Below are 72,089 nucleotides of genomic sequence, written 5' to 3' on the forward strand. Positions count from 1 at the left end.
TGCTGGATCTAAACTCTTTGGGAAAACTATAAGAAACAAATCCTCTGTGGCACCTATAAATACATACCATTGTGCTGTTAAATATTATTAGATTACAATTGAGAATGAAAATCTCTAAAAATTAGGTTGTGCTCAACTAACTCTCAATTTCTTTTCTTAGAAGTCCCTCCTGATTTCATATTATGCAAAAAGCACAAAGATAATTCAATAAATCAGTCTTTCTTACTTTAAAAGAAACGTTGAATTGCTTTCAGAATCATCCTGAGCTATTGTTGCTTTTTCTTCCAAGGTTCCTGTAAGTGGAACTCCAAGCAATCCAAGTCAGGAACCTGGATGATTTTCTCGTCACTCTTTTCCTGACTGCCTGCAAGTCATGAACGTTGGAGCCACTAGTAAATATCAGCTGAAATAATAAATGGGATTTGCTCTAAGCTTATTTATATCATCCCTTAGATCAAGGCTTTTTGATTAATGACTCTGTGTGGTACCTCCAGGGCCTACTGACATAACATAATATCTGCTATTTTGCTGTCACTATTATTCTGCCTCCCCCACACCACTGTACAACCCAGATCATTAGCCCACAAACTTCCTTGCCAGTAATCACTCCAGATTGTTAGCCTGCAAACCTCCTTGCCAGCCATTGGTCCATTGTTATTAGCCTGTGAAATTCCACTACTTAAGAATAGCTCCCCCGCCATTTTTTCTCTCTCTCCTGGCTTTCACTCTCTCTCTTGTGCGCGTGTGCTTTCTCTCTCTCTCTCTCTCTCTCTCTCTCTCTCTCTCTCTCTCTCTCTCTCTTACACCCTGCACGGAGACATTCTACCTGTCCGCTTAATAAAATCTCTTGTGTGAGTCCCCGCGTCCGGAGAGGTTTCTGGGTACTTTCAGGGACAATTGCAACTATACATCCCTGGCCCTGTTGGCTATTACCCTTTGCAACTCTGTGAATTCATTGTCCACCCAGAATGTGGGATAAGCCATTTTTGAAATGTAACATTTTGAATGTTACAAAATGTTACATTTTGAAATGTAAACCGATAGTAGTTTAACAAACACTCTATCTAAACAGTTGTATCAGTTTACTTTTTCAATAATTTTGAATCCTAAGGTCAATATTTAACCTGATAACTTGTTAAGTTTTAGTCAGACATTTTCAAGTATGCTTTGTTTCAAATCATATTATTTTTTGAGAAAGACTATCAAGTAAAGAATCGTACTGTGATGGGTTGACATATTTGACTCCATGGAAATGTTATAAGCCAGGTTATATAGGCAATGACTAAATGTAATATAAAGCCCATACCCTGCCTCCCAACCACCTGTCAATCTGTGCTCTGCCCGCCTCTTACATTTCCAGCTTACTCTGCCGCCATTTTCCTGCTTCCCACATTATGTCCTAACATGCTAGCTAGCTATTGGTTCATCAGTCAGCCTCCAAGTATTCTCCTCCACTACTGGTTCCTTCCAGCCCACAAGATTCCAATATCTGGGAGAAGCTACATGCCATCTTTCTCTTTTTCCTTTCTTTTCACCCTGGAGTGGACATGTTAGTCGTCTGCATAATAAAGTCTCTTGCATGAGGCCTGTGTCCTTGGTGCATTTTTCTGGGAGCTATTGGTGAGCCGCATCTGAGACGGGTGAGTGGGCGGCAGTTTAGCAGGAGTGCACAGTGGTGGCTAGAATCGCTACAGGTCCCACGCTGAGCTGCATTTTTCCCTTACAATAAACAGACTCCATTTTACATTGAGACTCCATGTTATGTAGGAAATGCTTCTCCCATGGGAACGACCCATCTCTGTACCTTTCAACAGTTGCTTAGCATGACTTTTTGGTAATATGAAATGAAGAAATGGCTATTCTTGTATAATGAAAAATTGTTCTTTTTCTGATTCCTAGTTTCCTAAACAATGTACCATGTTAACAGTGATGTCAACAGTGATTGGTTAGATGTTAGTAACCATTCTTTAGTTTGTACCTAAGTAAGGTCATCTTGACCCACATCCCCCTCTGCTAATGATTTCAGATCCTATGATGTTAGTTTGTAATTTTGAATCATAGCAACAGACACTTATGATTGATGTACTGATTTATGGTATAAAAATCCCTACAATCCTATAATGGGGATTGTTCTCCCAATAGCCATTTTTTGGGGCATTGTGTGAGACGGTCAACTGGCCGACTTAATAGAGACTCTCAAATTTGAACTTCAGTGGTGATTGGTCTGTTCTTAAGTTGCGCCCCAAAACAATACTAACAGCAACTTTTAATAGACCAATATTTAATTGAGATGAAGGGAATGAATTCAATATTGAATACCTCAAATGTAGGAATTCAGCTCAAGAGGTCTTCCTCCAGTTTTACGCGTGCATATTTTTTAACATATATTTGTGTTTTGGGGGGAAATAGAACTTCTCTAGACTCTAAGTGATCTTGTAAATAAAAAAACAAAAAACTCTACATATACTGTCAGAATTAAATCTGTAGAAATTTGTCAAACTATTTTCTCTGATTCAAATGGATAATATAAATTGTTTTCTCTCCCTAAGAGGGCTACAAGGCACAGCTTGTACTGTGGCTGAGCCACAGGGGATCCGGGTGCTAAGGATTATGTTCTTACATTCAGAAAGGAAGTCCTAGTACTTGGAGTCATTTCTAGGTTATAAAAGCCAAGACTTAAGGGAATAGCAGACTTCTGGAAAGATTGATTTACATAACCAAAGCTTGAAGTCAGGAGGAAATCTTGTCAGGAAGGAAGAGGGACAGCTGCTGTTTCTCTGTCTTCATTTTGCTTATGTCTTGGTGATGGAGTGCCCCACTACTGGAGGAAAACCTGCTTCCTGCCTCTCAAGCTGGTTTTCGCTGCACAGACCAAAGAGGAAAGACAGGAAAGTTTGTGTGCAACAAGGTTATTATTTGCTCTAAGGTAATTCATAAAATATTCGATCAGAATCTCAACGTATTCAGGTGAAGTTCATGATGAGAAATACTGAAAATCCAACACCTCCCTCCAGAAATATTATATCTTCAAAGAGGAACTGATTGATTCACCCTTTCTAACATTATTACCACTCATATTCACTCATTTTCTCTCCTCCATTTCTCTTTTACTGTTTTAGTCCTTCTTACCCAAAGTTACATAATTTCTTAATTTTCCTTATTTTCTGTCTTTCCACTGAATATACATTCCATGAGATCTTGAACTATGTCTCCAGTTATTACTCTTTTACTAGTGCCCCCAAACTGCCTTGCTTAGAAATCTCAGGTTCAGGAACTCTTCTCAGATCTTCAGTGATAATACAACCAGTTCACTTGACTGCAAATTCATATGGTCGTTTTTGATTACATGAATACATAATTTGTCATCATACCTAACCTACAAGTATATCCATTTCAACAGCTGGTGAAATAATATTAAGGGAAGCTTTTTGAAGGAGCCAAAGTTCAACTATTTCTTTATATGTGCTAAATAAAGTATGTCTGGATATATGGAGAAGAACTCAGATTTTAAGACCAACTAGGGTGGGACTGACAGCAGTATGTATGAAGTAGGGAATAAATAATTGAAGAACTTATACCTTGTTTAACAGGAATAGAAATTGTTCAAACTGCATTTATAGTTGCTGTGCATCATTGTAGACTAACTGTGAATATATCTTCTAAGTTTTTGAGGAAAGCTAGGAATATGAATAGTTATGTGGAATTATGTGAAATACGTATTGGCCAAAAATGTAAGTTGGCAAGTGTACTGAAGCATGAAAGCAGAAAGTCTGCAATCTCTCCATGGATCCAATGAGATAATTATAAAATCCCACTGTCTGAGATGTGTTTAGACTTATTTTAATTCACACACATCTCAGTGTTGTGCCATTGGTCTGAGTGACACAATGATAAAGTTAGCTACAAAACTATTTTATTTACTGTAATGAAACTTATTGCACTTTACTTATTGTGTCTTTTTAAGAAAGTTTCCAATGTACACTGTATTTTAAATTCTGATTAATAAGTGATCACTAGGGATGAGATCATAGAAGATGGTGTTTGTTTGCCTGCTTGCTCATTTATTTGAGAACTGCAAAGAAGTCATATCGATCTATCTCCAACAAACATATGGAATCATTTCTGTAATAACTTAAATTTTCTGTGACAATGAGTTTTTAATTGGCTTTAGGAAACCCTCCCTAAACATCTAACATGATTTCTATTTTACTGTCAAAATTACCTATAGCTTATCAATTCATTCATTTAATGTATAATATCCTTGGTGTTTTAGTCAGCTTTTTCACTGCTGTGACTTAAAGACTCGTCCCAGACAATTTTAGAGGAGGACCAGTTTGAGGGCTCACAGTTTCAGAGGTCTCAATCCATAGTCAGCTGGCTCCATTTGTCAGAGCTCCAGGTGAGACAGGAACAACATGGTGGAACAGTGTAGGACAGGAAAGCAGCTCACATGGTGATTAGGAAGCAGAGAGAGAGGTCTCCACTTGTAGGATACAGATATATACTCCAAAGTCACCCCAGTTTCCACCACCTCCAGCCATACCCTACCTGTTTTCAGTTACCACTCAGTTAATCCCTACCAGAGGATTAATTCACTGATTAGATTAAGACATTCACAACCCAATCATTTGTCCTCTGAACCTTCTTACATTGTCTCACACATGAGCTTTTGCAAAACACCTCATGTCCAAACATAAACCCTGGACATCATCTGTGTTCTTCACTGCTGCATCCCAGGAATCCAAAGAAAGCCTGGCATGTGAGAGGTTCTCAGCAAATATTTGTTGAATGAAAGTGTTTGTTACATATGACTTAAATGCTTAACAAGTGTCCTAATATTGCTGAAGAGTTACTAGTCACGGGATAAACATACTCTCTAAACATATAGCAAATATAACTGCCAAATTGTAGATGAGCAAACTGAGACTCAAAACACCATGTGTCAGAAATCACAAACTTCCTGCAATAATGTGTTTCAAAAACCTGTGCATATTTGTTTTTCCCTTACTTTATGTTGCTGAAAGACCTTGGCTTTATAACTCATACACCATGTGTTCATAAAAATAATGAAAATCACTTCAGATTTTTTTTTCAAAGAATAGCAAAAGTTAGTGAAGGAAGAAAGGAAGGCAGGAAGGGAAAGGAAGAAGGAGGGAGAAAGAAAGAAAGGAAAAAGGGAAGGAAGATAGATGAAAAATCAATAGGAAAATAACAGGATTCAGGGTAATTATTAGAAATTGAGCATTCAAGAAACACAATTAAACTACGATTTTTATTTTTCAATAGTTCTTTTCTTTTTATTAACTTGACAAAACTATCCAATTTATATATTTTTTATAAAGAAAGAATATCCCAATAGATTCTCTAAGTGTTACTTTCATATCCTTGACTATTTCTCTGTTTAGTATGAAACTCCTGTTCAGAAGCACAGAATATTAATATGATCATGTTCTATGTATTTCCAGACTACAAATACTGTGTGATTAATTCTAATTAAAATATACTTTACTCCCATCATAAATGAGACTCTGTATAGGTATATATATATGTTTAACTGTTAGGTATATTTATAGTCAATATAAACTTTTTCCCAGTTATTCAATAAGTAATGATCAAAATATGATTAAACAAAAGAGATTGTGATATATTTTGAGAGAAAAATGTCAGGTTTTTTTCTTCTGTTTTTGTAAAATATTTATAATTGTTAATTAAAAAATAAAGTAAAATATATAGAAGATGAAAGGTAGTCATGATCTAACCAACTAGTAGTCCGTAAGTCTATTTCCTTGTACACCAGTATACATATTCTCGCATACACAGATGATCATATTATATGTTTTTTTTTTTTTTTTTAATCTATGGTTTATCCAGGTCTATAATCTGGTCTTTATCTTAGATTAAAACTCTACCAGTGAAATTCATTATTGAATATCTGGATAGCATTTAATTTATTAAATATAAAAAACTAAACATGTATAAAATATGAATTATTTTTATACTTAATTATTTCATGTTTTGAGACATTTAAATCCAATACTAAAGGTTATCATGTTGTATTAGAACATTGCAGTAAATTCCTGTTTGAAAATCTTTGTGAATATCTATGGTTATTTCATTTCTAATATTAAGATTGTATGGGAAGTACAAACAGTAGAAAAGTTCATGTGTATCTCTAAGCTGTCCTGCAGAAACTTTTCTGGAGTTCCATGTTTACTATGATAACAAATCTGATGTCATTTTTGATAATTGACTGCTGAAATCTCTCAAACCCCACTGCTCCTCTTTTCCCTATGGTGACACTGCAGGACAATCCGATAAGCAAGTTCTTGAGCTTCTTCTCTTTGTGGTTCTGGGAAATCCAAGCCATTGAAAGCCAGGCCCCTGGAAAACTTCACATTGGCCCCAGCAGCTCACTACAATAAAACTCAAGTCACCTCTCTCTGTTTACTATTGTTCCACTTGGGATCTAAGCTGAGCACCTTTCCTTGGAGAGTTGGTTTGTTCTTTGCTCCATATTTAACTCTTACATTTCTTGGTGCCTGTGTGTCATTTTCCCAACATCTAAATATTTTTGTGGAGAGGTTTAAGGTTTGGGGCATGCCAAAAGACAAAAAGAAAAAAAAAAAAAAAAAAGATTTACAGTCTAACAGGGTAACAATGTAACAGTACATACAATAGCTCCCCCTTATCAGTTTTGCTTTCTGCATTTTGAATTATCAACAGTCAATCCCACTCTGAAAATACTAAATGGAAAAGTTCATACAGAGAACACAGTCACATAACTTTTACTAAATTATATTGTTATTATTGTTTTATTTCATTGTCATTGTTATCAATCTTTTGCTTTGCCTAACAGATTAAACTTTATCATAGGCATGAGCAGGAAAACTGGAACATATCCTGGGAGAAGGGGCGATTACTGTACTCATTTTATGATACTTAGGCAAATTTGATGAGTGTAAATGTTTTTTTATTATTTTAAATGGCTAAGGAAATGTAAGTTATAACTATATGCTTCCATTTAACATTTCAAATAAACTCATCTGTTAAAGGAGGTGTAGACTTTTGAAATAAATGTACTGAAAACCAATCTATTTTCATATGTTGTATATGAGGAACACAGCCTTCAAGCTATAATTTCTATCCACACCATCTGCTCTTATTTAATGACTGTCTATTTGATCTGAATGATGTGTATAATTGCCTCAATCTTTCATTTCACTTGTCATTTTGCAAACACAGCTCTAAAAAGACAAAATGAAAATAAATAGGTCTCATTTGGGGAAAAAAATGAAGGCCTTTTTTTTTTTTTCTTCAATAATACTCAATTACAGCATTGTTTGTTTTAGGAAGAAATACATATCCATTTTTGATATTCAAATGCAAAAATGCAATTGTTAACATTTTATTTTTTAATTTGGAATATATTTGAACAATTGTTTTCAAATATTAAAAATTTTGCTTACAGATATTTTAAAGATAAAATGAAAGATTATTATTTTAATTATGAAAATACATGTTATCAGAAGAAAAAGTAAAATTCATCTAGATGAACTGAAACAAAATATAAGTTGACTTTTCTTAAAGCGAGAATAAATTCTCAGGGGGAAAGGAGAGAGATCTGTAATAACAAGGGAGATCTTGGATTCATAAAGTTTCAGAAAAGTTTAGTAATGATTTCAACAGTGCTGGAAACACGTTTAAAGAGAGGCAATCCTCTTAAATTTATGGATCATCCCTAAATCCTTGCCTTGCATATGAATTCAGAAAAAGATTCTGAAGCTTTAATGACTTATTATATATTGAATGGTTGTATTCCACCTAAATTCATGTTAAAGTTCGAACCCCTGATGTGATTTTATTTGGGTATAGGGTCTCTGAGAGGTAATTAGGGTTAGATGAGCTCACAAGGGTGAAACACTTAGAGAGAAATTAGTGCCCTTATTTATAACCAGAAAAATGCCCTCACCAAAACAAACAATGGGCACTTTGTCTTACAGCCCTCATATATATTAGAAAATAAATCTCTGTCTTTTCAGGCACCTATTCTGTGGTATTTTGTTATGGGAACTGGAAGTGACTCAAAAAAGACATAAATGGGCTTAGGCCATTTTTTTAAATAGTGGCAAAGAAACTGAAATATTATAGACTTATTTTCCTTAAGATTAAAAAGTGATAAAAATTAAAATATTTTCAAAATTAATTTTTATAGTTGGAGGTACCAAACTTCCAACATGTGGAAAACAATTTAGAAAATAATTTTGTTGTGATTCCAAAAATTGCAACAAGATGGACTATATTTCACAATATTAAATTACTTTTCAGCATCATAAAGTTTGTTATAAACTGTATTTCATAGGAAATGTTTGAAATATAAATCATAATCTAAACATATTTGTAATATAAATAGATACTATAAGTCCAACTTTAATTTTTTTATTAGTGCATCATAGTCATTCATAATAGTTGAATTCATTTTCACAAAATCATAAATACATGACTTCATGCATTTGATTGATTTCATTTCAGTACCCAATGCACACCCCTGCTATCCTCCTCCTCTACTCCTCCCTCTGCTATTTTCCTTCCTCTACTCTACTGGACTTCCTTTTACCTGTTTGTTTATTTTTGATTGGTGACTTATAGACATAAAGGTGGACTTCACTGCTGTATAACTATACATGCAGATAGCATGATCTTGTTAAACTCATTCTGCATTTCTTCCACTTTCCCAACACTCCTCCCTCTCTCTTAATCTCCTACTTCACGAATTTTCCCTATATCTTTATGATATACAAATCCTCCAATCACAGCTTTTTACCATCATTTTCATCTAGCCTCTTCACAGCAGAGAAAAAGTTCAACCCTTGATTTTCTGATTCTAGCTTATTACAATTAACATGGTGTTTTATAGTTCCGTCCAATTACTGTCAAAAGTCGTAATTTAATTATTTTTTGTAATGGATGAGTAAAACTTCAATACGTATACTATAATGGTTAATTTGAATTGTCAACTTGATTGAATTAAGAGATGTCAAATATTAAGAGGCTTCTAGGTGTGTCAAGGAGGGTGTGTCTAGCAATGATTGACATGTGGGTTAGCAAACTGAAGTGGAGACCCTCCCTAAGCATGGGCAGCACAGTTCAGTAGGATGGTGGCTGGATGGGATAAAGTTGGAAGATCAAGGAAGTAGCAGGAAATGAAAGCTTGATTCTCCTTCAATGAATTCTTGATTGCTGCTGTGATCACCTGAGGATATCAGACTCTCTCAATCCTTCACTCTTCCAAAGCAGACTCTACCAGTGATTCCCCAGGGATTTCAAAGAAGCTTTGGTCTTGGACTGGGTTAGCACCGTTGGTTTCTCTTATTCTTAGGCTTCAGCTTCCTGTACTCTGCAGCCACTGGTTCCTCCAGTTCTCCAGTCTACAGATGGCTGTTGAGGATCATCCAGCTTCTGGTTGTGTAAGCCAGTCTAATACATTCCCTTTTGATAATCATACTTATTATTGATTCTATTCTTCTAGAGAACCCTGACTAATACATATGTACATATCACATTTATTGATTAGTATATGTTGATCCAAACTTGCATTGTTAGGATGAAACCCACATCATCATGGTGCATTACCTGCTAGCTGTTCTTTTGAATGCAGTTTGCTAATGTTAAGAATTTTTGCATACATATTCATCAGGGATGTTTTTCTATAGTTTTTTTCCTTGATGTGTCTGTGTCTGGTTTTGATATCATGGTTATATTGACTTCATAGAACATATTTGAGAATGTTCCCTCCTTTTCAATTTCAAAAAACTAATTTGAGAAAGATTGGAATTCGTTCTTCTTAAAGGTCTGGCAGAACTCTGCTGAGAATACATCTGATCTTGGACTTTTCTTTGTTGAAAGGCTTATAATTGCTGTTTCAATTTCATTACCTGTTATTAGTCTGTTTAGATTTTCTATATCTTCCTGGTTCAATTTTGTTAGGTCATACACATTCATAAATTTGTGAATGTCTCCTAGAATTTCCAGCTAATTGAGCATAAATTTTCAAAATAGTTTCAAATAATCTTTTGAATTTCAGAAGTGTCTGTGGTGATATGTCCTTTTTCAATACTAGTTTTGTTTATTTGGGTCTTCTCTTTCTTTTGATTAGTTGGCTAGGATCTTGTCAATCAATCTTATTTATTTTTTTGAAGAACTAACTTTTTATTGACCCTGGGCATTTTTTAAATTCTCCATTTCATTAATTTTAACTCTAATCTTAATTGTTTGTAGTCTATTACTAATTTTGGAATTAGTTTGTTCTTCCTTTTCTAAGGCTTGAAAGTGAAATATTAGATTATTTATTTGGAATCTTTCTATTTTTACAAATAAACTTTCAATGCTATAATTTTTTCTCTTAGAATAGGCTTTGGACTGTCCTGAAATTTTGGTTTCCTTGCTATATTTAATTCTGTATTGATTTTCATTTAGTTGGTTGCTCTTTTAGTGATCTGCATCTATTTGGGAGTTCTGGGCTCTCTTTTTGGATTCCTCTCCATATAGTATATCTTTGAGTATTCTTGGTGGTGATGGCTTGGTAGACATGAATTCTTTTTGTTTATCTTTGTCATTGAAAGCTTCTGTTTATTAATTTTTTCTTGAAAGATAACTTTGCTGGATATAGTGACCTTAACTGGCAAATGTTTTCTTTTAGAAACTCTAATATTCCATTCCAGGCCCTACTTGATTTGAGGGTGTGAGTTGAGAAGTTAAAAGTGTGCCTTAGATTTTTGCCTCTGAATGTTACTTAATGTTTTTCTCTTGAAGCTTTTATTATTCTTTCCTTATTTTCTCTGTTAAGAATTTTGATTATGATGTGTCTGGACAGTATCTCTTCTGATCTTGTCTATTATGCCCCTTGTATTTAATATCCATGTCATTTCTCAAATGGGGAAAGTTTTTATTACTATTTCATTGAAAATGTTCTCAATGCCTTTAGCCTGTATCTCCATGGTATTTTCTATCCCAGCGACTCTCAGGTTTATTTTCTTGATGCTGTCCCAGAGTTCTTGTATGTTCAAATCATGGTATTTTTTCTTCTTTTTCTTTTATTGTGTATTCAAGCAAGATAATATATACTATCTTCAAGATCTGAAGTTCTATTTTCTATGCAAACTAATCTGTTGGTGATGCTTTGAAGTGAATTTTTAATTTGATTCATGTATCTTTCTTTTCCAGGAGTTCTGATTGGTTTCTTTTCAATACTTCTATTTATTGAAATGGTCTTTCATCTCCTATATTTGCTCTCTTAATTCATTCCTTAGATTTTTTAAAAAAATATTGAACATTATAGTAATCATTGTTTAAAAATAATATTTCTCTGGAATTTCATCCATTTCCAAGTCTATGGGGTCCTTTGTTGGAGAATTGTGAATTTGGGGGTAAATTTCACTGTCTGTTTTTCACATTTTCTGTGGTCTTCAGCTTGTGCATCAATCAAGATGAATTCGTCTTCCTCTTTTATATATGTGTTCTTTCCTGTGTAATTATCTTTTTTGTTCTGGGACTTCTCCCTGTTTTTGATGTATGAGTAGATATCCAGGAGTGGGACTAGAGATCTTCCTCTTAATATTCCTACCTGGAATCTGGTTGTTGGTTTGGGGTTTTTCTATCCACTAGTCTATGTACTGAAATATTGTGAAAGCTGAAGTGGGGCTAGATTTTATGTAGATTGAGGTTCACTGTTACTTTGTTAAATTGTGAGTTGTTTGGAAGCAGGACCTTTACTGTCTGAACTTAAGGTGTCATAGTCACTTACCGGCCATTTTAGAGGAAGGGGAGAGCCAGGAATAGCAATAATGCTCACAACAGATGTACTGCCTTAAGATACATGTCCAATGTCTACATTGATATATGTAACACTAGTTGCCACCTACATAGGAATGTTGGGGCAAACATTTAACATCAGTACTGACAACTAAAAATTGTGCACAAGATTGTGCAATGAACAGCAGGTGTTTCTACTGGATTGATAATCACAATAAGAAAGGTATAGGAATTATGTAAACTATATAATTCTATTTTATAGCGAGACTACAGCTTCTTAAGTGAAGCAAGGAAAGGGTGGGAAGGCAAAGAAAGTTTCAAATAGTTATAAAAGTGAACAGAGGAGAACAGTGGTAGGTAGCAGATGCTGGATGCAAAGTAGATAGAATAAAACATTAACTAAACATGACAAAAAAATGAAAGCAAGGAAGAGGGAAAAGGAAAATGTAGTCATCAATAGTAGAAGAGAGAAAAAAGGGCAATATAAGGGACAGAAACCAAGGTATGAACAGCCAAGCAAATGTCACTCTAAACAACTCAAATCCAAGTATAACTTTTCCCCACCTAAGTCAAACCAAGGCTAACTAATAATCAGGTGAAGAAGAAAAAAATTAAATTGAATGTAAATTTGTGTGAATATGTATGTTATTTTTGGACCTATCCAAGCTGCGAGAATGCACACATGCATACACATAAACATACAAATGCAATTATACAGAATGGGGAAAAGTAAAAGAAAAATAATAAAATAAAATAAAATATAATTTTTTAAAACATTAAAATTAAAAAGTAAAAAAATGAGGATGGAATAGAAAAAAAAGATTGAAATTATTATGATAAATAGAGGACTTGTTTCTGCTGACATGGTCAAAACTGTTGTTAAGGATGGATTTTCATTTCTGGTATTTGTGTTTAGGCTCTGTAGCACTTGGACATTTTTAAATCCAGTCTTTGTGTGTCTTAACTATCTGTCAGCTATTGCAGCCAGTCATCAAAGCTGGCTTCAAGGTGATCTCAGTTTTCCATCTCCCAGTATAGGATAGGATAGACTAGATGTGCTCCTGTTGTGGGGCTGGTACTAAATTGGAAGTATGGTAGTTTGGAGTCTAGTCTTGGCTGAACTTTGGAATTCTGTTGGTGGGTGTTTGAAATTTGATCCATATGCTGGGGAGATAAATCTTTGCTGGATGGCTGGGTGTCAGCAACCTCTCATAAGTTCCAGTTTTAGGATATGGAGTGTAAACCTTCATAGATTTCATGTTCACTATTAATGTAAATTATACAGGATCAGACCTGGAGTACAGATATTATGTCTGGCCAGTTATTAGCTTCTTACCAATAACTCTTATGGGGCACCAACAACAAAGGTACTTCTCTCTTGGTATACCTAGCCTGAAAACCCTAGGAACACTTCTCTTTGCACCTGTTTCAGTCACTCTGGTACAGGCAGGTACAGACAGACTCTATGGCCCACAATAAGTGACTGCTAGGTCAAAACTGGCAACTTCCTTTGCTTGTGGCTGCACAGTGTTTACAAGAGGTCTCATGCCAGGGACATGGGTTTGCACTGAACTATCTTACCATGGGCATGAGTGATTTTTTTTTTTTTTTTTTTTTAATTTTCAGTTGACCACTTTCCCCACCAATTCTGGGTCTATTAGGTCAATTTCCCTCTCTATTTCACATGTTCCCCCAATCCTATTTTTTCTTCTTCTTTTTCTTTATTCTCTCTCTTTGCTTGTGGATATTCTTCCTCCTGTCAGTTGCTGTCATTGTGAAACAAACTGTTGCATCTCTAGTATATTATCTTATATTAAGTTAGAAGTTTTTGATGTTCTGTATCTCTATTGTTTTTTTTACTGAATTTCTTTGATTTCCTTAGTAAGCTATCTTTTAAGAAGCAGTCTTCCTGTTCTTCCTTTTCTTATTTTTATTAATCTTGAATTAAGGAATGGCTGGGAAGTGCACCCTTCCTTTAATTGACCATCTTCTGTCCTCCATGTTTGTATTTCTAAACTAGTAAGCGAATATTGGGATTTTAAACACCTCTCCTGAAGTTCCATATTTCCTGTTTATTTATATAAGCAGAAAGAGAAAGACTAATTTAACAACTGCTTTAAAAATATTTTAGCATCCGTGGTAATGCAAACTGAAGTTATTAAAAAAAGCAGTTCTATGCTTTGTGCTACATTAGCTTATACCGTTTGTGAAAAGAAAATGAACTTACAAAGCAAACTATAGAATATTGAAGCCATTCTTAATTTGTAGATGCAGTTTAGTGTTTTGATTCAGTGTTCAAGTGTAGATTGATATGTCAAAGTTTCAACTCTGGCTCTGTTTCCCCATAGCTTTGAAGACATTAGGTAGTTTAATCTCCAAGTTCTTCATTTCTCATATTTAAAACAATATTCTTTCAAAGGGTTTTTTTGGAGGATAAAATAATGAAACACTTAGAATCGTGATCCATATATAGAAATCACTTTATACTATCTATAATGTCTTAACTCTTTATTCTGTGTGATTGTACTTTAAGCTCAATTTCATCCAATTCTGCAGGAATCTAGAATGAATCCTTGCTATTCTGTTCCTATGTATATTTAATATTTAAGACCAGCCTTAATAAACTAAGTCTAATTGTTTAGATCAGAATGCATTGGGTTTGGGGGGGGGGGTTCTCCTGCCTTCTGGTAAATAACTTCCAAGACTTATCTGTGTTTTGAGTGGAGTGGTAGAAGAAAAGGCTTATCAGGATTTGGCAAATACAGAATTAAGGATTTGAAAAGAGAATTCTAGAGAGTAGAAATGGTAGAAGAAAAAGAATGGGGAGATGGAAGAGGATCTGAAAGTTTCCCTTTGGAAGCTTCATAAAGGGATTTGGCTATGAGGGAGAATTTTGGTATCCAGAAGTGAAAATAATTTAAAAGGCTGAAGAGCGACAGCATGTGCTTGTGGTGGTCAGTAGGGGAATATCTTTTAAAGCCTGGTGTCTCTCTGGGGGTATGGTGAGGGATGTGGGAGGTAATAGGATGCCTAAATATTGTACCTGAGGGGAGCAGAGCTGGGCCTTAGATTGAGAAACTCAGTACCCCCAGGAGGCCAGGAATTTAAGCAGAAGGCTAGTGTGATGTGTGAAATATTTTAGAGAAGGGCTACAGAGCAGGATGTCATCTACATATTGCATAAGGTGGCGAGAGGATAAATTTAGGGTTTCCAGATCACAATGGAGAGCTCAGCCAAAGTAATGGGGACTATCTCGGAAGACTTATGGGAGAACAATCCAGGTGAGCTGCTGAGAGTAGTTAGTGTCTAGGTCTGTCCAGGTAAAGGCAAAAGGTAGGCATAAGGCAGGATGGAGAGAAATAGTAAAAAAGGCATCCTTCAGGTTTAATACTGAGAAATGTGTGGTAGAGACTGGAATATGAGATGAAAAGGTGTAGGGGTTGGGCACTACAGGGTATGTGGGAACAACTGCCTCATTGATTTTTCTGAGGTCCTGTACTAGCTGGAATTGGCCATTGGTTTTCTGTGCTCCAAGAAAGGGGAGTTATGAGGAGAGTTGGTTGGTATGGGAAGTTTGGCCTGTAATAAATGGGAGATGATGGGCTTTAAACCTTTGAGGGTTAAGGAGTTTAAAAAGTTACACAGTGAGTGAGGTCTTTCAGTTGGATGTAGATTGGGAAATGGTGTCTTGCTGTTTGAGGTAGAATGTTTCCCAGACTATGGGGTATAATCTCAGCAAGCAAAAAAAATCAGGAGTCTTAGGGAGTGTAGGTACCAGGTCTGGGCCAGAATGTGTTAAAAAGATGGTAGTGAACATTAATGGGGGGAATGATAATGGAGGCTTTTAAATTGTGAAGGAGATCTTGACCCAATAGGAGGATGGGGCAGCTTGACTCAACTATAAAGGAATGGGATAATGAAAAGGATCCAAATGTGCAAAAAAGGTTGGATATGTAGGGGTCCCCGAGAAGTCCTTAAATGGGGTGTTTTATTTGAAAGTGTGTCCATGCCATTGAGTTAAAAACAAAAGGCTTGCCCCAGTGTTGACCACAAATGGGACTATGTGGCCATTCACCATCCCTGGGGCTTCTTGGATGTGCCACCTGAGATGGCAGGGGCATTGGAGTCCAGGCCCCTTATTTCACCAACTCAATGAAAGGGACCTGGGAATCAGGTGGCTGTACTTGGGGGAGGGATGTTCTTCCCTGGGGAAAATCCACTTTCCAGTGACCCCATTGTCCACAGTTTGAACAGGGCTTGGAGAGGGGCCTTGGGATAGGGCAGGCTTTTGCCCAGTGTCCTTTTTGCCCACTTTGGAAGCAGGGCCTGGGAGGTATATTAGAGGGTTTGGTGGGACTATGAAGCATAGGGATATTAGAGGGTTGGGTGGGGCTAAAAACTATAGGGACTTTCCTTGGGCTCTGGATAGCTGAGGTCAGGAGCTGATATTTAGCTTTAGGATGTTTGTCTCTCTCCTTTTTGGCCTCATCTTCAGTTTTGTTAAAAACTTTGAAAGATGTGTCTAAAAACTGTTTTTGAGGTATCTCAGAGCCCTTTTCTTACTGTTTGTTTTTTATAAATATCAGGGGCAGATGCACTGATAAAATTAAAATGGAAAAATGTTGGAACTAATGACACAATAACTAACTCAGGCTGACTCCTTACTCCCTGGGGGGTGAGCAAGATCAAGGCCTCAAAGGCAGTTTCAAAGGTTAATGACGATAAATCAGACCACCTTCAGGGATTGGTTAACAATAGTTCCTCAAATGTGATCAGCTCGTGCTTGCCATATAGTCCTATGGGACTCTTGCCTGGGTGAACCCCCGTGCCTTGCTGACCTTTAAGCTGATTGGTTCCCGCCTAGCCTCCACCCTACATAAAAGCTGTGTGACTTCCTCAATAAATGAGTTCCTGCTGTGACTGGTCTCCCTGACGTGTCTGATTGTCCTCAGCCCCCGGAGGGCTGGGTGCGGGCGGTCAGTCGGCCCTTCCTATCCCAGTCTGAACTTGTTGGGGAGTGTCCCCTTCCCTTGCCGCTGGTCGAGAAAAGCGAGAGGGCTTAAGACCCCGACAGAAAAAGAGAATACCACCAGGGTTATTACCTTGTCCAAATTAAGCTGGGTATGAGAATTTTTTGCCATGCCTTCAAGGAGACAAGTAATCATGTGTTGGAGTCTGACAATCCTAGGATCTTGAGGCTGATATGTCAAATCAGATTCAGCTGCAAGGATAGCAGCATCTGCTGCTAGACAGAGAACAGGGTTTTGGCCATGTAGGAGGTCTGCATGATCTCTAGCAGCCTGCCAGATGTGGGCATGTTCATTATTGGTCAGGGTGGAAGTTAACATATAATACATGCTTGCCCAAGTGAGGTGATATACCTGAGTTAGGTGGTAAACTTCTTTCTATATTTGGCAGGATTTTCAGAAAATGAGTCTAATCTGTCCTCTATTCAAGACATGTCTGTCATGGAGAAGTGGATATGGACTCAGATGGTCCCTTCAGCCTCCATCACCTCCTGGAGAGGGAACGCATATTTTTACTGGGAGAGTTTTTGACTATGTATGGGGAGGAGATTGTAAAGGGGAGGGAGAATGTTGAATTTGTGGAGGAAGATCTAATTGGGGAGCAGAGGGGCTTTGAGGACAGGAACCTAAGGAGAAGGGTGAGGCCAAAGGGGAGGCCATGGGACCCGGGATCTGTAAGGGGTGGTTCATTGGTTATCTCTGGGGCTGTGAATGAAGAAGAAAGTTGTGAGTTCATAATTAGTAACTGCAAAGCGTAACAAAGTTGGCAGAGGGAGGGGTTTTGTTGTGGGACACAACTTAAGAACAGACCAATCACCACTGATGGGCACTGATAATATAATTTATACTATGGCCAAATTTGAGTGCTGAGCCTAATGAGGTGTTTAATTTTGAGGTTAGTTTGGGGGGAGAGGTTCTTAAAGTTAGTAAAGAGGCAGCCCAAGGGGTTGGAGATATTTAGAAAGACTTGACAGAAGTGATGGTTTGAGAAGAGACTGTCCTCTGAACTCTTATGTCACAGGTGTGCCAGTCACTGGACTGGACTAGGCCCAGAAATCGCTGGTGACATAGCAAAAAAAGGTGAGCAACAGATGTCAGGGAGAGGGCCAAAGTGATTCAGACAGGTAAGGGTCCAGGGGGCATTAATTAGCAGTTCCCTGCCTGAAGTCATTGACAAGAGCAGGTAAATTTGGTAATCAGTGGGCTCCTGAGATCCTTGACATTCCATTCTGCCAGGGGTAGTGTCCAACTTCTAGATACAGATGGCTTTCATGGCCTCCATTTCCTCGATTTGAACTGATTCCCTATTTCTACACTAACTGCCTGTCCCCAATTCAGGCTTCAAAACTTTTTACCCCAATCTCAGTGGTCGGTGATTTCCAGGGTCCTGGCTAGTCAAAAGGTGAGATCTTGAAGCAGTGTACTTATTAGGTTGGAATTTGGGTGACTATATGAGGGACAGCAGAGCAACTGAGGCAAAGGGCAGCATGCCACATGGTGACCAATCAAACAGGGAGGAAAACTCCACTGACCCTTACCTCCACCTGTCACTCAGCAGGACCTCTGCCCATTCCGGCCTATGAAGACCCTAGGCAGCTGGAACCATGTGCAATTTTCTCCAGCTCCCTACCTTGACCTGTACCCCAGGGGGGCTGGGAATTTCACCTGAGGGCCAATTTCCAATAAAGCTTGCTTCGGCTGCTCTCTGTCCGATTTTATTTAGCCACTAGCCATGCCCCTGAGCTTACATTTAGTGTTGAAACCCAGGAGGGTTTTCGGGCTTCCCTCATTGGGGTTGAGGTCCACCTGCTCCTTCAGAAGAACCAGGAGATTCTGTTCTGTTCTGCTCAGCTCTGCTCCATTCGGCTCCATCCTGTTTCCCTTTATCCAGCATCAGACCGGTAAGTTCCCTGGGGTTTTCCCATTTGCCTTTCCAATCTTTACCATCCAATTAGCATGGGGTCTGTCCAGTGCACGTGCCACAGACAGTTCCTTCCCCGCATTCCGTTCAGGCTCTGGTAGCTGTGGAGACATCCCAGCCTCCAGTTAGCCCCCCATTTATTCCATTCTGCACTCCCAAAAGTCAAAAGACGTTTTGGCTTTTGGCCTGTCTGCCGTTTTTCCAGTGTACACAAGTTAAAATCGGGACGCCTTTTTCTGCTTCTGTACATCTATCTGGGTAAAGTTGGATGGCTAATGGGAAATACCAGTAGCTCATTAGACCCCAAAACTCCTTTGGGCTGTCTCTACCATAATTTTACTAAACTGGGACTCCCCCAAGACTTAAGCTGTAAACGGCTAGTTTTTTTATTCGACTGTGGCTTGGCCTCAGTATGTTCTAGATAATGGCTCAAGATGGCCACCAAAGGACACTTAGGACCATTTGCAAGCTTTTCTTTTTGGAATTTGGCACTCGCCCCGCCCTTTCTTCTACCTGTTCCACTACCCAGGTTCTCCTTGCTGGGACCGGTCCCAAACCCCACCCCCTCCATGCTCTGGCCAGAATTCCCCCTCCTCTTCCTGTCCTCCTCCTGCAAACCCACCCCCTCCTCCTGCAGAGGCATCTCCTCTTCCTCTTCCTCCTCAAACCCTCCCACCTAAGGGAGAACATGCCCAGTACTTATCTGGAGAGGTAAGAAGTCTTACCTCTCCAGAGAATGAGAAATACATTGTTGAATGAAAGAACAAAATGGCAAGGAGGTCTCTGAACTGGAGGCCAGCAGGGTGTTGTGGAGGGGAGGGACTGGGGAGAGGATGGCAAGGGTGAGAGAGGAAGGTGGGGGGAACAGTCAATCTGGGGATTCAGCTGTAGCTGTATGAGCAGGGGTGCCCCCAAAGGCACTTGGATCCATTTTTAAAATTTTTTTAAATTTTTAATTTATGAGCTTATTTAATTTTGGTACACACATGTAGACAGGACAATACACTGGTGTACACACACACACACACAAAATAAAGGAATGAAGACTTTATAACTTTTTAAAGCCTATTAGATTGAGGGTTAACCTTTGCAAATTGGCCTTTGAACAAAGCAGAGTGTAAAAAATCTTTATAGTTGGGTAAAATAGGTCTGATCAGAAAAACACATTAACCTAGGTGTGCCCAATCAAAATCATGAGCTCAAAAAATACAGAATAAACAAAACAAAACAAGAGTCCTAGAAAAAAATGGCATGGCCATTAATTATTTCAGTAAAGCAGGGTGAGAGAGTGAAAGCAAGGGAGTGAGAAAGAAAAAGAGAGAGAGAGAGCCCTGAAATCATTTTTCTCCCTGTTCTGCAGCCAGGGAGAAGTTAAATTAACATTTTTTTTTTCCTTCACTCTCAGATTGGTCTCCTGCTGAATCTTCCATTTACATTCCAATGCAAGCCTCAGTGAGTGTGATCCGGCAGGAGCTGAGGGAAAGTGCTCTTTCCCATTTTGAGGAGGAGGCTGTTATGTCAAGCTCCTCATTGAGAAATCCAGCAGGCTGTTGGGCTGGTCTTTTTCTCAGTGACAACAGGTTAACTTTTTTGATTCATAGGTAAGCTAAGGGTAGGGCTTGAAATAAGGCTCCTTTTTCCATGATTTTGGGCTGGGACCTCATTCAGAATGGAGGATACTAATTAACATTTTGATAATTATGTTGAGTTAAGGGAGGACATTTACCAGCCAGTTTTGCCTTTAAAATTTCTTCAGAAGGAAAATATTTGCCTGCTGCTTCAAGCTGGGGTGGGGCTGACATGGGGAAAGCAGTTTGGGTTTCCCTTTTGAGAATGTCTGGGGTCAGTTGAGGGGTCGTGGCAAAAACCTGGTTTGGGGGAAAAAAAAAAAGAAAACAGGATGTAAAGTCATCTAGGGGCTGGGTGTTCCTGAGAGAAACAAAATGACTTGAGTACTGGATTGAGATTAATATAAAATAAATTGCCAGAGTTCTCCCACAGAAAAGAAACCGAAGCCAGTCAGAGCAGACATTTCCAAACCTGGGTCAATGGGGCATCCAATCCACCTCTTTTGAAGCAGGAAGGAGGATGATGTTGTGGTGCTCCACAGGTCGTGGTGGCATGCACCCAACATGTGCTTTCTCCCATGGTGTGAGCCCTACCCCGACAGGACCCAGTGAAGACCATCAGCCCAGCTTGAGCCATGAGGCTACATGGTCATACAGGGCTTTTGGGGAGAGGGAGCATAGGAGAAGGTGGAGGCTGTGCACCGAGCTCCCATGTGGATTGGGCGCCAGAGCTTCGCTCGCCCCTGAACAACGTGGATCGGTGGTGAGCCTGGTGCTCTCTGACTGGCAGGCAGGTCAGAGGGTTGCAATCTTGTGGCAGGTGAGAAGGTGGAGAAGCAGGAGCCACAATGCTCCAAGGCCACTGTGGGGAAGGGCAGTTCCAGGCTAGGCCAGCCTCAGTAGTGTGGTGGCTCTCCCTAAGCAGAATCAGGGCCCCTGCAGACAGGAGGCTTTTGGGGAAGAGCGGGTGGAACCGGGCCAGCCCACGTGGACCCTAAATGCAGGTTGGCATTGTTCCAAGCACACACCTTATCTGGGCGGCACCGGTGAGTCTGATCCAGAGGTCTCCTGAAGAGAGGAAAAACTGGAGGTTGGTTGGAACAGGGAGGGGTAAAAAGAACCCTCCAACATCCCTTTTTCTTGTCAGATAATGGAGGTGGGAGGTGGGAAGCAGACCTCTGTTGGGACTAATGACACGTTAACTAACTCAGGCTGACTCCTTACTCCCTGGCGAGTGAGCAAGATCAAGGCCTCAAAGGCGGTTTCAAAAGTTAATGACGATAAATTGGGCCACCGTCAGGGATTGGTTAACAACAGTTCTGCGAACTTGATCAGCTCGTGCTTGCCATATAGTCCTATGGGACTCTAGCCTACGTGAACCCCTCCTCCCCCGCCTTGCTGACCTTTAAGCTGATTGGTTCCCACCTAGACTCCACCCTACATAAAAGCCGTGTGACTTCCTCAACAAATGAGTTTCTGCTGTGACTGGTCTCCCTGAGGCGTCTGATTGTCCTCCGCCGGGAGGGCTGGGTGCGGGTGGTCAACTGGCCCTACCTTTCCCGGTCTGACCTTGTTGGAGAGTGCTCCCTTCCCTTGTTGCTGGTCGAGAAGAGCAAGGGGGCTTGAGACCCCGACAGACCTCAGATCAACAAGCTCTTCTTTATGCAACTTAGAAGTCAATGGGTCAAACACCTGATGTGGCTCATTTTTCAGGGGAAAATTATGGTTGCCGGCCACCACAAAGGTCTGCATATGAACACAATGTAAGGAAAATCGCAGCTCAGCTCGGGATCCACGGCAGCTCTGGCCCTTAAATCCAACGGAGCAGGTGCTCCAGATGCCCCGTCTGAGTTGCAGTCCAGCAACAGCACCCAGAAATCCACTCCAGACACGAGACCTCACACAAGAGATTTTATTAGGCGGATGATTAGAGCGTCTGCTTGGGGCTGGAAAGAAGGAAAAAGAGAAAGATGTCATGGATGCTTCTCCCAGATATTGGAATCTCCAGGGCTGGAAGGAACCAATAGCAGAGGAGAATACTTGCAAGCTGACTCATGATCCAATGGCTAGCTAGGATGTAACTTGGGAAGCAGGAAATGGCTGTAGCATAGGCCAGAAATTCCTGCAGCAGCGTAATGGGTAGAAAGAGCAGCTTTCAGACTGGCAAGTTAGGTTGTGGTGCCACGGAAGGGACGGGAGATCAGCTTTGTATTACATTCTCCCATTTTTGATTTTATAAGAAAAGCTTTTGGGTACATGGATGAAGGTTCGTCTTCTGTAATTGCTTCCTGCTGAGTGTGGACATAGAGCTGATTCAGGGGACAGATATCCTCGTGGCAGGAAGGAGTTGGGGACTCGATAGTTCCTCTGGGGAGCACACCTGTAGCCAGGCTCCGATTCCTGTAAGATCCTGATATTCCTGTAATACAAGCTGATTGGTTGACATAGAAGCAACACTCCTCCTATAGGAAGGACACCCCCCCCCCCGCCCCTTTTTACGGCTGGCATCTATTGGGAAAACGAATCCAGTGGTTAGGGAAATAACAAACAGGAGTCTAGTACTTATGGCTGGGTGCGTTTGTCTGGTGCCTCAGTTGTCTGGTCCCCAGTCTCTGGAATGGGAGAAAGGGTGGAAGGCTCGATGGCCTTCAGTCTGAGATGGAGGGGTCCCACAGGAGTGGCTGAGTATCAGTTGGAAGAAGCCTGTGGATTAGGAGCTGGAGAGGGGTTAGTGGATTGAGAATAGAGCTTAACCTGAGAAGTGTAAGGTGAGTTGGCAGGGCGCAGGAAGCCTTTCTGCCTTAAATCCTGGATGATTGGTTGAAGTCCTATAAGGCTCCTTTGGGGAAGGGGATATTGGGCCAGGGCTGGGTAGGATGTTGGGTCTTTCAGGTGAATGAGAACAGGTGAGCATTTGGCTATACAGGGTGTATGGGTGCCCCAGATCTTGGGGTCAACCAGGGAGGGAGGAAAGGGATATGGAGACTGTTTGGGCCGTATATTCCTGCAGAGTCATAAGGAGAGGAATAGCAGAAGAGTCTTGGCTGAGGCGCATGGTGGGTGAGAAGGAAATAGAGGCACCCAAATTGGTTAGGATGTCCATTCCCAGAAGGGGAATGGGACATAAAGGAATTATCAAAAAGGGAATGAGTAAAACCAATTTGTCCTATATGGCAACTTATTGGAGGGGTTTGTAGGGTGTTATATGGTTCTCCCTCTACCCTGACAATAGAGTGTTTGGCAGGGGAAGTGGATCCCCAAAACTCCTGTAGCACTGAGAAGGTGGCTCCAGTATCTATAAGAAAGGGAGCTGCCTGCCTGCCACTGTAAGGGTCACCCAGAGCTCCTGAGTGGTGATGGTCATCAGGTGTTGAAGTCCTGGGCCCCTTCAGTCATCCATTGCCAATCCCAGTAAGTCACTGGGAGAAGGGGGCAAAGATGACCTGGCACTTCTCTGAGCACAAGGGCAATCCATTGCCCAATGTCCAACTTGGTGGCATTTTGGAAAAAAGACTTGGGAGCTTCCGGGGATTGGGGCAGGCTCGTGCCCAGTGGCCCTCTTGCCCGCACTTGAGGCATAGGCCTGGAGGTCTTCTGGGAGCTTGGGCGCCCTAGCAGTGGACAATTGAGCAGGTCTAACTGGCTGAAAGACTTTGGCCAGCATTTGGTATTTTAATTTTTGCTTTGTTTCTTCCCTTCTATTATAAACCTTGAATGCCACTATTAGAACCTCTGGCTGTAGGGTAAGGGGCCCCCTATTCAACTGCCTCGATTTAGCCTTTGTCAGGGTAACTTTGGGAAAAATAATAAGTCATAAGTAGCTGCCGTCCCTCTGGAGTTTCAGGGTCCTGGTTAGTATATCTGAGCATGGCCTCTGTGAGACGACTTAGAAATGTTGATGGGTTTTCAGTTTGGTCCTGTATCACTTCCTGAAGTTTATCATAGTTAACGGTTTAATAGCGGCCTTTCGGAGACCTGCAAGAATGCAGGTTTGAAACTCATCCTGCTGCAGACACTCAGTCCCCGTATTATAGTCCCATTGGGGCTCCCTATCTGGTACTGCTTCAGCCCCAACGGGGTGGGTTGGGGTCGATTGATGAATCTCATCTGCATAATTGCACGCCTGTTCCCAGACTCTCCTGCACTCCTCAGGGGTCAGGGTGTTGGACATGATCATGTAAATGTCATGCCAGGTACGGTCATAAGACTGGGCAAGGTACTGAAATTCCTTAATGAAGTTTGCAGGGTTGGAGGTGAAGGAGCCTAGCTGCTTCTCTATTTGGGAAAGATGAGACAGTGAAAAAGGAACATGGACTCTGATTACTTCCTCCATGCCAACCACCTCTCGTAAAGGGGCTAAAACATGTGCACAGGATGCGTGGTGGGAGGACTTGGTGGGCTGAGTGGAGGAGCAGAAGCAGAAACTGAATGAGGCAAAGGAGAGGAATGAACAGGGGTTTCTGCAGCAGGAGACCTGTAAGGAGGTGGTTCATTAGCTGGATCAAAGTCAGAGGAGGAGAAGGGATTAAAAGGGGGAGGAGTAGCCAAGAGAATGTGTTCAGGTTTTTGAGGAGAGCAAAGATCGGGTTTAGCATGAAAGAAAGAAAAAGCTTGAAGAAAAAAAAATCTCTTTCCATTCACCAGCTCGCTCACATAATATATACTTAATTATACCCAGTATAATTATACACATTACTACACCTAGTATAATGCTGGGATCCAGGATGCCATAAATAGGCCATTCCGATTTATTATCTAAAGGACAGCTTGGCTCTAATTCAAGGAACAGGTGGAGGTGCTTTAGATTGTCTAATCCCAAGGGTGAGTCTGCCGGGATGGAGGTCCTGGATCCCATGGTGAAGACTGAGAAACACCTAAGTCAGTGTTCAAGGCGTCCCAAGAACACGGATTAGGTAACTACGAGAAGGCAGGGCAGAGATGTGGTTGTCACATAGCACCAATACGCGCCAGGCAATAGCTGTGAGGGTTTGAGGACTTGACATCAGGATTTTCGGGAAAAAAAAAAAAAAAAAAGTGCGTGAAGTTGAGCCTCAACCCTGAGAGAGAGAATCTCCACCATAAAATCAGGAATCCACCCAGTAGATAAGACCAACTATGGGGACCAGCCATAACTATGAAAGTCGTGGCTGGGGGTACTCCCACACCTCAGCTGCCTTGAGAGCCCCGGACACTCAATGGTCGCTTCTCAGTTCAGCAGAAGTGTGTTTAAGTCAGTCTAGGGGGACCTGCCTAAGGGAGGCAATCTGAAGTCCCGTGTTGCATGCAGAAAGCTGAGCGTCTGGGTGAATGGAAGGTGAGGCTGTGTCCATGGGTCACTGGGGTGACAGGTTTCCACTTGCCTAAGAGGCAGTGGAAGGACCCATCAGAGTCACAGCACTAGATGTAAGGAAGAATGCAGCTCAGCTCGGGACCCACGGCAGCCCTGGCCCTTGAATCCAACGGAGCAGGTGCTCCAGACGCCCCGTCTGAGTTGCAGTCCAGCAACAGCACCCAGAAATCCACTCCAGACACGAGACCTCACACAAAAGATTTTATTAGGCGGACGACTAGAGCGTCCACTGGCGGCTGGAAAGAAGGAAAAAGAGAAAGATGTCATGGATGCTTCTCCCAGATATTGGAATCTCCAGGGCTGGAAGGAACCAATAGCGGAGGAGAATACGTGCAAGTTGACTGATGAACCAATGGCTAGCTAGGACGTTCAGACTGACAAGCTAGGATGTAACATGGGAAGCAGGAAATGGCTGTAGTGTAGGCCAGAAATTCCTGCAGCAGCGTAAGGGGCGAGCAGAGCAGCTTTCAGACTGACAAGTTAGGTTGTGGTGCCACGGAAGGGGCGGGAGATCAGCTTTGTATTACACGCAGTCTTAACAGAGCCAGGCCAGGGGAGAGTTAGTTACTTTTGGCGGACCCTTTTGGTGGTCAGGGGGCAGGACCAGTTCATGGGAGGAATTTTGGTGCTGGGATCACTTAGGGTGTGGCAGTGATACTGCCATTTACCGGTGACGAGTTCTGCTCCTTCTAATGTTGAAGATTGAACGCTAGAGAAGCACGCCAAGGCAAGCATATTAAGCAGGTTTTATTTAAAGCTAATAATACAGCTAATAATACTTCTCCAGCAGGGAGAAGGGGGCCATGGCTGATGTTCTAAAGTCCCAAGAAGTGTGGGCACCCTACATCGTTTATAGGTTAAATTCTCTTTTGTTCTCCAGTTCTCTCCCCTCCTATCTCTGCCTACGTGACTAGGCCTTCCTGCCTATGTGACTAGGCCTGGTTTTGCATTAAGTGAGAAACCATGGACAGGGGGAGGGCCAGGGTGATTCAGGTAGATAAGGGCCCATTAATTAGCAGCTCCATGCTTGCAGTCCTTGATAAAGGCAGGTAAATTTGGTAATCAATGGCCTCCTGAGATCCTTGACATTCCATTCTACCAGGGTAATCTCCAACTTCCAGAGGCCGATGACTTTATGGCCTCCATTTCCTCGATTTGACCTGATCCCCTATTTCTACACTAACTACCTGTTCCCAATTCTGGCTTCAGCAGGAGGACAGGTAGGTAACCCTATCCTTCAGAAATGACCAGAACTGATCAAATGAAAATAAGCAAGACTAATTATTCAGACCTCATTATTAAAGGAGTCAGCACTATCATTAGACTTGGCAGAGACTGAAAGGCTGGCAAACAAGGGCCTGAGGGGGAAGCAAGGGAAGCTCTAAGTCTGCCCAGACAGGATGTTGCAGTGTGGATGCTCCAAGTTGCCTAAGTTTAAAGGGAGAATTTTGATTGGCTTAATGGGGGTTCATATCTGACTGTCTCTGATTAGTCCTAAGTTCGAATCAGGAAAGAAAAATGGAAATCTGTCTTTCATTAACCAAGCCCTGGCAATTTGAGACAAATTCTTAAAGAGATTTTTGTTTCGATTCTTGGATTGGAATAGATACTGGTATGACTTCCTAAACGTCTAATCTATAGATAAAGGCTAGCTTCTTAGAATGGTTCCTTTGAATTGTTTAGGTAGGTCGTGTGTCAGAATTATAATTTTATGGATAGTCTGGCAATTATCTGTTTATTATTTCTCATATGATTGGGCCATTATGGAGAATATATTTCTAAATTTCTCCAAGACCCATATTATGCAATCAATGTTATTTTTAAAAGCATATAACTTGTTTAATTACAAGAATAAGTTAATTATTTTAATATTAATTTGACCAATTTCATTAAATCATTCAGTTAATAATTTCATTAGTAATATATTTTTCTGCTAATATCCTGGTTTTTGACTCTTGTATTCACAAAACGATGAATAAATTAGGAAAGAATGAGCAGTGGTTATTCAAATATCACAAAACAAATCACATATTCTCAGGTATATTGAAAAGAATTAGAAGCTTGTTTCTCTCCAACATTTTTACATTGAAATCCTAACTCTGATATGACAGTGTTAGGAGACGGGGGCTTTGGAAAGCAACTGGGTCATGATGGTGGTGCACTCATATAATTAGTGCCTTTATAAAAGAAGCCCAGTGAGCTTCTCTGGGTGGGAAGTCAGTGAGAAAACTCTCTAAAGTCCTTTTTCTGCAAACTGCCCAGCATCAACAAAGGATTTTCTGGTAGGGGCAACTGGAGATGGAGAAAACACTGAGACAAAGAAAACACAGAGACATTATCAAGTAAACTGGGTCCAGGTGGGACACTATACTCTGATGGAGGTACAGCGACCCAGAACTAGCTCCACAGTTTTATTATATAGGGTCTCATAATCAGGAAGTTAAACTTCAGGAGCATTGTAAATTATTCAAAGCTTGTAAGTTGTCAGAGGCTTCTTTGTGCACTAAAAAGTTATAGAGTTAGAAACATTTTTTGCAGCTATCCTACTATTGCAGTGCTAAGAACATTCTGCCATTATCCTGCTGTACCCAGTACACCTACTATCCTGGGACATCTGGGCAACAGAGTCCAGAGTCAAGGCTGCTAACATCTTTACCTTTGGCAAGGAATATTTCCCAGCCTTGACTCTTTGCTAACACTCAGGATCAGTTGATGACCACTCTCCACACTTTTTATGAAGGTGAGATGACTCTCTATGAACCAGAAGAAGGACCCTCACCTGACACAAAATCTGGTGGCTCCTGAATCTTAGACTAGCAGAACTGTAAGAAATGAATATTTGTTTAAGATTTATTATTTTGTTAAAGCCTCATCAGAATACTTAGTAGAAGTATAGAAATTAAAAATGTATGCAATCAAATGAGAAAATGCATGCTAATTGGACTGAGAATGAGGCTCAGTGGTAAAGCGTTTGCCTAACATGGGTTCGATCCCGAGTATTGTACAAAAATAAAGAAAAATAGTAACTTGTGAGTCTAAAATGTCATTCACACTCTTGAGACCAGGCTTTACATGCTTTTTTTTTTTTTTTTTTTAATCAGATTACTAATAAAATAAACCCCTACAAAAATTAAGAGAAAACTTTTATGATGCACAAAGCACCCTTTCAGTTTTTAAATATATAAAAGTTTAACTGTTTAAAAATGTAAAAAGGGAATATTTATGAAAGGGTCATTTTTATCAAAGCATGCAATCCCTTGTTCCTTTACAGATACAAAGCATGGTACAAAAATTTCTTTTGCAAATAAACTCTTCATTACTAACAACTCATTCAATTGAATTTGTTCATTTTATCAAAGAAAAAGCCTAGCATAGTAATAAGCAAACATTCAATTTAATAATAACCATAACAAATCATCATTACCAACAATGCTATAATTTTCTCTGCAATGTTAGAGAGTTTCTGAAGAGATAATAATTATTATCTGAATTATTCTGAAGAGATTACAATAATATATAGAAAATAACTTTTAAATAGGATCACTGTTTTGGTTGAGATTAGGCTTTTAAATGCAGTTTTATGCACTGAAAATGTGTTGACCTTTTATTTGTGAAAATGATTTTGTATTTCTGGAAGGGCTGCTGTGTAATAGTAAATTGAGCTAAAGGAATTTGTGGTACTTATGCTGGACTATTTAGAAGCATATTAAATCACAGTTTGAATAATTTATGCATGGTGATTGTCATGATGTGATGTGCCATTTGTGGTCAGGATCAGCTTTTTTTTTTTTCCCATTAGGTTTCCAACCTTAATTCCAGGAAACAAATCCAATTTTAAAGCTCTGGGTACCTACTCCGTGTCTAAAATTTAAGCCAAGAAAAACATTCACTGTGTATGTTGAGTCAAGTGCTACTGGCGTTCACATTTTACAATCCCAGGCCCTAATTTTAAAAGTAATTTGGCCGTTTGAGACACTGTGAAAATTCTCTTTTTAGTAAACATTTTTTATTTCATTTAATCTGAAAAAATACATCTAACTCTTCGTAAAAGTGAATGATTTTATTAAAAGAAAATTTTCAGAAATAAAATGTAAAATCTTAAGTGCTATACTGACATAAAAATAAATAAACATTAAATATTATATTTAACTTATTAAATATGGGAAGCAGTCAGATACTTTAACTGGGCCAAAAAAGGATATAAAAAATGAATATATGTATATAGAGTTATAAAATAACTCCAGAACATAGGTAAAAAATGAGATCAGTCAGCAACATGGGTCAGATACAGTCAATGGATAGTTATAAAATAGCTTATCCATGACAAATGACTATAGTCCCATGGCCAGGAGCGGGTATCCTCTTGATGATCTATGGATTTCCATTGGAACATATATTTTTCCTAAATTCTTTTAACCTTAGTATAAGTAGTAGCTTGTGACTTTGACATATTTTTGAAGTTGCTCTGGGCGTTTACTTTAAAGAACATCTTTGTCTCATGTTTGAATTATTGAGGTGAGTTATTAAAATGGATGTGAATTAGTTCAGAACAGCCCAGTCTACATAACAATAGAAATCTGATCCACAACCTCCACAGAAACTGCAAGAAACTAAACCACAATGTTTAAAGCAATCAGGTAGAAGAATTGTAATTGATCAAGGATGCCACATTTCTTGTTTGTATTATTATTATTATTACTAATTTCATTTTTTTTTTTTTTTTGCCTGAGTTCTGATTCAGGACCAAAAGGAGAAAGCCAAATATATTCCCTGTGTTAGTTGGATTTCTATTGCTGGAACAAAATGCCTGAGATAAATTAACCTGCAGGAGAAAAGGTTTATTTTAGCTGAGAGTTTCAGAGGTCCCTTGGACCCCATTACTTTGGGCCTCTAGTGAGGAAGAACATCATGGTGGGGAGCACATGGTATAGGAACTCTGTTCACTTGAGTGTAGCCGGGAAAGAGAGAGAGAGAAAAAGAGCAGAGTCCCAATATCTCCTTCAATTTACATCTCCCATGGCCTAACTTTCTCCAACTAAACCCCACCTTTTAAGATTCCCCCACCTCTTAATAGTCATAGGCTGTTGACCAAGACTTTAGCATCCTTTGGGAGACGGATCATAACATTTCCTGCTTCTAGTTTCCAGGACTCCCAACTTTCCCATTCCAATTAACTCCAATCAGAGTACACTTGAAATCTCCCATTGTCTATCAAGCTCTCCAACTTCCCTGCCTGCCCCTGAGACTTTGCCAAATACAAGTGATAATGGCTGACTCCCTTACTACAGCTAGCTCTGAACAAACAGCTTCTTTTATTCTCACATGGGTGGTGCTTTGCCCATTTTTACCTCACACTCTGAGAAGCAGTCCACATAGCTAACGTTATAGGGGGAGGAGGATGAAATAGTTAAAATAATTCAGCATTTTTAAAAACTCACCTTTGAGAAAGATTTTTTCTTCATTAGCAATCTACATGTCCTCCATTAACAGATTTTCATTAACTGAGATGTGGAAGCAGGGAGCATACAAGGATAATGTCATATTAATATTTTAGCATGCTAAGTTTAAAATGACTATTGTATAAGTGGAAATCGTTGAGTAGATATGTGAATCTGGAGTTCATATGTCTAAATAACTATCATGGAAGACTTTACCCCTAATGGCCTTGATGATAAAAACTCAATAGAAATTTAATTGCTAAGCAAGGAAAAGAAGTACCTTGTATCAAGTGGGAAATTTTTAAATCATCAGTCACATGTATAATTATTTTGTTTGCAGTGTCAGGGGATAAGGTTAATACTATTGGTGAGGGGTATAGAAAATATCTTCTTTTTCATTTCAAGTGATATCTTCAAGCATTGATTCCTCAATGGCTAGAGAATGCCCTAGTAATTCAAGCAAATTCTGTACTTTTTAAATTAAAATATATCTCCCCTTTGCCTTCTACGGGGAATAAAGAGATGCATATATATATCTTAGTTTCTCCACTCAAGTAACAAGCTGAGTGTCCCCCAAAAGCTTACGTGTGAGACAGTGCAAGAAATTTTGGAGAAGAAATGATTGGGTTATAGCATTAATTTAATCATTGAAAAAAAAAATCCTTGTTGGGATTAACTGGGTGATAACTGGAGGCAGGTGGGGTGTGGCTAGAGGAAGTGGTTCACTAGGGACATATTTATGGGTGTATATTTGTATCTCTCTTTCTTCCTGATTACCATGTGAGCTCCTTCTCTCTATACTCTTCTGCTATGATGTTCAGCCTTACCTTGATCCCTGAGGAATAGAGTCAACCTTCTATGGACTAAGACCTCTAAAACCATGAGCCCTCTAATAAACTTTTCTTCCCCTAAAATTGTTCTTATCAGATCTTTTAGTTAGCAGTGAAAAAGCTAACTAAAACACAAATTGAAATAATAACAAAAAATTATCTTGTAATGAGTACTATTAAATAAAAAATGTTATTTATTTTTATAAAGTCTGTATTTATTACCAATAAATGCTACTTCAGTATCCTAGCAACACAATTTCATCTATTTTCACAATTAGAAATAATTTTAAAAGCACATTGATGTTCCTATAATAATTTCATTATTATTAATTAAATACTTGGAATAACTGCATGCCTTGAATATAATTTTAATTAGTGTATTGCTGAAGCTTAGAAACCTGGATACACAGATATTCTTTTGAAAGCCATCTTTCCTGTCTGGTCTGACTTGTTCAAGTCTCTCTTCACTTCAGCTGCCACCATTGGGTGGGAAGCAGAGACTCTGGTAAGATACCTAGACTCTTTTCAGTGCCTTAATTCTTATTCAGAATACCAATGTGTCCACAATTCTGAGCACATAGGTATAACTATTTCTACACTGAGAAGAGCATTAGAGGTCAGGAAGCAGAGAAAGTAATGAAGGAGATATTGGGAAGATTCCCCCTTCCAGGGCCTGCCCCCAGTGACTCAATTCCTTTAGCCATGCCTCTCCTGCATATGGTCAGACCACTCAAACTAGGATGGACGAGTTAGGTTACAGCTCTCTCAGTTGAATCTTTTCAATCTGCACATTTTTGCATCAACACATGAACTTTTGGGGGAACACACCATAACACCTTCAAAACCATAATGCCTTTAAAAATAAAAATCTATGGTTGTCAAAAGAAGGAAGAAACTATTCTCATTTGGGTAAATCTGAAAAGCCTTTATAGGGAAGTCAATATTGAGTTTGAAACTGATGAATGAATAAAATTTCAATAGATAGAACCAATGGTATGAGTTCACTAGATAGAGAGGTATGCTGTGAGTAGAAGTTCAGATGATGGAAAAATGGATATTTAGAAAGAAAATAATCATGTTTGGCTGGAGTAAAGGTCGATATCAGGGGCTAATATACATTAAGAATTGAAAATATTTTGGAGAGATGTTATTAGGATGCTTGAAAGCAGTATGAGGTATTTTTATTTTATTAATAATCACATTTCTTTTTATAATTTTCATTGAGAAATTGATATGACTATAATCCAATTTTGGCAAATAATTTTTTGGTTAGTTTTCTGTTTTCCGTTGCTATAAAAAATAACTGAGGTTGAATACTTTATAAAGGAAAGAAGTTTATGGAGGTTGAAAGTCCAGGATTAGGTACCCCTGTTGATTTGCCTTTTGCTGAGGGCCTCTTGGAGGATGGTACCACAATGGTGGAAGTGAGAGTGATCACATGGGGAGACAAGCAGCAAGAGATGGAAGGACGAGCTGGTCTTGTTCTTTTATAACAATCCACTCTTGTGGAAAGAACTAGGACCCTAGGAGTATTACCTGATCTCTGCCCAGGCCAATGTCCCCCAGTTGCCTAACCATCTCCCACTAGGCCTCAGTATAGACAGACCAGGGACCAAGTTTCCAACACATGAACTTTTGAGCAACACACTCAAATTATATACCAACTAAGCATCATTGATCAGTAACCAGGATAGAGGCAGTAACAGTATAAAAATGAGTTACCATAGAAATTCTGGGGAAAGAAACTGCAAGAATGGAGAAACACTTGGTCATAAGAGATTACAGAAAGAAATTAGAACAAGGTTAACTGTGGGGTTTTAAGGCTGAGTGACAGTGCTCCTGCAGTCAAGAGGAAAATGGAAATCAGAAGTAGACTCTTGTATAATACAGAAGACATCCAGCTTTGCACATGCTGCAAGGTAAATAGATGGCACAGGAGAATTGTGTGTCCCCATCTTTTAAATAATAAATGATTATTTAAAATAATGAGACTGCTGCAGTTATATGTCCGAATGTTATCAGAATAGGAATATTGGTTGAACCCAATGGAAGTAGATGTGGCTCTGGTGGCTCTAAAGGAAGGAATAGATGTACTTCTTAACCTTCTCACCTCTAGCCAGATAATTTTCCACTTATATCTTCTATTTATACCTTCATTGTATTCATTAATGTTATCATTTATTTATTCTGAGGTAAACTGACTATCAAGTTTCTCTTGCATGAAAAAACGTGGCAAAAATAGGGGAGAAAAGATTGGGATGGGGATCCCATGTAAATAGAAGACAGATCAGTGGAACAGAGGAAGGAGATAGGGTGGGCAGGGAAGGGGCAGGAAAGAGGACGAACCATGAGATAAAATTGACCCCAAATAGCTTCTGTACATACATATAGCACAGTGGATTTCACCTCTATGTATCACTGTACATCACTAATTTTAAAAAGCTATAAAAATGTACAAAGAAGATCAGTAGAGTAGTTGAAAGGGAATAGGGGGAAGGGAGAAGAGAAGGAATGACAGGTACTAGGGACTGAATTGAAGCAAATTATGTTCCACGCTTGTGTAATTACATCCAAATGGACACCAATATTATGTATAACTGCAATGCACTAATAAAAAGTAAAATGCACAAAAATGTTAATCTCAGGGAAAAAGAAATTCAAGACTGCTATGTACTTACACAATATCCCATCTTCTTTCTGACAATAGCATTCTACTCTTCCTTGTAATCGTAAGAAGGGCAGCTTAACAAAATGATGATAACAATTGTTTCCCCACCTTCTCTTGAAATGCAGTGTGGTCAATGAAGTGAAGTCAAAGTCCCAGACAGATGTCCAGGGGATCAGTCATTGTGTCCATTCCTCTTTTTGCTCATTCCCTGCATCCTGCCTGAAACAACTGATGTGATCACTGAAGTTCTGTCAGCCATCTGGAGAGCATAAAAATGAGACACCAAGATTAAGGATAGAGGACATTAAAACTTGTATCTCTGGATAGCACTGTGACCCTCTGCTCTAGTCCTAAACCACATACTCTGAATTTCCTATACCTGAGAACACTTTTCAGTTATAATTTGCTTAAAATACAGTTTTAGAGATTTTGTTTTTTCTTCCAGGATGAATACAATTCCTACATTATGATCAACATGATGATTTTTTCCCACCAAATTGTCATAAGGTTATGCATTTTTTTAAAGAAGATGCATAATCTCTAGTAGATTGAAACAGACATTATTACCTCATGTACATTTATGACTGCCTGACCCATTTGATCCTACAACATGTACAATCAGAAAAATGAGAAATTACACTCTACTTATGTATCATTTATCAAAATGTATAAATGCATTCTACTGTCATTTTCAACTAATTAGACCAAATAAAAAAAATTAAAAAAGAAGATTCATAATCTCAGTTATCTTAATATTATTCAAGTGGCTAGTTTGCCAGATTTCAAAATCCTATTTATTACTTCAATCTAGGTATTTTCCAACAATTAGTTTTCTTTAACCCCACAGTAGTATGCTTAAAATCCTGAAGATAATTAGCATTAGCAAGTGCAATTCCAGTTAATTCAGGGAAGTTTATGTTTCACAATTTTAACCAATCCCAGTATATTTTTCCAAAAATAAAATTTGTATTAATTTTATCTCCATAAATAAATGTTATTGTAAAACCTCGAAGGGTAACAAGATTGTTAGGAATCAGTGTAAGTCCCCTGGTTTTGTAGAATCAATGTTCTGTAAGCATAACTAAATCAACTCAGTTCTAATGATGCCAATTGAGGGTAGATTTTGATGATAACAACTGTTTCCCCAAGTCTATCGTCTTAATGACCAACACAGCAGATGTTCCTTCTTTTCTTAAACAATACTCATGGAGATAATTATTAGATTCAGCACACACCAAAGGAATGTGTTCTCCACTGGGACTTGTTCCTAATAACTAGGCTGCAGCATCTGCCTGCTGATCAGTCCAACAAACACGGATAGGTTGCAGAAAATAACCTACTGCCTTTAATGTACCTGTGTGAGTTTATTTGCATTCTGTGGTGATACAACTACAGATTGGTTTGGAACTCTACCACTGATAACACACTGTTGTTTTACTGGTTATTAAACCAGCACACTGCTGTGGATTTGTTTTGGAGGATAATTACTGAAGCTGCAAGTATCTAGAAACTTAAAATGTCAAGATACACTGCAGCAGGATGAGTTATTATCATGGAACAAATTGCTCTATTTCATTATCTTTGTTAAACCATTTCTAAAAAGTAGCTCATATGCAAATAAACCAGAATAATTGGAAATGTTTCACAACCTTAATGTTTACAGTGCAACCATTGTTCTATGCCCATACCTACATTTATTATCATTCAGGATTATAGTTGCACATTCATAACTTACATTTTTACTTTTTTTAAATAAAAATTTGAGACCTCTTCTCTGTGCATCCAATATCTTAAGTTTTTTGATTTGAAGAAATACATTTTTCTGACCAAATAAAATTAAAATATTTTCAGTTGGCATATCTAAAAACCAGTGTTTCTATTGAAACAAAATTTAAGTAAATGTATGAGAATAAATATAGCTAATGTTTTAGATGGGGATTTTTATATATAATACAAAGAACAATTTATCAAGAAATGTCTTTTCCATAAACACATAATTTTTAAATGACTAGAACTTATATTAACAATTTTATTTAATATTTTGGCAAGAAAATCATCATAAAATCCCAAAACATCTCTAGTTTCTCAGAGATGTCCAAGAGATATTCTCTAACGATTAGCTTTACAAAAGGAAACTATCTTAAATGAAAATATAAAACAAGAACTTTGAATTTTGGTTAACAAGTGAACTTATTTGCTTTGTGTGTTATAGTAGGGATGCATTTCACTTCCCCATTGCATATATATGAGTTTCCTACAAAAGTATTGAAGTCAGTTAGATGCTTGTATGTGGATACACACATGATCACATATTGCCACGTAGATGCATTTTTTAAAAAAGTCAAAAGGCTGGGGATATAGCTCAGCAATAGAGTGCTTGCCTAGCATGCTCAAGGCTCTAGGTTCAATGCCCAGGATGGTGAAAAGAAAAAGAAAAAAAAAATTAAAAAATATCTTTCTAGTTAAGTAATTTTTTGTATGGTCAAAAACTTGCCCTTAACTGGATGCAGTGTTGCACACCTGTAATCCCACTGGCTTGGGAGGCTGAGGCAGGAGGATCACAAGTTCAAAGCCAGCCTCAGCAAAAGAGAGGTGCTAAGCAACTCAATGAGATCCTGTCTCTAAATAAAAAATAGGTCTGGGATGTGGCTCAGTGGTTGAGTGCCCTGAGTTCAATCCCCAATAAACTCAAACCCCATCAAAAAATTTTTCCCTTAACTTTTTCAGTTTCTAGATAAATAACATACAAATGCTCTTTCTGTAGCTCCAGCTGAGAGATTCCTCAGAGTCCTTCTATATATGAAGTATTTTAAGTTTATCTTAAAATTGGTTTTTAGGTGAATTAACGATATTTGACACAAAATGAAGTTAGTCTTTTTACCCATCAAAACACTTAATGCTTTGACATGTCCTCTTGCTACACAGCTAGCACTCAAAGACCAATTAAAAATCAAAACAAAGGATGATTATCAGAGCCAGGGATGTTACTGGACCTGAGAATACTCTGTTATTATTTTTAAAGTGACCATTGTAAACGTGGGGGTCTTACAAAGCAGTTAATATAACCCCTGGAAAACTTGTCAAAGTGCTCTGTTCACTACAAATATTCACATATCTTCCATGCCTGTGTCCCTTCCCATTTCCTGCTGTCCTCCACATCTGCACTGGGCTCTACCAAACCTCTTTTCTTCTACCCATAGTGCAGTAATGAGTTAGCCTCCCCTACTCTACAAATCCTCTCTCACACCCAAGTCAATGTTAATCTATTTGAATTTCAGATCAATAGAGTTTATGGTTGTTTCATTCACTTGAACAGCTAGTCATTCTTGCTTTTATGACCATACCCTCAAAAAATGAGCATCTGTTATAGGTTAGAAAGGATGGAATATAAACATATAAACACAGGTTTTATGGATATGTGCATTCTGTCTAAACAGTTTAATTTCAACAACAATCACTTTTTAGAAGGTTATATACCAAATAAAAGTCAACGTCAATTCCTAATGATACTGATAAAGACAGTTAAATTTACTAAGTTCTTAGTATCTAACTAATATCACTCTAGGAACTTCATAAGTTTCCTTCTTCTAAATAGACTAAATTCAAGAGGATGTTAATATTATTTTTTTTTCCCTATCCCTTTAAACTCAATCTAAAGATTCATTATTTCTACTAAGATGTTAGATGAACCTTTGGACTTTGTGTAGTAAAGTCCTTGAGCACTTTTGGAAGATAAACATTCCTCCAGGTATGTCAAGCACCAAACATTTCAAAATAATAATTAAAATACTCATTTTCATATAAAAACAAAAATAATTAAAATTATTTCCTAATTTAGAACTATCTTCTCAAGATAAGTATTGCTTCAGGCCCAGGAATGGAAGATGAAAGAGTAGATATGGATAGTTTCTCATCTCACTAACATACTTAATTTCTTTACATCTCTGAGTTTCCTACCTCTCTTGGATTTTAGCCAAGGAAAATATGATTACTAGTGTGGATGTTTTCTTATGCCAAGTGGTATTGACATCTGGCATCAGGATGTGGTGGGTGGTTAGGGATGATTCTCAGTTTCATAGATACTTTGAATGGTTTTTTATTTTGTTTTCTCATATATTATTTTTTCTTTTGATTCTCCCTCCTCTCTGTAAACCTCTGATTGCCATTTCCTAGGATCTATCCTTGGTCATTGCTCAGGACTCTGTCCCTCAACATCTGGGCAGATCCAGCATTGGCTTAGAGGCAGCTCACCTAGCATGTTATCAACCCTGCCACACAGAAACATTCCCCTCTATTTCAGTCTCTTCAATCTCACTCAAATCTGATATGGGTGGTGAGGTAGATCAGGGTCCTCAAATCAGTTTTAAACATTCCTTTTCATATAAAACTAAAAACAAACAAAAACTACAATAAAAAAAAAAAATCCCTCAACACCCTGACCTAAGTTCACTCATTAGAGCAACACATATTTACCAAGTTCTGTGACTTTGTTCTGGGCTGTGGGAATATTTTAGTAAACAGGCAGACAACAATCTCTGTCCTCCTGGAGTTATTTTTATGGGAGATATAGAAATAAGAGTTCTAAAAATTAAAATGTATACTATATTTGCTGGTTTATTTTTGTGTCAACTTGTTTATCATGTCTAGCTGTTTGCTCAAACCCTAGGCTAGATTTTTCTCTGAAGGTATTTTATAGATGTGATTAACATCTATAATCAGCAGACTTTTAGGAATGATGTGGGTTTCATTCACTCTTTTTTTGGTACTAGGGATTGAACTCAGGGGCACTGGACTACTGAGCCACAGCCCCAGCCCTATTCTGTATTTTATTTAGAGACAGGTTCTCACTGAGTTGCTTAGCACCTGCCTTTTGCTGAGGTTGGCTTTGAACTCGTTAATCTCCTGCTTCAGCCTCCCAAGCTGCTGTGATTACAGATGTGTGCCACCATGGCCAGCTCATACACTCCTGATAATCCTAAAACTATTATAAAAATCCTGCCTGAATTTTTAGTCTGCCCTTTAAAGTTCAGACTCAAGTCACAACATGAATTCCTGCTTGAGTTTTCAGCCTGCTGGTCCAGTCTGTCTCATGAATTGCAGACCTGCCAACTTCTTCTGTCATATGTGAGGATTCCATAGATAAATCTCTGAAAAAATATACCACAGGGATACTGAGGAATCTATACGTAATCTCCTATTAATTCTGTTTCTTGGAGACCCCTGAGTGATACAGCATGATCAGTAATGATAGCTACTTAGTAGAAGAATAAAAACTAAAAGAAATATGAGCTATGTGTATATGCATATGTGCGTATGGGAATACATGGATAAGTTGTAGGTGAAGGCCTCACTAAACAATATTTTTGAGGAAAGATAAGGAAATATAGGCAGTGCTGAGACTTCATGAGTGGAAGAATATTCCAGGCAAAGCATTTGCAAAGGGCTCTCAGTTGAGTAAGACCAGTCCTCCTTTTCCAAGGAGCAATGAGGAAACCTGTCCCAGTGAGAGGAGAGACAGTGATGGAGAGAAGTAAGAAATGAATTCGAGGCCTGACTGTGAAAGACATTTCCAAAACCTGGAGGCCATGGTCAAAAGTCTGCAGTCATTAACTAAAAGAAATAGAAAGTCAGTGTAAAGTTTTGAGCAGAGCCCTGGGGTGACTTTGATTGCTATGTGGAGAGCAGTCAAAGGAAAGCAAAGAAGAAGGAAGAGCAGTTAGGAGGCCATTGTGTTATGTAGGTCAGTGCTGGCAGTGAGACCAGAGGGTTGCCTAATGAAGTGGCAAAAATGGTCAGATTCTAGAAATCTATTGAAAGTAAAGCTGCACAATAGACTTCTGACGAGATGTGTGTTAGATCTGACGAGTTGTATCCTAGAGAAATCTAGGACAACAGCAATCTTTTGGTAAGAGCAATTGGAAGAACAGAGTAGCCATTAGTTGGAGTGAAAGACGTAGAGAGTGGTGAGGAGTGGGAGCTGATGACTGTCTGAGGGGTGTCATGCAGGGCTTGTGTGAGTTTTCCAAGACTGTGGGGCACAGATGGTCTAATGTCAAAGTTCCCAGCCTCTGTGCTCCACAAAGACAGCAATTGCAAGTGTTCTCATGTCAGATTCTATTATATTCTTATAGCCTGTTGCATCCCTACAGAAACCATGAAGCTAATCATATTTCTCCAATTTCACAGTTTAGAAAAGGGAAACTGCAGCATTTTATGCTTTAATGTATTTTGCTCAGATAACAAACTAAATTACTGAGTGTATTGGATTAAAAACAACTCGGTGTGCATTGATTACATGCATGGGTTGTCTAATGATGCTTTCTAGACAAGGCTTCTTATTTAGAAAGTTCTAGACACTGTGAGTGAAACTCATTGTCTAGTTTTTCTTTGTATGTAGATTCGTTTTATTTTGTTTTGTATTTATGTCTCAGCCAGATGTCGCTTTCAGTTTCAGGCTTCAATGTTTACATAGATTCATGTACTGAAGTAAGTACATTTCTAAACCACAGATTGTTTTTCTTATCTAGATTTTCTGGATATTCATAGATAATCCTACATGGACCTCCAGTAGAAACACTTCTGTGACTCCACTATTTTTAGCATGTCATTTTTGCTTAACTTTGCTGGGGCAGGAGGCAGCTTTGCATCTCAGAAAACACTAAGTACTTGCATATATTACTTGTGGGTGATGGGTTGTGTCTGGCTTACTAGTTCAGTTAAGCTCTATATCCCCTTTTCTAAGATCCAAAGCCTATTCTGAGACAAGCATAAGAAATATAGAAATACCTCACACCCCTATATGATTGGAAAATATTAGGAATACCTAAGACATGTGGTATGAAAATTAAACCCTAATTTCATTTAATTGCAAATGATAGGATTATTTGAGTTCACCTCTGGATTCAATATGCCCTAGAAAAACAACAAACCAACAAAACCTCTCAGAATCCTAATAAGATGTAGGCAGTACAACTGTACAGGTAAATCTGGAAAAGGAGATATGCCTAATATCATTGAAGAGGAACAGAAATGGCTGGACATCTGAGGAATTTTCTGAAAGCAGGTTTATTGACTGTAGGGTCTAGAGAGGCTATTGAATAGCCTAAAACATTCTCTAGACCAAGATTCTTGAAATTTTTTGCTCTTTCTATCCAGTGGAGGGAGGGGCTTAGAGGTTTACATTTTTTTGCAGGAGTCTACGTAAAAGAAATTTTTTTCTTAGAGTTCTCAGAAAGTGCTTATTTTCCATTTTTTTTGTTTCATTTCACATTTTGCCACAAAAGCAGGAGTAACATAAGGTCCATGGTTGTCCTTAGCTGTTGCAGGACAGAGCAACAGGAAATAGGAGGTCTAATCATGTTGAGGTTCTTGCAGAAATGCTTGGTGATATTTTGTTAACAAGATCAATATGGTGAGGGTCTCTGGAGAAGCTAAATTAAGATTCTTTGGTGGAGGATGGAGTGCCACTATAACATCTTCTGTCCCACTTCATCATAAGATTAATATAACATTGTAAATTGGCTTGTCTTCACTTTCTCTCATCCTTTCTTCTTTGTTTAAATATGAAGTACCTACTAAATTAGTAGAGGCCTATGTTACCTTTCTCATACTATTTACCAAATTTCTAAACAGTATTATTTCTGCAATTTTTCTTTTGGCATAGACCAGGGAGTCACTAAAGGCCTTAGATGAGTTTTTGAAATGATAGTTATGCACTTTGGAAGTGTGGATTCAGGAAATTTTGTATGGGTTCATTTAGCCAGTGAACCCATGCTTAAGCACTCTGATGTATGTACTTCCATTTAATTTCATTTAACCAAATAATTAGTTACTTTGGATACATTGAAAAGTAGGATTATTTGGATAACTTCAAAATTTAATCCAAAATTTGAAGTTATTAAAAAGTACCTGACAGTTAAATAGACTTGCCACTTAATATTGAAGGGTGCCCTGAATGTAATACTCAAAGGTGTTGCTTTTCAGTCTTCTCTCTGGCACCCTCAGCAAAACTTGCCTTGTGGCACAATCAATTACTCATAATCAATTACCAAATTCAAATTATCAGGGCTCTTTTTTTAAATATATGTCAGATCATATCAGGAATATAAATTCTCTCCTGATGCAGTAATTAATGACCTGAGCAAAATATATTGATAGCTTAGTGGGACTGTATCAAAATGATTTTATAAATGGGAGCTTATTTTCATTAGAGAAAGCCAAAGAAAGGAGAGAAGGAGATGAGGAAGAGGAAGAAGAAGGAGGAGGAAGAGAGAAGGAAGATTAAATACAAGCTTCTTTCCACATTGAACATGGGTTCGGGTTGAGAATTTTTTGAGAAAATTATTTTATTTTATGTTTATAATCATTTTGCAAAAAGTCTTCATAGTTGTCCAAGTTAGACCATATCAGAAAAGGATAACAGACTTATTTTCTACTAAATTTTATGCCATATTACTTAAATCTTGTTATTATATTTTTAAAGTTGGTAAAAATGAAGAATTATACTTTTCTTTCTTCTTCATTGTTTGTGGTACTAGGAATTGAACTCAGAGCCTCATGCATGCTAGCCAAGCGCTCAACCACTAAGCTATATCCCCAGCCCTGGGATAATCATTTCTATAGGATTCATTGCCAGCAAAAGTCAATCAATCAATCTATGCCACAGAACACTAAACTATTTTCAGCATAGTTTCTTTGATATACATAAATTAATCTGTAAAACATTGGTGACAGAATCAAGACATGTAACACAACAGAAACACATATATAGGTGATAAATTTTGGTGGTAGCAGAGGATTGAGACTTGATGATGGTGACTTTATACTGCACCATCTTAGAAAACAATAGGACTTCAAATGTTTTTTATCATTGAGGATCATATAAATTTGTGCTGAGATGTTTTCTTTTAGAAAGACTGCTTGCAAGTTCTACATATGACTTATAATAAGTTCATGGCTTCTCTATTAGTTTCAGGCTGTGCTAACAGGTACATACACATACGTACTCTTCATGTTCTAGCACATCATTTAGGTGTTCAACTAATTATTGGCATTGACTATATTCATTTGTACATATTTTAAACCTAAACAATGTTAAGAAAATTAAAAATATACAAATAAAGGTTTAAGTTTATTTGCATCATTTTGGAATAAAGATATTTATTAAATATTAATTTGGAAACACTTTAGGCATTTTCAGTGAAAGCTCAATAGGAAAACGTTGGTTGACTAAGCTTAACTTCTGCAATATGTATGGAAGAGGCACACTGCCTGTGAATTGTCTCTTAAGCCACTATATTTGTTATACCTGATAAATATTTTGTCTTGTATTTTGTAGCCATATATAACATGTTGGATCATAAAATATTAGTAAAATTATATTTTATATTGATTTAATATGTAAAACATCAAAATAAATATTTTTTTATAAATGCTACATATTTTATAATAGTATGTTTAGGTAAATATATCTTCTGATATCAAAGTGTCTTCACTTTGTTATTTTTTGTTATTTTCTTTTTCAGAATGACTCTGTTTTTCTTTTCTTTCTTTCTTTTTTTTTTTTTGGTACCAGGGATTGAATTTAGGCCACTCAACCACTGAGCCACATCCCCAGCCCCAGCCCTGTTTTGTATTTTTATTTAGAGACAGGGTCTCCCTGAGTTGCTTAGTACCTCGCTGTTGCTGAGGCTGGCTTTGAACTTAAGATTCTCCTGCCTAAGCCTCCTGAGCAGACCCACTGGGATTACAGATGTGGGCAACCTCGCTGGTTTGACTCCTGCTTTTAAATTATTACCCAACTTCATTTGAATATTCCTAATCTCTTTGATCTCTGCTCTGGCATAGTGCTCCTTAGCTGGTCTAATGATTCACTGTTGTGCATTAACTGCTAATCTTTTTAATGTATATATGTTGAGGCCAATGCCACAATTTCCACTGGATAATGTTTGGGTCTACTACTATCTCTGACATTAAATCAATGTCGGTTCTTCTAAAGCACGTTTGACGATCAGATTTGCCAACCTCACTGAGTCTTGATCCCTTACTTTTAACATAAGCTGTGGTGCAGCTTTGGTCCAATTATTTCTGCAGAATTATATAGTTATTTGGTTTCTAGCTTCACTCTGGGATGACCAGTCTTGTGCCATCCACTTAGATTAGCATGTGTGTGATGCTGGGGATCTAAACCCAGGGCCTTGTGCATACTAGGCAAGCACTGGACCCCTGGGCTATATCTCCAGCTCCTCTACTTAATTCTTGATAATAAATTTCCTGACACTTTTAAAGAAGTTTTTATTGTTTTTAATTGGCACACAATAATTATGCATATTTATGGGGTACTGTAACATAATTTGATACACGTATACAACATGTAAAGATCAAATCCATACAGGATCATTAGTATTTCCAACTTTTCAAACACTTATCATTTCTGTTTGTTGGGAAACTTCAGTTTCTTTGTTTCCAGTAACTTTTAAATATAAATCACCATAGACTCTTCTTACTCTACAATGCTGTAGAATATCTGAATTTCTCTTATCTAACCTTATTTTTGTATTCATTATCTAACTTCTCTCAATCCCCCAACTCTGTCTTTAAGGCCACTAATTTCTCTTTTTTATGAGATTGACTTTTTAAACTTCCATAAATGTGTGATAACACACAGTGCTTTTCTTCTGTGTTTGGTTTATTTAATTTAACACGATTTATTCCAGTTCCCTCCACATTGCCAAAAATAAGATAATTTTCTTCTTTTGATGGTACATTAATATTCTGTTGTCATATAGACTACATTTTCTTTATCAATCCATTCACTGATGAATACACGGACCAATTCCACATGTTGGCTCTTGTGAACAGTATTGCAATAACCAGGGGCAAAAGATGTCTCCTCAGCAAGCTGATTTCATTTCTTTTTGATATTGATCCAGTAGTTGGATTGCCTGGAAAACTTGGTAGTATTATTTCTAGATTTTTGAAAAAAATTCATTCTCTTTTCAGTAATGGCTGTACTAATTTACATTCTTATGAATAGTGTATGAAAGTTTCCCTTTCTTTGCATCCTCAACACCATTTGTTATTTTATTGTCTTTTTGATAATGAACATTTTAACTGGGGCAAGACATCTCATGATTTTTAATTTGTAGTTTCTTAATGAATAGGGAGGTTAAACCTATTTTCTTGTACTTCTTGTTCATTCCATTCTTCTTTTGAGAAATGTCTATTCAGATCATTTGCCCAATTTTTTATTAATTTAGTTAATCCCTTGTTGAATGAATTTTTTGTAAATATTTTCTTTCATTCTGCACAGTATCTTAATTTTTTTAAACTGAGCAGAAGCTTCTTATTAGATATAGTATCTTTTGTCTATTTTTATTTTTATTGCCTGTGCTTTTGGGTTTTATCGTTACCTGCATCAGTGTCTTGAAATGATTCCCTGTGTTTGCTTCTAGAAGTTTCAGTGTCAGGGCTTACATTTAAGTCTTTAACTCATTTTGGGTTAGTTTGTGTGTGTACGCTGAGGTAAGAATCTAGTTTTATTATTATCCATATGTATATCTAGCTTTCCCATCAACATTTATAGAAGGAAATAACCTTTTCCCAAAGTATATTCTTGGTGTGCCTTTGTTGAAAATCAGCATGTATGTGGACTAATTTCTGGGCTTTCTATTCTATTTCATTGTCCTTCATTTTTCCATGGAGTTTAGATCTTATAATCTGATACTTATTTTCTCAGCTCCTATTTAGGCTCTTTCCCTTCGTTTTCTATAGTAAACTTTCAAATCTTCTAGATCAATCTTCATTTTCTTTTAATCATAATCTTGTCAATAAGCTTTATTGGAGGATAATGATATCCCAGTTTCTCCATCTCTCATTTTTTTCTTACTTGAAATCTCAGATGCATCATATAGAATAGAACATTCAGCTCTTTCTGAAATATCACATTTTGATGTCCTTATTTTTTTCAGTCTGCCTCTGTCCTCACTGGCTTCTGCTTCTCCTTGTAAGTGCCTTCTCCCCAGCAGTTTCTCTAAGTTTTGATAGAACCAATTTCACTACCCATTACAGGCTCTATCTATTCCTACAGGCTCTTCTATCTTTTTCTTCCTCTTTAATTATATTCAGAAATCTTAATATTCAGTCATCTTTTTTGAAAATATCATTCATACTCCAGGGCTTTTGTAATCTTTTGCTTTCTCTAATTGGTTCATCTGTTCTCTTAATTTTTGTGTGTCTAGCTATTATTATTATTATTTTTTAAATTTTTATTTTTTTATTTAGCTTTTAATTTTTTACAGACCATATTTTGATTCATTGTATGCAAATAGGGTACATCATTTCATTTCTATGGTTGTACACAATGTAGATTCATACCATCCGTGTAATCATACATGTACATAGGGTAATGATGTCTGTCTCATTCCACCATTTTTCATACCCCCCTTCCTCTCATTTCCTTCCACATAATCTAAAGTTCCCCTCTTCTTCTCTCATTCCCCATACCCCCACCCCCATTATATTTCATTCTCTACTTATCAGGGAAAACATTCAGCCTTTGGTTTTTTGGACTTGGCTTATTTCACTTAGCATGATATTCTCCAATTCCATCCTTTTATTTGCAAATGCCATAATATTATTCTTCTTTATGGCTGAATAGTATTCCATTGTGTTTATATACCAGAGTTTCGAGGCAAGCACTCTACCAGCTGAGCTATCTCCCCAACCCCCAGAGTTTCTTTATCCATTCATCAGTTGAAGGGCATCTAGGTTGGTTCCACAATCTAGCTATTGTGAACTGAGCTGTTATAAACATTGATATGACTGCATTACTGTAGTTTGCTGATTTTAAGTCCTTTGGGTATAAACCGAGGTGTGGGATAACTGGGTCAAATGGTGGGTCCATTCCAAGTTTTCTGAGGATTCTCCATACTGCTTTCCAGAGTGACTGCACCAATTTGCAACTCTATCAGCAATGTAAAAGTGTGCCCTTTTCCCCACATCTACACTAACATCTATTATTGTTTGTCTTCTTGATAATAGCCATTTTAATTGGAGTAAGATGAAATGTTAGAGTTGTTTTAATTTAAATTTCTCTAATTACTAGGGATGTTGAACACTTTTTCATATATTTATTAATTGCCTGTGTGTCTTCTTCTGTAAAATGTCTGTCCAGTTCTTTGGCCCATTTATTGAGTGGGTTCTTTGTATTTTTGGTGTAAAGTTTTGTAAGTTCTTTATAAATTTTGGAGATAAGTACTCTATCTGAAGTGTATGTGGAAAAGATTTTCTCCCACTCGGTAGGTTCTCTCTTCACAATCTTGATTGTATCCTTTGCTGAGAAAAAGCTTTTTAGCCATATAATTCTGTCATTTTTATCTCAAGTAAAGTAAGCACTGAGTTACATATTGTTTATTCTTTTATGATAATTCCAAGCCTGGCTTTATGACTATCAGATGGGATTATTTTCTTTCTTTATTGTCTATTTTACCCCAGCACCTGTATTATAAGAATGGGGATTGTTTTTCCTATTCTATTTACTGCTTTAATCTGGAATATAAAAGGAATCTTAGTATTGTTTTAGATACTTCATATATTTTTGTTGAATGAATTAATGAATAAATAAATGAATATTTTTCAAATTTTAATTGAACTATCAATGCTCTATCCTTTCATTTATTCTTCATAAATTCAGAAAAATCTCCAGAATTTTTGTAATATTATAATTTAAGAACAATTTCAGTTATTAAATAAAGATCATAAATTCTTCAATAATTAAACTGAAATTTTCTTTTGAATCTTCATTATTGTATAATAAGAACTAAATATCCACTTGAAACCCCTCTTTTAAGTTCCCATGTCACCTTTAAATTACAGGGAAATTTATGGATGGCGATGGAAAAATGTATCATTTTCAATCTCTATTCATAGCCTGTCCTTTCTGGCATCTGTTGAGGCATCTCTGCTTCTGTCTGAGTGCAAGTTATGAGTACAGTCAATAACCTTGTATTTGAAGATATATAGCAGTGAATACTTAGAGAATTCAACATAAATAATGGCACCTAATAATATGGGACTATTTTCCTTTGGAATTCAGAAATTTTTGAGGTATTCATTAAGTATAAAGTAATGAATGTATCCAATATCGATGCCCTTCATTTTAACCTATTAGTTTAAGATATGAACACTGGCAATGTCTTTCCCCAGTACTTCATATTTTAGGAAGAGATTTAGTTCATTAACTTATTGTGAATCTAACTACTAAACCTGCATCTCACTATTAAGTAGCTAAATGATCATGTTTTTAAAGCAATTTGACTACTTATTCTTGTATCATTACAACATGATCAACACTTAAAAAATTTTATATGATTTCTGGACAATAAAAGGATATTGTATATCATACGCAAGAAAATGTTTTCCTTTATTTAATTTACCTTTAATTTCTTATTTATTAAATAGAAAAAGAAGTGGCAGGATATAGGCAAATGGCATTGCAATTCAGTACAGAGTATTATTTCTACTAGATCCTCTTATGATAATTACTCTCTTTTTCGATGTTTGTGTTGTCTTACTCTAGTAAAAGTAGTATGAGGATAGGGACGTTTTCAATTTTTCCACCAATTTTTACCCAGAGTGAAAAGACAGGATGCTAATTGAGTCTTATTAATTAAGAACACTTCTTTTAGACAAATCATACTGTTAAGTCTAATCTTTCTGAAGTATCTTAAACACCTCTAGAAATTCAGACAAAAAAATTCCAAAAATAGTTATTTGGGTAAATATAAAAAAGCAAACAACTTTTCATTAAAGAATGTGTGTCCACTGATTTTGGTTTTCATTTTAAGGCCAACCAAATCTTCCTTTAGAAATGGTCTGTGCAAATAGCATGAAATCCTATCTCACGCATGTCCCTCTCACTAATTTAATAATCTAATCTTTTATTATTTTAAGCAAATATTGAATTAGAATTTAAAAGTTAAATGGGTAGTTTTCATGTATAACAAAGTCTTAGATTCACATTGAAAATTTTTAAATGTTCTTGAGTATATTTAAATAGGAAACAAATAATGTGTATAGTCCAATGAACTTGCATTTGTCTTCTATAATCTCAGAAGGATAATTTCTTATGTAGTTCATAATTATGCATCCCTGGAAAAAAACTGTGATTTAGAAGTAAGCTAGGACAGAAAAGGAGACCTTTCCAGAGCAGATAACAATACTGCAAGGATTTTCCCCAGCAATGCAAATGTCCATCTTGGAGAGTCTGCAAGAAGAGAAAAAGTGATTCAGCATTTTATGTCCTGAAGATCTGGAGGAAATTTAGAAAAATAAATGTATCTTTGTAGTTGATGGGGTCAAAGAGATACAGTGTTCTGGAACACTCAAGGAAAGTGAAGAACAAAAAAAGAAATAACGTACGCTTAATTTATTTTTTCAACATTAGATATTAAGTGACCAAAGAGGCATCAGGAATTTCATCTTAGGATACATCAATTAACCAATAACAGAGATCCCAGGCCCAGGAGAGATTTTATTCTTTAAGTTAACATAACAAATACATCATAAACAAAACACCAAATGAATAGACTACATAAAAATATTGGGAAGTAAAAAATGTTACAGGGTTTTATAAACATGGAAATTAAAATAAATTTAGGAGATTTGGGAAAGCCCGATTAAATCATATTATCCATACCTATCCAACTTCTTTGGGTATATAAGTGGATTAGGAAAGAACTAATTTTAACTGATTTTCGAAGTGAGTTTAAGAATTAAGAACATAAAGGCATTAATAGTTGTTGTTATGGTTTAGATGTGGTACCCCCAAAAACTTACATGTAAGACAATGAAGAAGGTTTGGAGGAGAAATGATTGGATAATAGCCTTAATTTAATCAGTGAATTAATACCCTGATAGGAATTAACAGAACAGAAGTAGTAGTGTTTGACTAGAGGAGGTGGGAATTGGGGTATGGCTTTGGGGAATATATTTTGTATCTGGCAAGTGGAGACTTCTCTCTGTTTCCTGATCAGATGTTGTGCTGCTTCCTTCTACCACACTCTTCCGCCATGTTGTTTTGCCTCAACTTCAGCCTGGAGAAATGAAGCTGGTCTTCTATGGACAAAGACCTCTGAAACCATGAGCCCCTAAAAAAACTTTTCCTCCTTTACAATTGTTCTGATTGGGTCTTTAAGTTACAGCACCAAAAAAGCTCACTAAAACAGTTGTGAACAACAGCACAATATTAGTGACTAAGAGAACATTAAGGGGGTGTGGGACAAAGGATGGTATAATCAGTGGATTTGATGATTTTTTTCTGGGCCAAATATTGTTGAAATCAGGGAATGAGAGATTTGAAATAGGCCTTGGACTTGTGCCCTTTAATTGATCCGACTGTCAGAAAGACCTGTTTATGAAATTTAAAATATGGAGAAGCTGCAGTATTGAAAGTGGCAAGGTCAAGTTTCGGACCATAAAAATGCTTCTGTTAGAAATAGTGAAGCAGCTAGAAGTTCTAATAAAATAAATGATGTTGAGAATTTTTGCGTCGATGTTCATTAAGGATATTGGTCTGAAAATTTCTTTCCTTGATGAGTCTCTGTCTGGTTTAGGTATCAGTGTGATATTGGCTTCATAGAATGAGTTTGGGAGGGTTCCCTCCTCTTCTATTTTATGGAATACTTTGAGAAGTATTGGTATGAGCTCTTCCTTAAAGGTTTTGTAGAACTCGGCTGAGAACCCATCTGGTCCCGGACTTTTCTTTGTTGGTAGGCTTTTGATGACTTCTTCTATTTCAGTACTTGAAATTGGTCTATTTAAATTGTTTATGTCCTCCTCATTCAGTTTAGGCAATTCATATGTCTCTAGAAACCTGTTGATGTCTTCGAAATTTTCTATTTTGTTGGAGTATAGATTTTCAAAATAGCTTCTAATTATGTTTTGTATTTCCATCCTGTCTGTTGTGATATTTCCTTGTTCATTCCGAATTTTAGTGATTTGGGTTTTCTCTCGTCTTCTCTTTGTTAGTGTGGCTAAAGGTTTATCAATTTTGTTTATTTTTTCGAAGAACCAACTATTTATTTTGTCAATTTTTTGTATTGTTTTTTTTTTGTTTCAATTTCATTGATTTCAGCTCTGAGTTTAACTATTTCCTGTCTTCTACTACTTTTGGTGCTGTTCTGTTCTTCTTTTTCTAGGGCTTTGAGCTGTAGTGTTAGGTTGTTTATTTGTTGAGTTTTACTTCTTTTATTAAATGCGCTCCATGAAATAAATTTCCCTCTAAGTACTGCTTTCATAGTGTCCCAGAGATTTTGATATGATGTTTCTTTGTTCTCATTTACCTCTAAGAATTTTTTAATTTCCTTCCTAATATCTTCTGTTATCCATTCATCATATGATAGCATATTGTTTAATCTCCAGATGTTGGAATAGTTTCTGTGTTTTACTCTTTCATTTATTTCTAACTTCAATCCATTATGATCTGATAGAATACATGCTAGTGTCTCTATCTTCTTGTATTTGCTAACATTAGCTTTGTGGCATAATATATGGTCTATTTTAGAGAAGGATCCATGTGCTGCTGAGAAGAAAGTGTATTCACTCTTGGTTGGATGGAATATTCTATAAATGTCCGTTAAGTCTAAATTATTGATTGTGTTGTTGAGATCTATGGTTTCTTTGTTCAATTTTTGTCTGGAAGATCTGTCCAGTTAGCAAATCGCATACAAAAACATATTAAAAACATAGTGCACCATGATCAAGTGGGTTTCATCCCAGGGATGCAAGGTTGGTTCAACATCAGGAAATCAATAAACGTAATTCACCATATTAATAGACTTAAAGTCAAGAATCACATGATTATTTCAATAGATGCAGAAAAAGCATTTGATAAAATACAGCACCCCTTCATGCTCAAAACACTAGAAAAAATAGGGATAGTGGGAACATTCCTTAACATTGTAAAGGCCATTTATGCTAAGCCCATGGCTAATATCATTCTAAATGGTGAGAAACTGAAAGCATTCCCCCTAAAAACTGGAACAAGGCAGGGATGCCCTCTTTCACCACTTCTATTCAACATCGTTCTTGAGACTCTGGCCAGAGCAATTAGACAAACCAAAGAAATTAAAGGGATATGAATTGGAAAAGAAGAACTCAAACTATCCCTGTTCGCTGATGACATGATTATATATTTAGAGGAACCTGGAAATTCCACCAGAAAACTCTTAGAACTCATAAGTGATTTCAGTAAAGTAGCAGGTTACAAGATCAATGCCCATAAATCCAACGCATTTTTATACATAAGTGATGAATCTTCAGAAAGAGAAATTAGGAAAACTACCCCATTCACAATAGCCTCGAAAAAAATAAAATACTTGGGAATCAATCTCACAAAAGAGGTGAAAGTCCTCTACAATGAGAACTATACAACACTAAAGAAAGAAATTAAAGAACACCTTAGAAGATGGAAAGATCTTCCATGTTCTTGGATAGGAAGAATTAATATTGTCAAAATGGCCATACTACCTAAAGTGCTATACAAATTCAATGCAATTCCAATTAAAATCCCAATTGTGTACATTACAGAAATAGAGCAAGCAATTATGAAATTCATCTGGAAGAATAAGAAACCCAGAATAGCTAAAGCAATCCTTAGCAGGAAGAGTGAAACAGGGGGTATTGCAATACCAGATCTTCAACTCTACTACAAAGCAATAGTAACAAAAACGGCATGGTATTGGTACCAAAATAGAAAGGTAGATCAATGGTACAGAATAGAGGACACGGACACAAACCCAAATAAATACAATTTTCTCATACTAGACAAAGGGGCCAAAAATATGCAATGGAGAAAAGATAGCCTCTTCAACAAATGGTGCTGGGAGAATTGGAAATCCATATGCAACAGAATGAAACTAAACCCATATCTCTCACCATGCACGAAACTAAACTCAAAATGGATTAAGGACCTCGGAATCAGACCAGAGACCCTGCAGATTATAGAAGAAAAAGTAGGTCCAAATCTTTACCTTGTTGGTCTAGGACCAGACTTCCTTAACAGGACTCCCATAGCACAAGAAATAAAAGCTAGAATCAACCACTGGGATAGATTCAAACTAAAAAGCTTTCTCTCAGCAAAGGAAACTATCAGCAATGCGAAGAAACAGCCTACAGAGTGGGAGAATATCTTTGCCAATCATACTTCAGATAGAGCACTAATCTCCAGAATCTATAAAGAACTCAAAAAACTCTACTCCAAGAATTCAAATAATCCAGTCGACAAATGAGCTAAGGAAATGAATAGACACTTCACAGAAGAAGATCTACAAGCAATCAACAAACATATGGAAAAATGTTCAACATCTCTAGTAATAAGAGAAATGCAAATCAAAACCACCCTAAGATTCCATCTCACCCCAATTAGAATGGCGATTATCAAGAATACGAGCAACAACAGGTGTTGGCGAGGATGTGGGGAGAAAGGTACACTCATACACTGCTGGTGGGGCTGCAAATTAGTGCAGCCACTATGGAAAGCAGTGTGGAGATTCCTTAGAAAACTTGGAATGGAACCACCATTTGACCCAGCTATCCCACTCCTTGGCCTATACCCAAAGGACTTAAAATCTGCATACTACAGAAATACAGCCACATCAATGTTCATAGCTGCTCAATTCACAATAGCCAGACTGTGGAACCAACCTAGATGCCCTTCAATTGATGAGTGGATAAAGAAACTGTGGTATATATATACTATGGAATATTACTCAGCCATAAAGAATGATAAAATTATGACATTTGCAGGCAAATGGATGAAATTGGAGAATATCATGCTAAGTGAGATAAGCCAATCTCAAAAAGCCAAAGGACGAATGATATCGCTAATAAGTGGAGGATGACACATAATGGGGGGGAGGGAAGGGTTAGAGTTAGGGTTAGGGAGGGGGGCAAGTATGGAGGAAGGAACTACTGTATAGAGGGTAAAGAGGGGTGGGAGGGGTGGGGGGAAGGGAAAAAATAACAGAATGAATCAAACAACATTGCTCTATGTAAATTTATGATTACACAAATGGTATGCCTTTACGCCATGTACAAACAGAGAAACAACATGTATCCCATTTGTGTACAATAAAAAAAAAATAAAAATAAAATAAAATAAAATAAAATAAATGATGATTAATAAAGACAAGATCCCAATCCTGATAATGTAATCAGTTTAATACATTTTTTTAAAATTGGGAATAAGGATTAAAGCCATTTCAAATTATATCTAGGAGTCAAGGTCACCCTTCAAGCTATTTATTTATAATTTGACATCAACGTTTGCGATTAGTTGATAGTTTATAGTTTTCCCTGTGTAATCATTCAGCAAACCTGTTAGGTGGGCAGTACCTTCTCTATTTTATACCGGGAGAAAAAGAGATCCAAATAAATGAAGTGATTTGCCAGTAGATGGAAGTGACAGGAAATAAACCTAAATTTTCTGTTTGTAAATTCAGTGCCAACAAATGTCTTCCTGATGGAAAGTATTTGATAACATCTCTTTAATGTACTTTGACTAAGTGAACTAACAAAGGTAATATTTAATTTCAATAGAAAATGATATATTTACTTAAACTGATTATAAGCAACATTTTACATTATTTTATTTTGCAAATGTACGAAGCAGCTTGCTAAACTTTATCATAAACAAGAACAAATAATGTTGATATTTGCTTCCTTAAAGTAACTTCACTTAACTATAAAACTTCCTTGGTATATAACACAATATATCATTTTGCAATTTTACTATGGTAAAAATATTTCAGTGTCAAATTTTCTCCTTGCGATGAAATAAATAGTGTTGAATTTAAGAGTTGTAATTTAAAGAATTCAAGTTTAAAATTAAATATCTTTATTGAAAAGCAATTTAACTTCAACTTTATATTTTAATATATTACATATAACCTGACAGAGAACTGATTAGAAAACAATGTTTTCAATAAGGAATCCACTCTTATTACAGATCAAAACTATAATAAAATCTTCATGAGATACTTAGTATATTAAATCATTCAATCTATCTTTTAAATACATATTATCACATAGTCCTGAATACCATAAAAATGTTTTCTTCAGAGTAAATCATCATTATTACTGCCATTATTGATCTGCACATTCTATAGTCCAATCTATTCATGGGATTCAACACCACCTATCCAGATATTATATAGCTCTGTCTTCAGCCTAAACCAGTAAATTGTCATCCATGGGTTTATATCATTTCTATTGGAAGGAGCTACTGAAATATTGCATTTACTTATTTTTTGAATTATATGTAAAATTATTGTGTCAGAAAAATCCATTGCTTCATATTGTTCTTTCCCCCTACATCTATTACAAAGTTAGCAGTATTTACAAAGCATCATTAAGCATAACATGGCAAGTAATATATATATATATATATGTATGCATAAATTAAAGTATGAATTTATATTAAATGTACTGTGTTTTAGAGCATGAGAGATATTAAACAAGCATTTTTGCCTTTGTGGATTCTTAGAAAATCAATGATAATTTTGAATTTAATATATTAATACTGATAATTTCTGACTCATGCAAATAATAAAATGGGGAAGAGAAATGTTTTTAAAAAGAAATAGAGGGTTGCTGTATTTCTGCCCATAAATAATGTAACACAAATGCATAGAGTGTTTGGAGTAAACACCCAGGGCATATGGAAGGACTCTCAGGAGTCAATCCTAGGGAAGGAGACATTTATGAATATTTTAAATAATTTTAAAATGATGTTTGTATCATTACGCTTTTGATATTAAATAAAGGAAGAATGTTTTGTGGGGGTTGGTGGAGGACTGCATTGTACTGAATATTAGTTTACTAATTTCAGTATGGCACTAGATAGAAAGTGAGAAGACATGATTAGAAATAAAAAGATAAAATATACTCAATTAAATTGTGATTAGAGGCTATGAAAGTTAATAGAATTTTCAGGAGTAACAAAGGATGGATGTAGGAAAAACATTTCAGTTTTGTAGACTATCTACCATTATTGACATGAGAAGGATGAATCACTATCACTGCGTGAAAAGGGCAAAACAGAGAAAAGTAAATATTCTAAATGACATATGATAATTAATTACTTTTAAAAGATCTAGTAAAGAATTCACTAAATTTTACAAATGAGGAAACTTTATATTTTCATGTAGTTTGAAAATAGATCGCTTCTGATTTTACCTCTGATTTATAATAAACATGCAAATCATTACTCTTGTACTTACAATAAGAAAGAAAAAAGGGAAAAAAATTATACTGCAGATCTCCCACTTTTCTGGCTTGGGAAATGTTGCTTCCATTGCTATAATGAGAGGTTAAGAAAAATTCCTTTATGCCTCCAGGAGAGGTGGTGGAGAATGAAGTATTAGAATCATAATCAGTGTTATTCTTAACAAATGAATACCTGTCAGGAAAGACTTTATCAGAACCCTGGTAATAACCAGCTTCAAACACACTAGCCTTCCTTTAGAACTCAGAGAAACCGGATACAAATGTTGGTTAGCAGGGTCAGGGGGTGGGAGAAATGGGGAGATGTTTGGTCAGAAGAGACTGGCAAATACATGGTCACAGCTGGAAGACTGCCTACTTGAAGCAGAAGTCAGAGACCAAAATACAGTTTAAGATGCATAAGTTCTGGCAATCTAACATACAGCATGATAATTATAGTGAGTAATCTGTTGTATACGTGAATTTTTCTGAGAGTAGATTTTACCTGTTCTCAACACACACACACACTAAGGGTGATGGATATGTTAATTAGCTTAATGGGGTAATCATTTCATGGTTAAAAGTATATCAAGTCATCACACCATACACCTTCAATATATAGATTTGTTTTTTCATCAGTTATACCTCAAAACACTGTGAATAAAAGATCTTAAGTAAAATAAAAAGTCAAACTTGAAAAAAAGAAAACTGAAACATTTCCATTAAAGCAACAATAAAAAACAGAACAGTAGTCACATAAATAATTCCTGAATCACAGTATGATATATAGCGAGATAGCATAATATGACACAAATCAAAGCTGAGTACAGGTACAGCTGTGCCATCAACTTTGAATTCAGTGATTGATGTCATGTCAACTGGAATATTAGAATCAGTTGCAATTTCACATGAACAATTCTTTTTCAGACGCTGTAATAGTACAACTTCATTTTTTTATTACTGTTCAAACCCAGGCGTATGTAATGTGTGTAAACTTTTATCAGTCATGACATAGTTTTAGGGACTAACAAATTCCAAAGCACTTTTCCAAGTACAAATTATTTTATCTTTTTTCTAATATATATATATAATAAAAAGCTAAATTTACATAAATATATGACTTTTTATTGTTTGCTTCATGTAAGTTTATTATCTATTATATATTCTCATATTATATATGTAATATAATTTATATAATATATTCCCCATGTTATGAAAAAATATATAAACAAATTCAAGTCTGCATGCTTAAAATACATTTTTCTTTTCAAATTTGTCCAAATTAAAGGAAACAAGCCAGTGTTGCTGGAAACTTGAATGAGATTGTCATGTTTATGTAAAGTGTCCAGCATGTTGTCTAAAGCTCATTATATGTATTTTCATTTTCCTGTCCTCACCAATCCTTAACTTCATGATTAATATTCTACATATCCTAAGAGAAAAATAATGTTAATATGACAGTATTGACCCTTTGGCCTCATAAGAACAATTTGTTGTATAGTCCTGAACAATTTTGTTTACACCTGTGTTTTGAGCTGCCCTCTCAGAATTTTGCTTCAGATGTCATCTCATTAATCCATTTAAATATTTATTAGATGATGTAGTTATCTTGGCACATTGACAGATAAGACAGTGATCAACAGGCAAACTTATCTCTATATTCATAGATATTACATTCATTTGGTGGAATGAGAAAATAAACATGAGCAACATAATCTCAACTTAGGGAAGAGTGGAAAAGTCAAGCAGATGATTTGATATAATTGAGTTTAATTCCACTTGATCAATCCATTGTCAGCAAAGATGGAACATAACCAAACTTAAATTTGCTACTCATTGACTTCAACCTCCTTGCAGTCTAATTTGCTCACAATCTTTAGGAATAGTGCACGTCTTCATTCAGTCAACTAAGAAACTTGGGCATTATTCTAAGTCCTCATCCCTGTATTTCCATATCTAATTAATTATCCTTTCCTGCCCAGCTGAGATGCCCAGCTGGAAAATAAGTTTGCATAACAAACTGGCACCCCAAGTGATTTCAGGAGAAAACACTTACTAAAAGGCTATCCCCTAAAAGTAGTAGAGATAACTGATCCAACACATGAGCAAATCTCAACGTAGGAGCAGAAAAGTTATGAAAAAAAGGTTCTATGACAATTTCTAACTTCTTAAGGTTTTTGCATATGTTTTTCCTGCCTTATTCATCTAAAACGTGGAATATTGCTAAACTGCAAACTGATCTCTCAGAGGATCCTCTCTAATGCATTTTATGATGATCACTTGCCTAAAACTGAATAATATCTACTTTAGATATCAAGTACAAACTATGGATTGGCACACAATTCCCTACATAATCTGTCTCTTGGTTCTGTGTATAGTCACAAAGGTTGCAGGGCTGTGTCTAGAAATTCATGCTTTAGCAATATGTAAGTCATTTTAATTATCTAAACTTCTGAATCTTATATAAATCTATTTAGGCTGTTTACCTTGAGCATTTTTTCTTACAATTTTTGTATTCCTGACTCATGTTGATCATGCAATCATTTGTGAATCCACCATCTTTACAATATATACATTTTTAATTTGCTTAATTTATTCATTTTTTGATTATAAGGAATAGTGACTAATGGATTATTTCATTTTGAGTGTACATGGTAAATAAGTGAATATAAATGTATATTTCAGAATGTGATTAACATAGAGAATAGCAGTGCAGTTAATTCTGTCTTCAAAGTAATTGTCGCAGACTCCATGAATTTCCATTCTCTCATGGCCTGCATGACCTAGCTTTACTCTGCGTGCCTCTTTCTTCGAGGAACTTGGCTTAGTTTTATCCTCTGTCCCTGACTTCACATCACTTTCTCCTCATGACTTCAATTTGCAGCTGGCTCATCATGGCTTCCTAGTCTCATGACTTCCTATTGGTCTCTCTGCTAATACTTTCATAGCTCTCTCTTTTAATCTGTCTCTTTCTTAATTTAACATTTGAAAAAACATTACAAGTATTCAGGTATTTTTTAAAAGTAATGATACAGAGTCCACAAAGATCACTGGGTAGTTCCCAGATTGATTGCTCTTTATTGCATATCCTGGTGCTAGGACTATCTGATTAAAAAATGACTATCTAGTTAAAGGAACTCAAAAATTCCATGAGGAAGCTATATGAATGAGATTAAGGTCTGTCCAACACATTTAAGCTTTTAATTATTATGTGTACATTTTTCTTCTCTAGTTACTCATATACTTCTACCCAAATAGGATCTAAACATCATGCGTACCACCAAACACATCCACATCCCTTCTTCAAAAACAAAATGGAAATATATCTAGATATAAAGTAACAATCCATTAGAAAGTTGCCTATTTACGTTAGAGCCCCGAATCCCCAAACCCTATTCACCATTTTTATAATTCTACTATTCATATTCAAACAGTTTTCTAATTATTTTGGGAACCTTAGAAACAGAAAATGCCAAAAACAACACATCTACATACAATACTTACGGAACAACGGCAGAACTGCAGTAGTAGTTCCATTTTAGGGAGGGAGAGAAAACATGCATGACTGGCTTACTGTTTGAACACCAGCTGGCTCTCTAAAGCAGCCATTAGTAAAGGCAAAATATCAAAAGAGACTTAATTACATGGACCTTTCAGGTTTTTTGTTCCTTCCTCCATCCTTTCCTTTATTTTGATTAGTCTTGCTTTTTGTATTTGCTTTATAGTACATTGAAATTCTTGGATTCCCCCTCTTACTGTTCAGATGCTGCCTTTTGGGGAGTTCCTCCATGAGACCATTCTTTTAGTCAGTTTTTTTTGCTAAGACTAGAGGACCCAACCAGAACAATTGTAGTGGAGGAAATTTTTATTTAAGGGCTCATGGTTTTAGAGGTCTCAATTCATAGACAGCAGACTCCATTCCCCTGGGCTCAAGGTGAGGCTGAACATCATGGCAGAAGAGTGTAGAGGACAGCAGCTCACATGAAGTTCAGAAAGCAGAGAGAGACTCCACTCACCAGGTACAAATATATACCCCAAAGCCACGCTCCCAATTCCTACTTCCCCCAGCCACACCCTACCTGCCTCCAGTTACCACTCAGTTAATCCCATCAGGGATTGATTCACTGATTAGTTTAAGTCTCTCACAACCTAATCAATTCTGCTCTGAACCCTCTTGCATTGTCTCATGCATGAGCTTTGGGGGATACCTCACATCCAAACCATAAAAATTATGTTCCTCCACAGTGTCCTGCTTATAGCTGGTGTCCCTAGTTCTGAGACCCTACCTTGGTAGGATGAGTAGTGGGTTAGTTTAGATTGACTCCTACAAAGACTGATGATGACCACATGTGACTAGACTTGACCACATAAATTCCTCATAGACCAGGTCACTCTCATAAATATTACAGTCTTCCTCAACAGAGTCATTTCACTATTTCAGAGAAACTTTTCCTGCTTTGATGTTGCTTTCTCCAACTTACCCTATCCCCATCCCCAACCACTGAGGACCCTAACAGAGAACAAAGTGGTTTCCTAACTCTCAAGTACATGTGTCCCATAATTGTCTCTCTTGTCCTAATTCTCAACATTCTGAAACATCTTTATTACTGGAAAAAAATGTAAAGAATGTTGTTCCATTTTTATTTTCTGGAACTTATATTTAAATCATTATATTCAACTTTTACATCTGCATTCTTTGGAAGATCCTGGTTCATACGTAATTCACAACTCTATAGTTTAAGTACTTCAATAATAAGAAAGTAAAATTGTTTTGTATTATTAATAATGACCAACATGATCCTCATAGCAATGATCCTCATGAATTTAAGCATGTGAAACTAGGTTTTGTAAATATTTTGCTAATTTATTTGAAGTAAACCTTGTAAAATAATGTTCCCCAAAGTTTTAAAGCCCTAACCCTAAACATTATCTCAAAGAAAAAATAATATATGTAAGGACACTTAAGTAATTGAATCTGTCCTATTATATATTTGGTATTTGACCAAATGGCATATGTTATAATATAGCTAATAGTCATCGAAAAAATGTTTTAAAGTAATTATGTGAGTCTGAGATCCAATCAAAATACTCTTCACTTTTTTCTTATAAATACATAAGATAGGAATGCAATTTTTAAAATAAATTGATTATAATTTGAAATACTCCTGGTGTGCTCACACTTTAAATATGGTGGTTATACTAAGTAACCATTAATTGTTTCAGGAGGGCATTGTAATCAAAATTAGAAAGAAGATTGGAATTCTGGGACAAAGCATAATTGCAAAGAAGATATGTAGGAAAACTTCTAGGCGAAGGCATGAATGGCAGTAGCTTGCTGGTTATAGATTTTCCAGACATGGATCCTCCAATGAGAGTCAGCATTGACTATTTCTTCTAATGCATAGCCCTGATATGTCTGAAGAGTCTCAATATTGGTAATAAGAACTGACTATCCTGAAGACTAGAAAGGACACAGGAACTTGTACACTCAATTGAGGGCTGAAGTCCATGTCCTATTTTCTGTTAGATGTGCCTATGAATATGGTTTTCTAAAGAAAGACCAGTGAGAAATATTTACCTGCTAACAGAGAGTTTGAGATTGGCCCATTAAATTGACTTAAGCAAAAATGCAAAACTATTTGGGATAGGTAAGCATCTTATTTTGTATGTTTCTATATTTAATGAAAATCTGTCAGGTTTTTTAGAAATACAAAATTCAGCATAGTTAAAAGTATAATGGGAGGTTTCTAATTCAGTTCCTTCAGGAATTGGGAAGAAAGTGTACATACCGCAAATATTTAAAATCATGCTATGCAAGATTTCATATATGTACATTAATGTATAGAGGAAAATGACTTAGGTATGATTCACAGAGTGTATTCCTTTTTCATTGATTGATATTAGAATTCCCCTTCTTGATGATTAAATCTGGTTAAGCTATTGTTTTTAGAAATAATATTTTATATGCCTTCCTTAAAATTTTGATCACTATATGGTTTTTGGATTTTAAAACACCTTTTACCTTTAATTAATTTTGGGAAACTTGTATTTTAATTCAAAATGGTACAAGAATTAAGATTAAATAACAATAATTTAAACAAATTGTTTTAAATCTCATTCAATAATAAATACAGTAGCTTAAGTTTTCACACAACAAATCTAAATCTATGTAATATTCCACTATTTAGAAGAGTTTGATGGTGATAAAATATTAGAATTTATTGAAAAATAATAACAAAATTCATTTATTTTCTTTAGTTTATATCCTAATCTGCAATTTTAACACTGAGCTACAAATATACTTCTTATTTGTAAAACAGTGATGTGTTAAGTGAAATAAAGTGTTATAAAAGAGATGGAAGTTGTGTGTGAGTTCTATGAACTGTCTTTCTTAGTATTTACACTGTATAATATTTTAAATCATATTTATCCACTTGGGATCAAACAAGCAATGATTGACTAAGGAGCTAATTCTCCAGGCATTGGCATTTGGGGTTAGGAAATATCTTAGATACTGAAGTAAAATAAATAATGCAGACAAGGAAAATGATGGAAAACCACTGAGAGAGACTAAGAAAACATAAAAGTTGAAAGAAACCTGATACTCAATAGACCAGGAGGTGCCCAGAGATCACAGAAGATTTATTCATGGAAAAGACCAATATCAAGATTAACCGATGAGGATGATGGGATTCCAAAGTCCTTCTTCTGTCAAATGGAAGTGACGACCTCACTATATCACTTAGTTCTTGAATATAAAATACAATATATCATTAATCTTTGTTGTTTACCTTTACAAGTACTTAGGTCAGACTCTGGCATCTGTTTCTCTTACCCCTCCTAGTCTCCAGTCTGGTATCGAGTCTCCTGCTCATTCAATTGAATGTTCAAGTGAGTCATATTTCCAGAATAATCTAGATTTCACTAAATAAACAATGTAACTAAATATCTAATAATTATTGTTTTAGAATCTAAATTCTTTACTTATGAACACCTAATTAATAGTTCCTACTTACAACTTGTGACACACACAAAACAAACAATATGAAACAGATCTGAAGTGATCTTAAATGTCGGTTTCTAATTACTGAATTGTTTCCAAGTTAGATTAATTGCACATTTAAATCTCTACCATGGCAAAAATTGAATTACAATAACTAAGTACTCCTATCCATTCCTGACATTTAAAGCAGCATGTGTTCTATAGATAATATCTTTCCAAACCTCCTGCATTTTAAATTTCTGTTCCTAGTCTTTGGTTTAACTCTGATTACTTCTTACTTTGACAGGTACAATAATTTCTACCACAATACATTGCTAATACAGACATCAAAATGAGCATTCTGCAATGAGCATCTAATTATGCTACCTTCTTGATAAAAATCATTTATATAGCCAACGTCTCTTAAAAGGGTATGTTGATTAAAAATTCTGATTTCTGCTGCACATGGTGACATATGACTATAATTCCAGTGATTTGGGAGGCTAAGCTGGGAGGATCACATGTTCAAAGTCAGCCTCAGCAACTTATCAAGGACCCAAGCAATTTAGTGAGACCCTGCCTCAAAAAGAAAAGTAAAATAGCCTAGGAATGTGGCTCAATGATTAAGCAACCCTGGGTTCAATTCCTGGTACCAAGAAAAAAAGAAAAAAAAAAAAGAAAAAAAATTAAAACTTCAAAACAAATTCTTATTCCTAAATACTACTTATTCCAGACTTACCACATTACACTCTTTAGTTTTTAGGCCTTGAGGTTTTTTTCCCCCAATCTTCAAAGGTAAATAATGCATAGCCCTGATGTCATGGCTGTATAGAATAGGACTTCACTTAGCTTTCTAGTTCCACATGATGCAGTGGTATAATATTTAAGTGCTCACAGTTTTTGGAACGTGGAATGACTTTTAATTCTTTTGTATCTTCAATCTAGTTAAAAAGAGTTCACTGGATGATTTTTATTATTTCATTACTAGTGATTTTAAAGCTATACTGGCACGTCTCCATGGAACTACTGTATCACTGCATTTGTTGTTCTCTTAGCACCAAAGATGCTGTGCTATATGAATCAGTACATGTATTTGTCTCCTTCAAGAGGCAATAATCTTCTTGAGGTTGAAGATGAGGATTTATTCTTCGTTACATGAAAGGAACTGAAAATGCTCAGAGATTGGCACAGAGCCAGCACTCGCCCAATACTTTTGATCAACAGATAAAATATATATTGTTAGATTTTAACATATTTTTACAAAGTTACTAGTTTCTTCAGAGAAAAAAACATTTTGACATTTTGTTATTTACTTTGAACTAATTAATCATTTCCTAATATCTGTAGTTTTTTTTTTTTATTAAAAAATACCATTCTACAAAAGAGAAAAGAAAGCAGGTATTCTGTGTTTAGTATTTTGAAACTGAAATAATATTTATTCATATTTTCACAAATCTCCTTGCTATTTAAAGCCAGGGAAAAAATGGTAGGTTCAGAAGATATTTAGTAATTCAGAAAGAAAAAATAGAAACCAAATATGGAGGTTGTTAGCCACCATATTCTCTTAGATGTTCGTGTCACTAGTGATACTAAACCATTTTTATAATGGAAGATGAGACATTGAACAATGTCACAACAAGTGAAACTTCAACTTTTAACCATCAAACAGATTCAAATTACTTTATAATATGCCCTCTGGCACAGCATCCATGTGAAATAAGTGAATCCACTAACCATGTTTTTAGAACATACATGGTTTATATAAAAACAAAAGACTCATTAGGTTTGTGTGTCAATTTTGTTCTACTAAACCATCCTTATGGTTAACAATATGAAAGAAAGAAATAAGTTGCTGCATTTTGACATTAGATTTTCCATATTCCAAAATAATAGAAGTCATAATGAGAATTATTTATTTCATCTCAATCTTATAAAATTTACATGTACCTGAATTATACATATTAAATCAATTACTGACTTAAGAGAAAGTCAGTTCCCATGACCGGCAACTCCCCCTCCCTTGGCAGTATTGACATCCTTCAGGGGTTCAGTTTTTTATTTCTTTTAGCAAGGACTCCAAATTACTTTCTATGAAAGTTATTCAGAGTTCAGGGTTTTGATCAAGCCTTGGGGGACAGCTATGGAACTGAAGTCTAAAATGATGTATTTTAAAATAATATACCCTATGCCAGATGTGGAGGTGCATGCCTCAGGAGGCTGAGGCAGGAGGATAGAAAGTTTGAGGCCAGCCTCAGCAACTAAGCAATTTAAAAAGACCCTGTCTCAAAATAAAAAATAAAATAAAAAGGGCTGGGGATTTGGTTCAGTGGTAAAGCACTCTGGTTTCAATTCCCAGTACCAATAAATAAATAAATAAATAAATAAAATAAAATAAAATAACATGCCTTTTAATTTTATACTTTTTGAAATCCTCGTCATTGATGTTACTAATGTGAATTTGTAGAGTCACTGATACCAAAAGGCTGTAGAGACAGTGGAAGAAATCGAACAGTAACTTCTGAAGTCACAGTAATTTTTTGCACCAGTTAATTTATGTTTTACTTAATGTATCATTGCCATATGGGGTTCTTAGAAAATAAGATCAACAACAGCTAAATCTCCTAAAGTATAGAGCTACAGCATAGATTTTTTGAATGTGAATCTTGAGTAAATGATGAAACTCTGAACTTCTTATTGAATACAGGAAATAATATTTTTAGTGTCCTTGGACAGAAGGAAATGAGAAAAAAAATGTTAAAAATAAATATATTCCATACTTCTATAATTATATCAGAATGGATTCTACTGTCATGTATAAATAAAAAGAACCCATAAATTTTTTTTAAATGAAAATAAGGGTTTATGTCCTATCTTTCAGGATGCAAGAATAAAAAAATAGAATAGGAAAAAAGAAATTGATGAAAAGATAAAAACAATAAAACCCAGGGCAATATCTTTTAAAGATAATAAAAGTATTTAATTTAGTATCAGGGAATACAGCAAAATATTGTTTTCTTTTCCTCTTGGTAATTTTTAAAGCTTTTGATAGTGTTCCATTGTTGCAGTATATTTAAAGCATACTTTTCTAAATCCTTTACTTCAATTTTAAGAGTTTTGAGAGTTTGCCAGTAGTTAGTTTCTGATCAGTAAATTGCTGCCTATCTATACATGCCTTTTTCTTCCAGGGTAGAGACCACTGGGATTGAACCCAGGGACACTTTATCACTAAACTACAGTCCCAACCCTTTTATTTCTTTATTTTGAGACAGGGTCTCCCTAAGGTGCTGAGGAACTTGTTAAATTGCTAAAGTTGGCCTCCGTTTTGTAATCCTCCTGCCTCAGCCTCCCCAGTTGTTGGGATTACAGGTGTGAGACACAGTACCCAAATACCAGATACACTTTTAAGTAAATTGTTTCAACTTAATATTCATTAAAGGTATTGAATGCAAAATAGTTCCTAGACAATATGCACTTTCTGTTCCTTGATTGGAGAACTGCTTAGTCTAAAGGTTTATTCATGTGGCTCTCTAAAAACAACATGAAATTATTTTGGCCCTTTACCTTCACTTTCTGTTCCTTGGAAAATCCCATGGTGAAAAGAACGGCTTGGGGTTGTGAGAACACTAACCTCCCCTTCAGCACTTCAACCAAAGAAATTCAAGGTGATTCTCTGATATTTAGTTTAAATATATTTGTCATAAAAAAAATGTCTATGACAAAACATTCATCCTGAATTTAAGTTTGAAAATTAAGTTCTGACACAAAAAACAATCAAACAAACAAAAAAGCAGAATGCAAACTTTGGACATGGTGAATTTTTTGTCTAACATAGTGTTGTTAATATCACTAATTTAGGAATAAGGAGAATGCATTTCTAGCTCCTTTAGAAAAAATAGTAAGTAAATATCTGGCCGTATATGGCTTGCATTCCCATAAACAATAACTGGCTGGAGCAAAGTAAGCATTGATCCCCAAGAAGGGTCTTCATTCTTAGTGTTCCCCTCACCCCTCAATACTGCCAGGACTTCAAAGTCTTCAAGGTCTGACAGACTCACTTATTTGTGTCACCTATTAAGAGTCTGTATACAATTCATTTTTTTTCTTTTCTTGGTGCCAGGAATTGAACTTAATGGTGCTTTACCATTTGGCTATACCACCAGTCCTTTTCACTTTCTGGTTTGAGAAAGGGTCTTGCTAAGGTGATAAAGGCTGAAGCTGGCCTCATATTTGTGATCCTCCTACCTTGACTTTCCAGGTCACTGGGATTATGAGCATGTGCCAATGTGCACCCAGCGATAACTAAATTTAGTCACTACTAGATCATTAACTTTCAGTTAATAGGGTGTCAACAAGTCAAATATATAAAACCACCGAATGGGAATGAGAACAGTATTACTAATCAGAGGTCAGTAGACCTTCCTTCCTTCCTTCATTTTCCTTCATTCTTTCCTTTCTGCATTCATTTTTCCTTCCTTCCTTCTCTCCCTCCTTCCTCTCTTCCATTTTTTGTTATTTCCATCCTTCTTTTCCTTTCTCAATAGATACAAAACTAACCCTTAGCTTAAGTATTTAAAATAAGTATTTTTTACAACTCAAGTTAAATTATAATTTAAATTAAAATTCATCCAGGATGATAGAAGATAAACCTGACTCAAATTGAAGTCATTTTCTCTGCCTTGTATTTTTCAATTCTTTGCAGATGATTAGGATATCACGCAGTTCATCTATCCTTCAAAGAGTCTGTCCACATGTGGGTCCTCTGAGCCTTCCATTACTGACCTGTGTAGGTTCCCACTGATACCATTCTTTTCCATGGTAACTGGTCTCAGCAGGATAAACACTGCTGTTTTAATGTTAGGTTTAAGGGTTTAGGCAACATTGGGTGGATTATTTTTTTACTTTGGGAAATGGGAATTGCTATAAGGCTTATTGATTGTCCCTATGTTATTTAACAATGTTTTTTATTAGTGCATTACAGTTCTATATAATAATGAGGTTCATCTTGACCTCACCAGACATACATGGAATATAATTTGCTCCCCTTTAATCCTCACTACTTCCTCTTTCCCTCCCCTTCTCCCTTTCCCTGTTTCCTTCCCTCTGTTTTATGGGTCTTTCTTCTATTTACTTATTGCTTTATTGCTTTTAAAAGTGGTTCTTTATAAGCACACATAAAGGTGAAATTCATTGTGGTATATTCATATATGTACACAGCATAATTTGGTCATTTGATTTCTTTTCAATTATACTCAGAAAGAGGGTACAAATAAAGGTCTAAAAATGGAACAAAGAAAGAAATACTGAGAACAAACAAACACAGCCTCATTTACAAAGAGAATAAACAACTTGTTCAAATTGCAATGATTAAATCACAAGTTCTTAACTTTATTCAAGTAGGTACTGTTCCCCTGTGCCAGGAATCCAAATGTAGTTACTAAAGCTCCACAATAAGGCAAAAGTTAACCAACCATCTGAAAACTTAATTAAATTAACTGGACCATGAAGTATACAAATGTCTGTTATCTGTAATGAACTAGGTAAACAAAATCTTTGAATGGACTAGTACAGTTCAAGAGGAGGTGTTCAGTTGTTCACAGTGCTAATGAGTGCATCTCACACATGCATAGGAGAACAAAATGTAAAAATGGATGATAATCAAGAATTGTAAATGTGTTGATATGACATTTGGAAAAATGTTCCTGTGCTGCTGGGGATTGAGCCCAGGGACTGGCATGTGCTTATCATGTCCTCCAACACTAAGTTATACCCTCAGCCCAAGAATATTGCTAAATGAAGTACAAATCAGTGAGTGCACTGTAGTCATTTCACAGATAATATTCAAGACACCATCAGTGTCACAACTTTTAGATCTCATTTGTTGAGTAATATCCCATTATGTGTATATACATTTTCTATCCATTTTCAGGTGCACAAATACGCATATTTTATTTATTGACATGTGAGTATAGTACATTTTAGATAGCAGTATTTTTACCTTGATATTTTAACACACTTCGTTTTTGGAGTAGTGTTTAATTCATGGAAAAATCGAGCAGATGGAAGACAGGTTTTCCAAATACCTACTATCTCTGCTTAGGCACAGCCTCCCTCATTGACAATGATGCCCTTCCCAAGTGGTATATTTGTTAAAATGGATCAATTGACACTGATAATTCATTATTACCCAAGTTCATTGTTACAGTAGGGTTGACTTTTGATTTCGTGCATTCTATGGTTATGAACAAAGTTATTCTAACATATATCCTTTACTATGGTATCACACAGAAAAGTTTCATTGCTCCCAAAACCCTCTGTTGCCTGCCACTAGTCTGTTATAACTTAGGTCTTCTGCAAATGTTTCCTCCAATTCTTTTCTCTCCTTGACCAACTTCTGGCATTCACTCATATTTTTTACTATCTCAACAGTGTTGTCTTTTCCAAAATGTCAGTTGGAATTAAACACTATGTAACCTTTTCAGATAGGCTTTTTCATTTAGCAATATGCATTTAAATCCCACCATGTCTTTCCATGACTTGGTAGCTCATTTTCTCTGAGCATTGGACAATATTCCATTGTCTGCATGAACCACAGTTCCTTCCAAATGTGAAGGACCTCACATTTGGATTGAAGTGGTCACCTGTGAATAGAGCTGCAATAAACATCCACGTTCAGGCTTTGTGTATATGTAAGTTTTCATCTTCTTTGAGCAAATAGCAAAGAGAACGATCACTGTTTATTGCGGGATGCGTATATTTAGTTTTATAAGAAGCTGTCAAGTATCTTCTAAAGCATCTGTACTGTTTTGCAGTCCCATCAGCACTAAATGGGAGTCCCAAAGACTTTGGATGTCACTGTTCTGGCTTTTAGCAATATGTATGCAATGATTTTTCTGCAGTTTAGCTTTATATTTTATTGGATGACATATGATGTAGAATGATGTTCATACTTTTGTTTGCCTTCTGTGTATCTTCACTGTTGACATGTCTATTAAGGTCTTTCACTTATTTTTGAAATTGTCTTTTTTGTTGTCCTAGTGAGTTTTGGCAGTTAGGTATATTCTGGAATCTAGTCTATTATAACTTAGGTCTTTTGCAAATGTTCCTTTCAATTCTATGGCTTCTCTTTCATTCTCTTGGCAATGTCATTTGCATAAAAGAAATCTTGATTTTTAGTGAAGATCCATTATCAATTATTTTTCTTTTTTCATGGATTATGCCTTTGGTATTATATCTAAACAGTCTCTACCAAATCCTAAGTCTTCTAGATTTTCTCCTGTGTTAACATGGAGGATTTTTATATTTTCATGTTTTACACATCAAAATGTGGTTTTGTCTACGTAAGTGCATTAATTACATTTAAGAATCAAGTGTACATATTCGTCTACATAATGAAGTTATTTTCTCATGATGCTATGGCATGACCACTTACTTTGGAGGAGAAGGTAGATAACTTCCTGTGTCATAGTTATTCTCCCTCACGGGTATTGTTGCTTAGATCTCACAGATATTTTAATACTTCATTCTTTGTTACTAGTATTCACTATATCCTTAAAATTTGTTAATTAGTACTTTTTCCAAATAAACATTTCTCCTCTTTTAATCATTTGCTTTCACTACCATTCCTAGATTAATATAATCTCTTTTAAAAATTTCCCCAAGCTTCATTCTTATCTTTGGTCTCCCAAAGAAAGATATAAGCAAGAACCCTCTAGGAACAAAGTGAGGGACCAAAATGTACATTGAACAGGAGAGTTTTACCAGCATGGAGTAGGCCAGCTGATGGACTGGTCAAGGAATTTACCTAACAGCCAGAAAAGAAAGTTGTTGCTTTTTCTACCTGTGAGATTTGATATTTTGTCTGGATTAATGAATCCAGTAGGCTTTCTTATTTATATTTCCAAATGGAAGTTTGTTTGGAGTTTTTAGTTTCTTTTCCCTTATTTTTATAACTAATCTGCCAAGGCAATTTTTTATTCGTTGGTAAGAGATTATGTGGACTTTGATAAAAGTATTGGTTTTGAATTTAAAACTGGAAATGTAAGTGAATACATCACTTTAGAATGTCTTCCTTGGAGTGGATGCCTGGGTTTTCTGTATGAGAACAAGCTGCCCTAATGCCCTAAGACTACTTTAAAACTAAACACTCTTTCTACTTTGTCTTGCAGACTTATCAATGTTTCTGGGTTTTTTGTTTGTTTATTTGTTTGTTTTGGTCAACTTTATCTGCATAATGT

This window comes from Sciurus vulgaris (genome assembly GCF_902686455.1).
Source record: "Sciurus vulgaris genome assembly, chromosome: 10".
Taxonomy (NCBI): Eukaryota; Metazoa; Chordata; class Mammalia; order Rodentia; family Sciuridae; genus Sciurus; species Sciurus vulgaris.